We start from the raw sequence: 62,049 nt of genomic DNA, 5'->3' as shown, positions 1-62,049 counted from the left end.
GGGGTTATATCCTTCCTGTTTGGCCCTGTCCGGGGGTTTCTTCGGATGGGGCCACAGTGTCTCCGGACCGCTCCTGTCTCAGCCTCCAGTATTTATGCTGCAGTAGTTTATGTGTCGGGGGGCTGGGGTTAGTTGGTTATACCTGGAGTACTTCTCCTGTCTTATCCAGTGTCCTGTGTGAATTTAAGTATGCTCTCTCTAATTCTCTCGTTCTCTCTTTCTCTCTGAGAACCTGAGCCCTAGGACCATACGTCAGGACTACCGGGCATGATGACACCTTGCTGTCCCCAGTCCGCCTGGCCTTGCTGCTATTCCAGTTTCAACTGTTCTGCCTGCGGCTACGAAACCCCTACCTGTCCCAGACCTGCTGTTTTCAACTCTTAATGATCGGCTATGAAAAGCCAACTGAGAGACCTGAGCCCTAGGACCATACGTCGGGACTACCGGCCGTGGTGACTCCTTGCTGTCCCCAGTCCGCCTGGCCTTGCTGCTATTCCAGTTTCAACTGTTCTGCCTGCGGTTATGGAACCCCTACCTGTCCCAGACCTGCTGTTTTCAACTCTTAATGATCGGCTATGAAAAGCCAACTGAGATTTATTCCTGATTATTATTTGACCATGCTTGTCACTTATGAACATTTTTGAACATCTTGGCATGGTTCTGTTATAATCTCCACCTGGCACAGCCAGAAGAGGACTGGCCACCCCTCATAGCCTGGTTCCTCTCTAGGTTTCTTCCTAGGTTTTGCCTTTCTAGGGAGTTTTTCCTAGCCACCGTGCTTCTACACCTGCATTACTAGCTGTTTGGGGTTTTAGGCTGGGTTTCTGTACAGCACTTCGAGATATTAGCTGATGTAAGAAGGGCTATATAAAATAAAATTGAAAATTGAAATTGTTATTAACAAGATATACCTGGTACTAACGTGTTGTTATTAACAAGATATACCTGGTACTAACGTGGGTCATTTGTCCTGATCTTGTCTACATTTTCATCTGATTGTCCCACATTTCCAGAAATGTCTACACATGGTATCGTCTCTTATCTATCCACTGTCTCTTTATTGTGCCCACATTTCCTGGTCCCTTATGCAAATCATTTCACAGCTAGTCTTTCCAAATAATATTTATTTATTGTAAGGTGACAGTGCATTCGCAAAGTATTCAGACCCCTTGACTTTTTCCACATTTTGTTACGTTGCAGCCTTATACTAAAATTGATTAAATTGTTTGCCGCTGAAAAACATCCCCACAGCATGATGCTGCCACCACCATGCTTCACCGTAGTGATGGTGCCAGGTTTCCTCCAGACCTTGGCATCCAGAGAATCTTGTTTCTCATGGTCTGAGAGTCTTTAGGTGCCTTTTGGCAAACTCCAAGCGGGCTGTCATGTGCCTTTTACTGAGGAGTGGCTTCCGTCTGGCCACTCTATCATAAAGGCCTGATTGGTGGAGTGCTGCAGAGATGGTTGTCCTTCTGGAAGGTTCTCCCATCTCCACAGAGGAACTCTGGAGTTCTGTCAGTGACCTTCGGGTTCTTGGTCACCTCCCTGACCAAGGCCCTTCTCCCCTGATTGCTCAGTTTGGCCGGGCGGCCAGCTCTAGGAAGAGTCTTGGTGGTTCCAAACTTCTTCCATTTAAGAATGATTGAGGCCACTGTGTTCTTGGGGACCTTCAATGCTCCAGACATGTTTTGGTACCCTTCACCAGATCTGTACCTCGACCCAATCCTGTCTCGGAGCTCTACGGACAATTCCTTCGACCTCATGGCTTGGTTTTTGCTCTGACATGTACGATCAACTGTGGGACCTTATATAGACAGGATGATCAATGGAAACAGGATACACCTGAGCTCAATTTCGAGTCTCATAGCAAAAGTTCTGAATACTTATGTAAATAAGGTATGTTTTTAATTTTTAATAAATGTTCAAAAAAAATTAAAAACCTGTTTTCGCTTTGTCATTATGGGGTATTGTGTGTAGATTGATGAGGATTTATTTGTACTTAATCCATGTTAGAATAAGGCTGTAACGTAACAAAATGTGGAAAAAGGGAAGGGGTCTGAATGCACTAAGATACATATTGATGTAGTCAGTCAACGTTTCCCAACCCTGGTCCCCAAACAGTACACATTTTTATTGTAACCCTGGACAAGAGCACCTGATTTTGGTATTTTAGTATTTTATTAGGATCCCCATTAGCTGTTGCAAAAGCAGCAGCTAATCTTCCAAGGGGTCCACACAAAACATGAAACATGACATAATACAGAACATTAATAGACAAGAACAGCTCAAGGACAGAACTACATCCATTTAAAAAAGGCACACGTAGCCTACATATCAATACATTCACACAAACTATCTAGGTCAAATAGGGGAGAGGCGTTAGTCAACTAATCATCAAGCCCTCAATGAGTTGGTGTGTTTGTCAAGAACTACAACGAAACTGTGTACTGTTGGGGGACTGGAGGACCAGGCTTGGGAAACACTGGTCTACACAATGTCTGTCTGACTACCTCCGGAGCTGGGCAGGATGATCTGTCTGACTCCCTCCGGAGCTGGGCAGGATGATCTGTCTGACTCCCTCCGGAGCTGGGCAGGATGATCTGTCTGACTCCCTCCGGAGCTGGGCAGGATGATCTGTCTGACTACCTCCGGAGCTGGGCAGGATGATCTGTCTGACTACCTCCGGAGCTGGGCAGGATGATCTGTCTGACTCCCTCCGGAGCTGGGCAGGATGATCTGTCTGACTCCCTCCGGAGCTGGGCATGATGATCTGTCTGACTACCTCCGGAGCTGGGCAGGATGATCTGTCTGACTACCTCCGGAGCTGGGCAGGATGATCTGTCTGACTCCCTCCGGAGCTGGGCAGGATGATCTGTCTGACTACCTCCGGAGCTGGGCAGGATGATCTGTCTGACTACCTCCGGAGCTGGGCAGGATGATCTGTCTGACTCCCTCCGGAGCTGGGCAGGATGATCTGATCACGATGTGTCTTTTGACTGTCTACACCGGTCTAAAAATGTGGGCACAATCAGCATGTGGACCAGATCAGGACAAAGGATGCAATTTAGAACCAGGTGTAAAACGGGGCTAGGGTCTCTTCCTCATGACTTCCTGCTCTGACTGAGGTTCACCACTATGACCAGTAGAGGGCAGCAGAGAGGCAAGGAGCAGAGAGAGAACAGCAGTGGTCTCGAAAACATTTCTCGTTCCCCAACCCTGCTCCGTTTCAGACTTTAGCTCCAACACACCTGGTTCTGGCAGTGTTCCTGTTTGAGGTAAGTTAGTGCTGTGCTGGAACAAAAGCCTGCACCCTCTCTCTAGGACCAGGGTTAGTGACCGCTGAGGTACAGTGAGGGAAAAAAAGTATTTGATCCCCTGCTGATTTTGTACGTTTGCCCACTGACAAAGACATGATCAGTCTATAATTTTAATGGTAGGTTTATTTGAACAGTGAGAGACAGAATAACAACAACAAAATCCAGAAAAACGCATGTCAAAAACGTTATAAATTGATTTGCATTTTAATGAGGGAAATAAGTATTTGACCCCTCTGCAAAACATGACTTAGTACTTGGTGGCAAAACCCTTGTTGGCAATCACAGAGGTCAGACGTTTCTTGTAGTTGGCCACCAGGTTTGCACACATCTCAGGAGGGATTTTGTTCCACTCCTCTTTGAATGGTGCCGGAGAAGATGGCTGCCGTTTTACAGCCCTCTAACCAATTGTACTATTATGTGTGTTTTTCCGCGTTATTTGTAATTTATTTTGTACATAATGTTTCTGCCATCGTCTCTTATAACCAAAAAGAGCTTCTGGATATCAGGACAGCGATTACTCACCTCATATTGGACGAAGATTTTTTCTTCAACGAGGCGGCCGCGAAGGATATCCTACAGACACCCGACAAGGCCCAAATCCCCGTCATTCGCAGGAGAAAGAGACGGAGATATCGTGGACGTAGGTCGGGGTGCCTTGTAAGGATCCAACGGCGAGCGAGTAAACTGCCTCTCCCATCAATCCTATTAGCCAATCTTCAATCATTTGAGAATAAATTGGATGACCTACGATTACGGTTATCCTACCAACGGGACATAAAAACTGTAATATCTTATGTTTCACCGAGTCGTGGCTGAACGACGACATGGACAACATACAGCTGACGGGATGTACGCTACATCGGCAGGATAGAACGGCTGACTCCGGTAAGACAAGGGGTGGCGGTCTGTGTATATTTGTAAATAACAGCTGGTGCACAAACTCTAATATTAAGGAAGTCTCAAGGTTTTGCTCGCCTGAGGTAGAGTATCTTATGATAAGCTGTAGACCACACTATTTACCAAGAGAGTTTATCTATATTTTTCATTGCTGTCTATTTACCACCACAAGCAGGCAGCGCTCCTAGTGGGAAACTTAAATCCGTTCTACCTAATTTCTACCAGCATGTTACAGTGGGGAAAAAACGTATTTAGTCAGCCACCAATTGTGCAAGTTCTCCCACTTAAAAAGATGAGAGAGGCCTGTAATTTTCATCATAGGTACACGTCAACTATGACAGACAAAATGAGGAAAAAAATCCAGATAATCACATTGGAGGATTTTTAATGAATTTATTAGCAAATTATGGTGGAAAATAAGTATTTGGTCAATAACAAAAGTTTCTCAATACTTTGTTATATACTATTTGTTGGCAATGACACAGGTCAAACGTTTTCTGTAAGTCTTCACAAGGTTTTCACACACTGTTGCTGGTATTTTGGCCCATTCCTCCATGCAGATCTCCTCTAGAGCAGTGATGTTTTGGGGCTGTCGCTGGGCAACACGGACTTTCAACTCCCTCCAAAGATTTTCTATGGGGTTGAGATCTGGAGACTGGCTAGGCCACTCCAGGACCTTGAAATGCTTCTTACGAAGCCACTCCTTCGTTGCCCGGGCGGTGTGTTTGGGATCATTGTCATGTTGAAAGACCCAGCCACGTTTCATCTTCAATGCCCTTGCTGATGGAAGGAGGTTTTCACTCAAAATCTCACGATACATGGCCCCATTCATTCTTTCCTTTACACGGATCAGTCGTCCTGGTCCCTTTGCAGAAAAACAGCCCCAAAGCATGATGTTTCCACCCCCATGCTTCACAGTAGGTATGGTGTTCTTTGGATGCAACTCAGCATTCTTTGTCCTCCAAACACGACGAGTTGAGTTTTTACCAAAAAGTTCTATTTTGGTTTCATCTGACCATATGACATTCTCCCAATCCTCTTCTGGATCATCCAAATGCACTCTAGCAAACTTCAGACGGGCCTGGACATGTACTGGCTTAAGCAGGGGGACACGTCTGGCACTGCAGGATTTGAGTCCCTGGCGACGTAGTGTGTTACTGATGGTAGGCTTTGTTACTTTGGTCCCAGCTCTCTGCAGGTCATTCACTAGGTGGTTCTGGGATTGTTGCTCACCATTCTTGTGATCATTTTGACCCCACGGGGTGAGATCTTGTGTGGAGCCCCAGATATAGGGAGATTATCAGTGGTCTTGTATGTCTTCCATTTCCTAATAATTGCTCCCACAGTTGATTTCTTCAAACCAAGCTGCTTACCTATTGCAGATTCAGTCTTCCCAGCCTGGTGCAGGTCTACAATTTTGTTTCTGGTGTCCTTTGACAGCTCTTTGGTCTTGGCCATAGTGGAGTTTGGAGTGTGACTGTTTGAGGTTGTGGACAGGTGTATTTTATACTGATAACAAGTTCAAACAGGTGCCATTAATACAGGTAACGAGTGGAGGACAGAGGAGCCTCTTAAAGAAGTTGTTACAGGTCTGTGAGCTCCAGAAATCTTGCTTGTTTGTAGGTGACCAAATACTTATTTTCCACCATAATTTGCAAATAAATTCATAAAAAATCCTACAATGTGATTGTCTGGATTTTTTTTTCTCAATTTGTCTGTCATAGTTGACGTGTACCTATGATGAAAATTACAGGCCTCTCTCATCTTTTTAAGTGGGAGAACTTGCACAATTGGTGGCTGACTAAATACTTTTTTTCCCCACTGTAAATGTGCAACCAGAGGGAAAAAAACTCTAGACCGCCTTTACTCCACACACAGAGACGCATACAAAGCTCTCCCTCGCCCTCCATTTGGCAAATCTGGCCATAACTCTATCCTCCTGATTCCTGCTTATAAGCAAAAACTAAAGCAGGAAGTACCAGTGACTCGGTTAATAAAAAAAAGTGGTCAGATGACGCAGATGCTAAGCTACAGGACTGTTTTGCTAGCACAGACTGGAATATGTTCCGGGATTCTTCAGATAGCATTGAGGAGTACACCACATCAGACACTGGCTTCATCAATAAGTGCATCGACGATGTCGTCCCCACAGTGACCGTATGTACATACCCCAACCAGAAGCCATGGATTACAGGCAACATCCGCACTGAGCTAAAGGGTAGAGCTGCCGCTTTCAAGGAGCGGGACTCTAACCCGGACGCTTATACGAAATCCCGCTATGCCCTCCGACGAACCATCAAACAGGCAAAGAGTCAATACAGGACTAAGATTGAATCGTACTACACCGGCTCTGATGCTCGTCGGATGTGGCAGGGCTTGAAAACTATTACAGACTACAAAGGGAAGCACAGCCGCGACCTGCCCAGTGACACAAGACTTCCAGACGAGCTAAACCACTTCTATGCTCGCTTCGAGGCAAGCAACACTGAAGCATGCATGAGAGCACCAGCTGTTCCGGATGACTATGTGATCACGCTCTCCGTAGCCGATGTGAGTAAGACTTTTAAGCAGGTCAACATTCAGATGGATTACCAGGACGTATACTCCGAGCATGTGCTGACCAACTGGCAAGTGTCTTCACTGACATTTTCAACATGTCCCTGACTGAGTCTGTAATACCAACATGTTTCAATCAGACCACCATAGTCCCCGTGCCCAAGGACTCTAAGATAACCTGCCTAAATGACTACCGACCCGTAGCACTGACGTCTGTAGCCATGAAGTGCTTTGAAAGGCATGGCTCACATCAACACCATTATTCCAGAAACCCTAGACCCACTCCAATTTGCATACCGCCCCAACAGATCCACAGATGATGCAATCTCTATTGCACTCCACACTGCCCTTTCCCACCTGGACAAGAGGAACACATACGTGAGAATGCTATTCATTTACAGCTCAGCATTCAACACCATAGTGCCCTCAAAGCTCATCACTAAGCTAAGGATCCTGGGACTAAACACCTCCCTCTGCAACTGGATCCTGGAGGTAAGGGTAGGTAACAACACATCTGCCACGCTGATCCTCAACACGGGGGCCCCTCAGGGGTGCGTGCTCAGTCCCCTCCTGTACTCCCTGTTCACCCATGACTGCATGGCCAGGCACGACTCCAACACCATCATTAAGTTTGCCAACGACACAACAGTGGTAGGCCTGATCACCGACAACGATGAGACAGCCTATAGGGAGGAGGTCAGAGACCTGGCCGTGTGGTGCCAGGATAACAACCTCTCCCTCAACGTGACCAAGACAAAGGAGATGATTGTGGACTACAGGAAAAAAAAAAGAGGACTGAGCACGCCCCCATTCTCATCGACGGGGCTGTAGTGGAACAGGTTGAGAGCTTCAAGTTCCTTGGTGTCCACATCACCAACGAACTATCATGGTCCAAACACACCAAGACAGTCGTGAAGAGGGCACGACAAAGGCTATTCCCCCTCAGGAGACTGAAAAGATTTGGCATGGGTCCTCAGATCCTCAAAAAATTATACAGCTGCACCATCGAGAGCATCCTAACTGGTTGCATCACCGCCTGGTATGGCAACTGCTTGGCCTCCGACCGCAAGGCACTACAGAGGGTAGTGCGTACGGCCCAGTACATCACTGGGGCCAAGCTTCCTGCCAGCCAGGACCTCTATACCAGGCGGTGTCAGAGGAAGGCCCTCAAAATTGTCAAAGACTCCAGCCACCCTAGTCATAGACTGTTCTCTCTGCTACCGCACGGCAAGCGGTACCGGAGTGCCAAGTCTAGGTCCAAAAGACTTCTCAACAGCTTCTACCCCCAAGCCATAAGACTCCTGCACAGCTAATCATGGCTACCCAGACTATTTGCACTGCCCCCCCACCCCATCTTTTTACGCTGCTGCTACTCTGTTAATTATTTATGCATAGTCACTTTAACTCTACCCACATGTACATATTACTTCAACTACCTCAACTAGCCGGTGCCCCCGCACATTGATTTGAGATCTTCTCCAAGTCATTAAGGTTTCGAGGCTGACATTTGGCAACTCGAACCTTCAGCTCCCTCCACAGATTTTCTATGGGATTAAGGTCTGGAGACTGGCTAGGCCACTCCAGGACCTTAATGTGCTTCTTCTTGAGCCACTCCTTTGTTGCCTTGGCCGTGTGTTTTGGGTCATTGTCATGCTGGAATACCCATCCACGACCCATGGTCAATGCCCTGGCTGAGGGAAGGAGGTTCTCACCCAAGATTTGACGGTACATGGCCCCATCCATTGTCCCTTTGATGCGGTGAAGTTGTCCTGTCCCCTTAGCAGAAAAACACCCCCAAAGCATAATGTTTCCACCTCCATGTTTGACGGTGGGGATGGTGTTCTTGGGGTCATAGGCAGCATTCCTCCTCCTCCAAACACGGCGAGTTGAGTTGATGCCAAATAGCTAGATTTTGGTCTCATCTGACCACAACACTTTCACCCAGTTCTCCTCTGAATCATTCAGATGTTCATTGGCAAACTTCAGACGGGCCTGTATATGTGCTTTCTTGAGCAGGGGGACCTTGCGGGCGCTGCAGGATTTCAGTCCTTTACGGCGTAGTGTGTTCCCAATTGTTTTCTTGGTGACTATGGTCCCAGCTGCCTTGAGATCATTGACAAGATCCTCCCGTGTAGTTCTGGGCTGATTCCTCACCGTTCTCATGGTCATTGCAACTCCATGAGGTGAGATCTTGCATGGAGCCCCAGGCCGAGGGAGATTGACAGTTCTTTTGGGTTTCTTCCATTTGCGAATAATCGCACCAACTGTTGTCACCTTCTCACCAAGCTGCTTGGTGATGGTCTTGTAATCCATTCCAGCCTTGTGTAGGTCTACAATCTTGTCCCTGACATCCTTGGAGAGCTCTTTGGTCTTGGCCATGGTGGAGAGTTTGGAATCTGATTGATTGATTGCTTCTGTGGACAGGTGTCTTTTATACAGGTAACAAACTGAGATTAGGAGCACTCCCTTTAAAAGTGTGCTCCTAATCTCAGCTCGTTACCTGTATAAAAGACACCTGGGAGCCAGAAATCTTTCTGATTGAGAGGGGGTCAAATACTTATTTCCCTCATTAAAATGCAAATCAATTTATAACATTTTTGACATGCGTTATTCTGGATTTTGTTGTTGTTAGTCTGTCTCTCACTGTTCAAATAAACCTACCATTAAAATGATAGACTGGTCATTTCTTTGTCAGTGGGCAAACATACAAAATCAGCAGGGGATCAAATCCTTTTCCCTCACTGTACATGTTTAACTATGACTGTGGTAAGATCTCGGTTTTCCAACAGTACATTTTAAACACACTGAAAAAAAAATGCCACGAACCAGGCAGTGATTTCAGAATACCTTTAGTTTATTGGACAAGCAACGCAAGCCAGAAATGTATAACAATCGCATAACAAAAACTACTAAATCGGGGGAAAAAAATGTGCAAAACCATGGAACCGTTTGGACAGATTGGAAAGTGCATCAGTGAGCTGAGACAGAGGCTGCAAAACCATGGAACCGTTTGGACAGATTGGAAAGTGCATCAGTGAGCTGAGACAGAGGCTGCAAAACCATGGAACCGTTTGGACAGATTGGAAAGTGCATCAGTGAGCTGAGACAGAGGGTTAGGGACAATGGATACTGAGATGGTTGGATTTATGTGATTGACAGGTTAGCTGTGTGATTGACAGGTTAGCTGTGTGATTGACAGGTTAGCTGTGTGATTGACAGGTTAGCCGTGTGATTGACAGGTTAGCCGTGTGATTGACAGGTTAGCCGTGTGATTGACAGGTTAGCTGTGTGATTGACAGGTTAGCTGTGTGATTGACAGGTTAGCCGTGTGATTGACAGGTTAGCTGTGTGATTGACAGGTGTGTAGCTGTGTGATTGACAGGTTAGCTGTGTGTGTGAGCGTGGTGTCCGTGTAGAGGAGACTATCCAAAAGAGGTTTTAACTGAAATAAAAGTAACGTTTATTTCTCTAAAATAGCTAAATGCACCCTGTAGCTAGCTAGCAATAAAGATGTTGCTGAAAAGATCAGGAGTTATAGTCAACAAGAAACTATCTGGGAATTCCAAACACACAAAGTTGATGCTGGTTGCAAATCTCTGACCTTACAGCTACGGCAGCACATCATCAGAACATATTCAGTTAGTTTAAAAGGCCCTCTGTCTCCCTGACCGCTCCACTGTTTCCGGCCTTACCACTACAGATACATGTCTCAGAACTGTAAGGTCTGTAAATATGTTCAAATGACGCCACAACAGTACATACAGTGATCTCCAAAAGGATTGAGACAGTGACACATTTCTGTTTGTTTTGGCTCTGTACACTCCAACACTTGATACAATGACTGTGGTTAAAGTGCAGACTGTCAGCTTTAATTTGAGGGTGAACCGTTTAGAAATTACAGCACTTTTTGTACATAGTCCCCCCCCCCCCCATTTTAGGGGACCAAAAGTATTGGGACAAATTCACTTGTTTGTGTATTAAAGTAGTCAAAATTTAAGTATTTGGTCCCATATTCCTAGAACACAATGATTACATCAAGCTTGTGACTCTACAAACTTGTTGGATGCATTTGCTGTTTGTTTTGGTTGTGTTTCAGATTATATCTTGTGTCCAATAGAAATGAACGGTAAATAAAAGTGTCATTTTGGAGTCACTTTTATTGTAAATAAGAATAGAATGTTTCTAAACAACTTCTACATTATTAAATGTGGAATTATTCACGCTTCATTACGGATTATCCATAACCATGGTAGCATCCACGCTTCATTCCGGATCATCCGTAACCATGGTAGCATCCACGCTTCATTCCGGATCATCCGTAACCATGGTAGCATCCACACTTCATTCCGGATTATCCGTAACCATGGTAGCATCCACGCTTCATTCCGGATCATCCGTAACCATGGTAGCATCCACACTTCATTCCGGATTATCCGTAACCATGGTAGCATCCACATTCATGTAGAAGTCTTTAGAAACATTATATTACTATTTCCAATAAAAGTGACTCCAAAATGACCCAATCCATTATTTCTAGTCCTGCTGGGAGAAAGAGAAACAACGTGTTTGGTTTCTAGTCCTATTGGGAGAAAGAGAAACAACGTGTTTGGTTTCTAGTCCTACTGGGAGAAAGAGAAACAACGTGTTTGGTTTCTAGTCCTACTGGGAGAAAGAGAAACAACGTGTTTGGTTTCTAGTCCTACTGGGAGAAAGAGAAACAACGTGTTTGGTTTCTAGTCCTGCTGTAGCCGGTCACGACTTGTTAATGATTTGGAAAAACAGCTGATTTGTAGTAATTTATTTTCCTCATATAATTAGCGAACACAACATGTCAAATTAAATCAGTCAAACCATGTCTTAAAATAAACAGAATCACTGGGTGCTACTGTACACAGACACACACACACACACACACACACACACACACACACACACACACACACACACACACACACACACACACACACACACACACACACACACACACACACACACACACACACACACACACAGGGTAGACGGGGTGTGTTGTGTACAGACAAAGGCCTCCCTGTTAAAAGTGCTGTAGTGTGGAGTGGACAGCAGGTCCCCCTCTGAAGTCTCAGCCACTAGGTAACAGCAGGATGGGCTCAGACAGCCCTCCTCTCTCTCTCTCTCCTCCCTCTCTAGGTAACAGCAGGATGGGCTCAGACAGCCCTCCTCTCTCTCTCTCCTCCCTTTCTCTCTCTCTCATCTCCTTATTTCAGGCCCCGTCTCAGCCTGTTGCTCCGGTGGCTCCTGTTACTGAACATCAGACGAGGATCAAAATTATACCTGCAGAGAGAAGAGGAGAGGGTTAGAGCTGGGTGGTCTGAGGAGAGGAGAGGGTTAGAGCTGGGTGGTCTGAGGAGAGGAGAGGAGAGGGTTAGAGCTGGGTGGTCTGAGGAGAGGAGAGGGTTAGAGCTGGGTGGTCTGAGGAGAGGAGAGGGTTAGAGCTGGGTGGTCTGTAGAGAGGAGAGGAGAGGAGAGGGTTAGAGCTGGGTGGTCTGAGGAGAGGGTTAGAGCTGGGTGGTCTGAGGAGAGGAGAGGGTTAGAGCTGGGTGGTCTGAGGAGAGGGTTAGAGCTGGGTGGTCTGAGGAGAGGGGAAGGTTAGAGCTGGGTGGTCTGAGGAGAGGAGAGGAGAGGGTTAGAGCTGGGTGGTCTGAGGAGAGGAGAGGGTTAGAGCTGGGTGGTCTGAGGAGAGGAGAGGGTTAGAGCTGGGTGGTCTGAGGAGAGGAGAGGGTTAGAGCTGGGTGGTCTGAGGAGAGGGTTAGAGCTGGGTAGTCTGAGGAGAGGAGAGGAGAGGGGTGGGTTAGAGCTGGGTGGTCTGAGGAGAGGAGAGGAGAGGGTTAGAGCTGGGTGGTCTGAGGAGAGGAGAGGAGAGGAGAGGGTTAGAGCTGGGTGGTCTGAGGAGAGGGTTAGAGCTGGGTAGTCTGAGGAGAGGAGAGGAGAGGGGTGGGTTAGAGCTGGGTGGTCTGAGGAGAGGAGAGGGTTAGAGCTGGGTGGTCTGAGGAGAGGAGAGGGTTAGAGCTGGGTGGTCTGAGGAGAGGAGAGGGTTAGAGCTGGGTGGTCTGAGGAGAGGAGAGGGTTAGAGCTGGGTGGTCTGAGGAGAGGGGTGGGTGGTCTGAGGAGAGGAGAGGGTTAGAGCTGGTTGGTCTGAGGAGAGGAGAGGAGAGGAGAGGGTTAGAGCTGGGTGGTCTGAGGAGAGGAGAGGGTTAGAGCTGGGTGGTCTGAGGAGAGGAGAGGAGAGGGTTAGAGCTGGGTGGTCTGAGGAGAGGAGAGGGTTAGAGCTGGGTGGTCTGAGGAGAGGAGAGGGTTAGAGCTGGGTGGTCTGAGGAGAGGGTTAGAGCTGGGTGGTCTGAGGAGAGGAGAGGGTTAGAGCTGGGTGGTCTGAGGAGAGGAGAGGAGAGGGTTAGAGCTGGGTGGTCTGAGGAGAGGGTTAGAGCTGGGTAGTCTGAGGAGAGGAGAGGAGAGGAGAGGAGAGGGGTGGGTTAGAGCTGGGTGGTCTGAGGAGAGGAGAGGGTTAGAGCTGGGTGGTCTGAGGAGAGGAGAGGAGAGGAGAGGGTTAGAGCTGGGTGGTCTGAGGAGAGGAGAGGAGAGGGTTAGAGCTGGGTGGTCTGAGGAGAGGAGAGGGTTAGAGCTGGGTGGTCTGAGGAGAGGAGAGGAGAGGGTTAGAGCTGGGTGGTCTGAGGAGAGGAGAGGGTTAGAGCTGGGTGGTCTGAGGAGAGGGTTAGAGCTGGGTGGTCTGAGGAGAGGGTTAGAGCTGGGTGGTCTGAGGAGAGGGTTAGAGCTGGGTGGTCTGAGGAGAGGGTTAGAGCTGGGTGGTCTGAGGAGAGGGTTAGAGCTGCGTGGTCTGAGGAGAGGGTTAGAGCTGGGTGGTCTGAGGAGAGGGTTAGAGCTGGGTGGTCTGAGGAGAGGGTTAGAGCTGGGTGGTCTGAGGAGAGGGTTAGAGCTGGGTGGTCTGAGGAGAGGGTTAGAGCTGGGTGGTCTGTAGAGAGGAGAGGAGAGGGTTAGAGCTGGGTGGTCTGAGGAGAGGAGAGGGTTAGAGCTGGGTGGTCTGAGGAGAGGAGAGGAGAGGAGAGGGGTGGGTGGTCTGAGGAGAGGAGAGGGTTAGAGCTGGGTGGTCTGAGGAGAGGAGAGGAGAGGGTTAGAGCTGGGTGGTCTGAGGAGAGGAGAGGGGTGGGTGGTCTGAGGAGAGGAGAGGGTTAGAGCTGGGTGGTCTGAGGAGAGGAGAGGAGAGGAGAGGGTTAGAGCTGGGTGGTCTGAGGAGAGGAGAGGGGTGGGTGGTCTGAGGAGAGGAGAGGGTTAGAGCTGGGTGGTCTGAGGAGAGGAGAGGAGAGGGTTAGAGCTGGGTGGTCTGAGGAGAGGAGAGGAGAGGGTTAGAGCTGGGTGGTCTGAGGAGAGGAGAGGGTTAGAGTTGGGTGGTCTGAGGAGAGGGTTAGAGCTGGGTGGTCTGAGGAGAGGAGAGGGTTAGAGCTGGGTGGTCTGAGGAGAGGAGAGGGTTAGAGCTGGGTGGTCTCAGGAGAGGGTTAGAGCTGGGTAGTCTGAGGAGAGGAGAGGAGAGGGGTGGGTTAGAGCTGGGTGGTCTGAGGAGAGGAGAGGAGAGGGTTAGAGCTGGGTGGTCTGAGGAGAGGAGAGGAGAGGGTTAGAGCTGGGTGGTCTGAGGAGAGGAGAGGGTTAGAGCTGGGTGGTCTGAGGAGAGGAGAGGAGAGGGTTAGAGCTGGGTGGTCTGAGGAGAGGAGAGGGTTAGAGCTGGGTGGTCTGAGGAGAGGAGAGGACAGGGTTAGAGCTGGGTGGTCTGAGGAGAGGAGAGGGTTAGAGCTGGGTGGTCTGAGGAGAGGAGAGGGTTAGAGCTGGGTGGTCTGAGGAGAGGGTTAGAGCTGGGTAGTCTGAGGAGAGGAGAGGGGTGGGTTAGAGCTGGGTGGTCTGAGGAGAGGAGAGGAGAGGAGAGGGTTAGAGCTGGGTGGTCTGAGGAGAGGAGAGGAGAGGGTTAGAGCTGGGTGGTCTGAGGAGAGGAGAGGAGAGGGTTAGAGCTGGGTGGTCTGAGGAGAGGAGAGGGTTAGAGCTGGGTGGTCTGAGGAGAGGGCTAGAGCTGGGTGGTCTGAGGAGAGGAGAGGAGAGGGTTAGAGCTGGGTGGTCTGTAGAGAGGAGAGGTTTAGAGCTGGGTGGTCTGAGGAGAGGGTTAGAGCTGGGTGGTCTGAGGAGAGGGGTGGGTTAGAGCTGGGTGGTCTGAGGAGAGGAGAGGGTTAGAGCTGGGTGGTCTGAGGAGAGGAGAGGGTTAGAGCTGGGTGGTCTGAGGAGAGGAGAGGGGTGGGTTAGCGCTGGGTGGTCTGAGGAGAGGGTTAGAGCTGGGTGGTCTGAGGAGAGGAGAGGAGAGGGTTAGAGCTGGGTGGTCTGTAGAGAGGAGAGGTTTAGAGCTGGGTGGTCTGAGGAGAGGGTTAGAGCTGGGTGGTCTGAAGAGAGGAGAGGGTTAGAGCTGGGTGGTCTGAGGAGAGGAGAGGGTTAGAGCTGGGTGGTCTGAGGAGAGGGGTGGGTTAGAGCTGGGTGGTCTGTAGAGAGAAGAGGAGAGGGTTAGAGCTGGGTGGTCTGAGGAGAGGAGAGGGTTAGAGCTGGGTGGTCTGAGGAGAGGAGAGGGTTAGAGCTGGGTGGTCTGAGGAGAGGGTTAGAGCTGGGTGGTCTGAGGAGAGGAGAGGGGTGGGTGGTCTGAGGAGAGGAGAGGGGTGGGTTAGAGCTGGGTGGTCTGAGGAGAGGAGAGGGTTAGAGCTGGGTGGTCTGAGGGTTAGAGCTGGGTGGTCTGAGGAGAGGAGAGGGTTAGAGCTGGGTGGTCTGTAGAGAGGAGAGGGTTAGAGCTGGGTGGTCTGTAGAAAGGAGAGGGGTGGGTTAGAGCTGCGTGGTCTGAGGAGAGGAGAGGGTTAGAGCTGGGTGGTCTGTAGAGAGGAGAGGGTTAGAGCTGGGTGGTCTGAGGAGAGCAGAGGGTTAGAGCTGGGTGGTCTGAGGAGCGGAGAGGGTTAGAGCTGGGTGGTCTGAGGAGAGGGGTGTGTTAGAGCTGGGTGGTCTGAGGAGAGCAGAGGGTTAGAGCTGGGTGGTCTGAGGAGAGGAGAGGGTTAGAGCTGGGTGGTCTGAGGAGAGGAGAGGGTTAGAGCTGGGTGGTCTGAGGAGAGGAGAGGGTTAGAGCTGGGTGGTCTGAGGAGAGGAGAGGGTTAGAGCTGGGTGGTCTGAGGAGAGGAGAGGGTTAGAGCTGGGTGGTCTGAGGAGAGCAGAGGGTTAGAGCTGGGTGGTCTGTAGAGAGAAGAGGAGAGGGTTAGAGCTGGGTGGTCTGAGGAGAGGAGAGGATTAGAGCTGGGTGGTCTGAGGAGAGGGGAGGGTTAGAGCTGGGTGGTCTGAGGAGAGGAGAGGAGAGGGTTAGAGCTGGGTGGTCTGAGGAGAGGAGAGGGTTAGAGCTGGGTGGTCTGAGGAGAGGAGAGGGTTAGAGCTGGGTGGTCTGAGGAGAGGGTTAGAGCTGGGTGGTCTGAGGAGAGGGGTGGGTTAGAGCTGGGTGGTCTGAGGAGAGGGTTAGAGCTGGGTGGTCTGAGGAGAGGAGAGGGTTAGAGCTGGGTGGTCTGAGGAGAGGGGAGGGTTAGAGCTGGGTGGTCTGAGGAGAGGAGAGGAGAGGGTTAGAGCTGGGTGGTCTGAGGAGAGGAGAGGAGAGGGTTAGAGCTGGGTGGTCTGAGGAGAGGAGAGGGTTAGAGCTGGGTGGTCTGAGGAGAGGGTTAGAGCTGGGTGGTCTGAGGAGAGGAGAGGGTTAGAGCTGGGTGGTCTGAGGAGAGGGGAGGGTTAGAGCTGGGTGGTCTGAGGAGAGGAGAGGAGAGGGTTAGAGCTGGGTGGTCTGAGGAGAGGAGAGGAGAGGGTTAGAGCTGGGTGGTCTGAGGAGAGGAGAGGGTTAGAGCTGGGTGGTCTGAGGAGAGGAGAGGGTTAGAGCTGGGTGGTCTGAGGAGAGGGGAGGGTTAGAGCTGGGTGGTCTGAGGAGAGGAGAGGAGAGGGTTAGAGCTGGGTGGTCTGAGGAGAGGAGAGGGTTAGAGCTGGGTGGTCTGAGGAGAGGAGAGGGTTAGAGCTGGGTGGTCTGAGGAGAGGAGAGGGTTAGAGCTGGGTGGTCTGAGGAGAGGGGTGGGTTAGAGCTGGGTGGTCGGTCTGTGTACTGTGCGTGGTGGTGGTGTGGTGGTGGTGGTGGTGGTGGTGTCGTTGGTCTGTGTACTGTGCGTGGTGGTGGTGGTGGTGGTGGTTGGTCTGTGTACTGTGCGTGGTGGTGGTGGTGGTGGTTGGTCTGTGTACTGTGCGTGGTGGTGGTGGTGGTGTCGTTGGTCTGTGTACTGTGCGTGGTGGTGGTGGTGGTGGTGGTTGGTCTGTGTACTGTGCGTGGTGGTGGTGGTGGTGGTGGTGGTGGTGTCGTTGGTCTGTGTACTGTGCGTGGTGGTGGTGGTGGTGGTGGTGGTTGGTCTGTGTACTGTGCGTGGTGGTGGTGGTTGGTCTGTGTACTGTGCGTGGTGGTGGTGGTGGTGGTGGTGGTGTGGTTGGTCTGTGTACTGTGCGTGGTGGTGGTGGTGGTGGTGGTTGGTCTGTGTACTGTGCGTGGTGGTGGTGGTGGTGGTGGTGGTGTGGTTGGTCTGTGTACTGTGCGTGGTGGTGGTGGTGGTGGTGGTGGTGGTGTGGTTGGTCTGTGTACTGTGCGTGGTGGTGGTGGTGGTGGTGGTGGTGGTGGTGGTGGTTGGTCTGTGTACTGTGCGTGGTGGTGGTGGTGGTGGTGTCGTTGGTCTGTGTACTGTGCGTGGTGGTGGTGGTGGTGGTGTGGTTGGTCTGTGTACTGTGCGTGGTGGTGGTGGTGGTGGTGGTGGTGGTGGTGGTGGTGTGGTTGGTCTGTGTACTGTGCGTGGTGGTGGTGGTGGTGGTGGTGGTGGTGGTGTGGTTGGTCTGTGTACTGTGCGTGGTGGTGGTGGTGGTGGTGGTTGGTCTGTGTACTGTGCGTGGTGGTGGTGGTGGTGTGGTTGGTCTGTGTACTGTGCGTGGTGGTGGTGGTGGTGGTGGTGGTGGTTGGTCTGTGTACTGTGCGTGGTGGTGGTGGTGGTGGTGGTGGTGGTGGTGTGGTTGGTCTGTGTACTGTGCGTGGTGGTGGTGGTGGTGGTGGTGGTGGTTGGTCTGTGTACTGTGCGTGGTGGTGGTGGTGGTGGTGGTGGTGGTGTGGTTGGTCTGTGTACTGTGCTTGGTGGTGGTGGTGGTGGTGGTGGTGGTTGGTCTGTGTACTGTGCGTGGTGGTGGTGGTGGTGGTGGTGGTTGGTCTGTGTACTGTGCGTGGTGGTGGTGGTGGTGGTGGTGGTGGTTGGTCTGTGTACTGTGCGTGGTGGTGGTGGTGGTGGTTGGTCTGTGTACTGTGCGTGGTGGTGGTGGTGGTGGTGGTGGTGGTGGTGGTGGTTGGTCTGTGTACTGTGCGTGGTGGTGGTGGTGGTGTGGTGGTGGTGGTGTCGTTGGTCTGTGTACTGTGCGTGGTGGTGGTGGTGGTGGTGGTGGTGGTGGTTGGTCTGTGTACTGTGCGTGGTGGTGGTGGTGGTGGTGGTTGGTCTGTGTACTGTGCGTGGTGGTGGTGGTGGTGGTGGTTGGTCTGTGTACTGTGCGTGGTGGTGGTGGTGGTGGTTGGTCTGTGTACTGTGCGTGGTGGTGGTGGTGGTGGTGGTGTCGTTGGTCTGTGTACTGTGCGTGGTGGTGGTGGTGGTGGTGGTGGTGGTTGGTCTGTGTACTGTGCGTGGTGGTGGTGGTGGTGGTGGTGTGGTTGGTCTGTGTACTGTGCGTGGTGGTGGTGGTGGTGTGGTTGGTCTGTGTACTGTGCGTGGTGGTGGTGGTGGTGGTGGTTGGTCTGTGTACTGTGCGTGGTGGTGGTGGTGGTGGTTGGTCTGTGTACTGTGCGTGGTGGTGGTGGTGGTGGTGGTTGGTCTGTGTACTGTGCGTGGTGGTGGTGGTGGTGGTGGTTGGTCTGTGTACTGTGCGTGGTGGTGGTGGTGGTGGTGGTGGTTGGTCTGTGTACTGTGCGTGGTGGTGGTGGTGTGGTGGTTGGTCTGTGTACTGTGCGTGGTGGTGTGGTGGTGGTGGTTGGTCTGTGTACTGTGCGTGGTGGTGGTGGTGTGGTGGTTGGTCTGTGTACTGTGCGTGGTGGTGGTGGTGGTGGTGGTGTGGTGGTTGGTCTGTGTACTGTGCGTGGTGGTGGTGGTGGTGGTTGGTCTGTGTACTGTGCGTGGTGGTGGTGTGGTGGTTGGTCTGTGTACTGTGCGTGGTGGTGGTGGTGGTGGTGGTGTGGCTGGTCTGTGTACTGTGCGTGGTGGTGGTGGTGTGGTGGTTGGTCTGTGTACTGTGCGTGGTGGTGGTGGTGGTGGTGGTGGTTGGTCTGTGTACTGTGCGTGGTGGTGGTGGTGTGGTGGTGGTGTGGTTGGTCTGTGTACTGTGCGTGGTGGTGGTGTGGTGGTGGTGGTGGTGGTGTGGTTGGTTGGTCTGTGTACTGTGCGTGGTGGTGGTGGTGGTGGTGGTGGTGGTGGTGGTTGGTCTGTGTACTGTGCGTGGTGGTGGTGGTGGTGGTGGTGGTGGTGGTTGGTCTGTGTACTGTGCGTGGTGGTGGTGGTGTGTCTGTGCGTACCGTGTGTCGTAGACTCCAGGGGTCCTACAGGACGGTCCAGAACAGGACTGCAGCATCATCAGTCTGTGGTTCATCTTCTCCAGGACCTCCTGGTCAATGGTCTTCGCCAGGTTACTGAGCTGGTAGGGGTCTGCTGTCATGTTATATACCTCTACAAACACCTGGGACACAGACAGACAGACAGACAGACAGACAGACAGACAGAGAGTTAGTTAGTAGGGTGGACTGGCGGCCATGTTGAGTGTCCCCATAGCAGTAAAGCAGGAACTTCATTCTATTTCTATGGGTGGACTGGCGGCCATGTTGAGTGTCCCCATAGCAGTAAAGCAGGAACTTCATTCTATTTCTATGGGTGGACTGGCGGCCATGTTGAGTGTCCCCATAGCAGTACAGCAGGAACTTCATTCTATTTCTATGGGTAAACTGGCGGCCATGTTGAGTGTCCCCATAGCAGTACAGCAGGAACTTCATTCTATTTCTATGGCTGGACTGGCGGCCATGTTGAGTGTCCCCATAGCAGTAAAGCAGGAACTTCATTCTATTTCTATGGGTGGACTGGCGGCCATGTTGAGTGTCCCCATAGCAGTAAAGCAGGAACTTCATTCTATTTCTATGGCTGGACTGGCGGCCATGTTGAGTGTCCCCATAGCAGTAAAGCAGGAACTTCATTCTATTTCTACGGCCATGTTGAGTGTCCCCATAGCAGTAAAGCAGGAACTTCATTCTATTTCTATGGGTGGACTGGCGGCCATGTTGAGTGTCCCCATAGCAGTAAAGCAGGAACTTCATTCTATTTCTATGGGTGGACTGGCGGCCATGTTGAGTGTCCCCATAGCAGTACAGCAGGAACTTCATTCTATTTCTATGGGTGGACTGGCGGCCATGTTGAGTGTCCCCATAGCAGTACAGCAGGAACTTCATTCTATTTCTATGGGTGGACTGGCGGCCATGTTGAGTGTCCCCATAGCAGTAAAGCAGGAACTTCATTCTATTTCTATGGGTGAGACATATACACATCCCTAACACAAACATATTGTGACTAAAGGTGATAGTTCTCTCCCTCTGTTACCTCGTTGTCATCAAACTCGCAGTACTGGAGGTTGGTAAAGGGGCTGACGGTCCGAACGCAGGCGTACGTGTTGTTAAAGGAATCCTCACACACACAGTCAGGGAAACACTCGGAGACCCCCGGGCCCAGCAGGGGGCAAGCTGGATCAGCCACATCAGACCCCTCCCCTTCATACTCCACCAGGAAGTCTGTCCTCCACGTTGAGCTGTTCACTGATCCCCCCTGACACACACAGAACACACACACAGTATTCAGATGAATACCAGTTACACACTGTTCACAGAACACACACACAGTATTCAGATGAATACCAGTTACACACTGTTCACAGAACACACACACAGTATTCAGATGAATACCAGTTACACACTGTTCACAGAACACACACACAGGATTCAGATGAATACCAGTTACACACTGTTCACAGAACACACACACAGGATTCAGATGGATACCAGTTACACACTGTTCACAGAACACACACACAGGATTCAGATGGATACCAGTTACACACTGTTCACAGAACACACACACAGTATTCAGATGAATACCAGTTACACACTGTTCACAGAACACACACACAGTATTCAGATGAATACCAGTTACACACTGTTCACAGAACACACACACAGTATTCAGATGAATACCAGTTACACACTGTTCACAGAACACACACACAGTATTCAGATGAATACCAGTTACACACTGTTCACAGAACACACACACAGGATTCAGAAGAATACCAGTTACACACTGTTCACAGAACACACACACAGGATTCAGATGGATACCAGTTACACACTGTTCACAGAACACACACACAGTATTCAGATGAATACCAGTTACACACTGTTCACAGAACACACACACAGTATTCAGATGAATACCAGTTACACACTGTTCACAGAACACACACACAGTATTCAGATGAATACCAGTTACACACTGTTCACAGAACACACACACAGTATTCAGATGAATACCAGTTACACACTGTTCACAGAACACACACACAGTATTCAGATGAATACCAGTTACACACTGTTCACAGAACACACACACAGTATTCAGATGAATACCAGTTACACACTGTTCACAGAACACACAACTACCACCATGTCTAGACTCTGTTGTAATAGACTGTGTTGTACTAGACTGTGTTGTACTAGACTGTGTTGTACTAGACTGCGTTGTACTAGACTGCGTTGTACTAGACTGTGTTGTACTAGACTGTGTTGTAATAGACTGTGTTGTACTAGACTGTTGTACTAGACTGTGTTGTACTAGAGACTGTGTTGTACTAGACTGTGTTGTACTAGACTGTGTTGTAATAGACTGTGTTGTACTAGACTGTGTTGTACTAGACTGTGTTGTACTAGACTGTGTTGTACTAGACTGTGTTGTACTAGACTGTGTTGTACTAGACTGTTGTACTAGACTGTGTTGTAATAGACTGTTGTACTAGACTGTGTTGTAATAGACTGTGTTGTACTAGACTGTGTTGTACTAGACTGTGTTGTACTAGACTGTGTTGTACTAGACTGTGTTGTAATAGACTGTGTTGTACTAGACTGTGTTGAACTAGACTGTTGTAATAGACTGTGTTGTAATAGACTGTGTTGTACTAGACTGTGTTGTACTAGACTGTGTTGTAATAGACTGTGTTGTAATAGACTGTGTTGTAATAGACTGTGTTGTAATAGACTGTGTTGTACTAGACTGTGTTGTACTAGACTGTTGTAATAGACTGTTGTACTAGACTGTGTTGTACTAGACTGTGTTGTACTAGACTGTGTTGTAATAGACTGTGTTGTACTAGACTGTGTTGTACTAGACTGTTGTAATAGACTGTGTTGTACTAGACTGTGTTGTACTAGACTGTGTTGAACTAGACTGTTGTACTAGACTGTGTTGTACTAGACTGTGTTGTACTAGACTGTGTTGTACTAGACTGTGTTGTACTAGACTGTGTTGTAATAGACTGTGTTGTACTAGACTGTGTTGTACTAGACTGTTGTACTAGACTGTGTTGTACTAGACTGTGTTGTAATAGACTGTGTTGTAATAGACTGTGTTGTAATAGACTGTGTTGTACTAGACTGTTGTACTAGACTGTGTTGTACTAGACTGTGTTGTAATAGACTGTTGTACTAGACTGTTGTACTAGACTGTGTTGTAATAGACTGTGTTGTACTAGACTGTGTTGTACTAGAGTGTGTTGTAATAGACTGTGTTGTAATAGACTGTTGTACTAGACTGTGTTGTAATAGACTGTGTTGTACTAGACTGTGTTGTACTAGACTGTGTTGTAATAGACTGTTGTACTAGACTGTGTTGTAATAGACTGTGTTGTAATAGACTGTGTTGTAATAGACTGTGTTGTACTAGACTGTGTTGTAATAGACTGTGTTGTAATAGACTGTTGTACTAGACTGTGTTGTACTAGACTGTGTTGTACTAGACTGTGTTGTACTAGACTGTGTTGTAATAGACTGTTGTACTAGACTGTGTTGTAATAGACTGTGTTGTAATAGACTGTGTTGTACTAGACTGTGTTGTACTAGACTGTTGTACTAGACTGTGTTGTAATAGACTGTGTTGTACTAGACTGTGTTGTAATAGACTGTGTTGTACTAGACTGTGTTGTACTAGACTGTGTTGTACTAGACTGTGTTGTACTAGACTGTGTTGTACTAGACTGTTGTAATAGACTGTGTTGTAATAGACTGTGTTGTAATAGACTGTTGTACTAGACTGTGTTGTACTAGACTGTTGTACTAGACTGTGTTGTAATAGACTGTGTTGTACTAGACTGTGTTGTAATAGACTGTTGTACTAGACTGTGTTGTACTAGACTGTTGTACTAGACTGTGTTGTAATAGACTGTGTTGTAATAGACTGTGTTGTACTAGACTGTGTTGTACTAGACTGTGTTGTACTAGACTGTGTTGTACTAGACTGTGTTGAACTAGACTGTGTTGTACTAGAATGTGTTGTACTAGACTGTGTTGAACTAGACTGTGTTGTACTAGACTGTGTTGTAATAGACTGTGTTGTAATAGACTGTGTTGAACTAGACTGTGTTGTACTAGACTGTGTTGTACTAGACTGTGGTGTACTAGACTGTGTTGTACTAGACTGTGTTGTACTAGACTGTGTTGTACTAGACTGTGGTGTAATAGACTGTGGTGTACTAGACTGTGTTGTACTAGACTGTGTTGTACTAGACTGTGGTGTACTAGACTGTGTTGTACTAGACTGTGTTGTACTAGACTGTGTTGTACTAGACTGTTGTGTACTAGACTGTGTTGTACTAGACTGTGTTGTACTAGACTGTGTTGTACTAGACTGTGTTGTACTAGGCTGTGGTGTACTAGACTGTGTTGTACTAGACTGTGTTGTACTAGACTGTGTTGTACTAGACTGTGTTGTACTAGACTGTGTTGTACTAGACTGTGTTGTAATAGACTGTGTTGTACTAGACTGTGTTGTACTAGACTGTGTTGTAATAGACTGTGTTGTACTAGACTGTGTTGTACTAGACTGTGTTGTACTAGACTGTGTTGTACTAGGCTGTGTTGTACTAGACTGTGGTTTTGTGTACTTGGTGTGATAGTCTAGTTGTGGTTGCTGTATGGATTCTCACCAGGACAGGCAGGAAGGACATGCCATCCATGGTAGTCTTGTTGACGTTATAACCAGCCATGTCCAGGATGGTAGGACCCAGGTCAACGTTCTGGACCGCTAGCCCGGTGGTCTGGTTAGGCTTGATGTTGGGCCCTCGGATCAGTAGAGGAACTCTTATATCCGACTCATACAGCTGCCTCTTATCCAGGGGGAGAGAGAACTGACCTGGGGGGGAGAGAGCTGCCTCTTATCCAGGGGGAGAGAGAACTGACCTGGAGGGGAGAGAGCTGCCTCTTATCCAGGGGGAGAGAGAACTGACCTGGGGGGGAGAGAGCTGCCTCTTATCCAGGGGGAGAGAGAACTGACCTGGGGGGGGAGAGAGCTGCCTCTTATCCAGGGGGAGAGAGAACTGACCTGGGGGGGGAGAGAGCTGCCTCTTATCCAGGGGGAGAGAGAACTGACCTGGGGGGGAGAGAGCTGCCTCTTATCCAGGGGGAGAGAGAACTGACCTGGGGGGGGAGAGAACTGACCTGGGGGGGAGAGAGCTGCCTCTTATCCAGGGGGAGAGAGAACTGACCTGGAGGGGAGAGAGCTGCCTCTTATCCAGGGGGAGAGAGAACTGACCTGGGGGGGGAGAGAGCTGCCTCTTATCCAGGGGGAGAGAGAACTGACCTGGGGGGGAGAGAGCTGCCTCTTATCCAGGGGGAGAGAGAACTGACCTGGGGGGGGAGAGAGCTGCCTCTTATCCAGGGGGAGAGAGAACTGACCTGGGGGGGAGAGAGCTGCCTCTTATCCAGGGGGAGAGAGAACTGACCTGGGGGGGGAGAGAACTGACCTGGGGGGGAGAGAGCTGCCTCTTATCCAGGGGGAGAGAGAACTGACCTGGGGGGGGGAGAGAGCTGCCTCTTATCCAGGGGGAGAGAGAACTGACCTGGGGGGGGAGAGAGCTGCCTCTTATCCAGGGGGAGAGAGAACTGACCTGGGGGGGGAGAGCTGCCTCTTATCCAGGGGGAGAGAGAACTGACCTGGGGGGGGGGGAGAGCTGCCTCTTATCCAGGGGGAGAGAGAACTGACCTGGGGGGGGGAGAGAGCTGCCTCTTATCCAGGGGGAGAGAGAACTGACCTGGGGGGGAGAGAGCTGCCTCCTATCCAGGGGGAGAGAGAACTGACCTGGGGGGAGAGAGCTGCCTCTTATCCAGGGGGAGAGAGAACTGACCTGGGGGGGGGAGAGAGCTGCCTCTTATCCAGGGGGAGAGAGAACTGACCTGGGGGGGAGAGAGCTGCCTCTTATCCAGGGGGAGAGAGAACTGACCTGGGGGGGAAAGAGAGCTGCCTCTTATCCAGGGGGAGAGAGAACTGACCTGGGGGGGGAGAGAGCTGCCTCTTATCCAGGGGGAGAGAGAACTGACCTGGGGGGGAGAGAGCTGCCTCTTATCCAGGGGGAGAGAGAACTGACCTGGGGGGGAGAGAGCTGCCTCTTATCCAGGGGGAGAGAGAACTGACCTGGGGGGGGAGAGAGCTGCCTCTTATCCAGGGGGAGAGAGAACTGACCTGGGGGGGGAGAGAGCTGCCTCTTATCCAGGGGGAGAGAGAACTGACCTGGGGGGGAGAGAGCTGCCTCTTATCCAGGGGGAGAGAGAACTGACCTGGGGGGAGAGAGAACTGACCTGGGGGGGGAGAGAGCTGCCTCTTATCCAGGGGGAGAGAAAACTGACCTGGGGGGGGGAGAGAGCTGCCTCTTATCCAGGGGGAGAGAGAACTGACCTGGGGGGGAGAGAGAACTGACCTGGGGGGGAGGAGTCAGCGGTGTGTGTGAGGCATGAGTACCTGTACGTGTGTGTGTGTGTGTGTGTGTGTGTGTGTGTCTGTGTGTGTCTGTGTGTGTGTGTGTCTGTGTGTGTGTGTCTGTGTGTGTGTGTGTGTGTGTCTGTGTGTGTGTGTGTGTGTGTGTCTGTGTGTGTCTGTGTGTGTGTCTGTGTGTGTGTACCTGTGTGGTATCCGTTGTCTGAGGTGAAGATGATGTAAGTGTTCTCCAATTCACCTCTGACCTCTAACCTCTTAACCACCTTCTCCACCAGGTCATCCACTGACAGCAGAGTACGCCACCTAGTGGGGGGGGGGGGGGGGGGACACACATTATAACTCATAAAGGTGACTCGTTTCAGGAAACTAGGCGTATGTCGCACATCACTATTTCACAGGAGAGGCATTTAAACAATTATTAAAATGTTTTATCAATTTGCGTTTTTTGGGCAGAAATGCCTTCTGGAACATGTGAACTTTCATGTGCCTTAATAACAAACTTGTATGGGATCTGTAAATACAAATACAATTCTTAAATTACGAGCCCGGTTGGTTTAACCACGGAAACAGAGAGGAACCTTCCCGCTAGCCATGATTGGCTGAGATAATGGATGGGCTGGTCATGCTGAGAGATGAGTTCGGATTGGCAGAACTGCAAAAAACACCTGTCTCCGGATTACATCTTCAAACTAAGGGCAACCATGGCATCCGTGACAGAGAGGGAGAAGCGTTCATCCATGTATACGGGTAAGAGAGTGTATCTAGCTACATTTTCAGATATTATATGTTTCTAATTTTGTCAGAAAATCGTTTTCAATGCAAGTTAAAGCGTACTGTTAGCTAGCTAGCTAACGTTAGCTGGCAGACTCGCTAGCTAACGTTACGTGTATAATCTGTGTAGTAATATTATCGTATCTCAGAGCCATTTGTATTGCTAGTTATAGCCTAATGTTAGCTAGCTAGCTAACATTGAACCTAGTTGGTTAGCTTTAGCTACCTGTAGATTCATGCAGGGTAGTAACGAGTTGTGATTATGGTTAATTGTTTAGCTAGCTAGCTACATGTGTAAACAAAAGACTCCACTATGCAAGTAACCATTTCAATGTACCGTTTACACCTTCTGTATACTGTGCATGTGACAAATAAACGTAAGATTTGATATAGTGTGTGTTTAATAATAATAATAATAATAATAATAATAATATGCCATTTAGCAGACGCTTTTATCCAAAGCGACTTACAGTCATGTGTGCATACATTTTTACGTATGGGTGGTCCCGGGGGCAGTTTACCAGAGATGGTAATGTAAAGAACAACATGACCTGCACCAAAGTCAAATTAGGAAATAACGTTAAGCCAACGAGACGGTGTCCAAGTTCTACACTTCTCTGGTAGAATGCCCTGCTTTTATGGCTGAGAACTGTGGTCCTCTGTAGCTCAGCTGGTAGAGCATGGCGCTTGTAACGCCAAGGTAGTGGGGTTCGATCCCCGGGACCACCCATACGTAAAAATGTATGCGCACATGACTGTAAGTCGCTTTGGATAAAAGCGTCTGCTAAATGGCATATTATTATTATTATTTAGTCCCACTCCCAACTGTAAGCTATTTTCTGTAATTAGCTCACCATTAACTTGTAAATAATGACCTTATTGTGAGTTTATTTTCCTGTAATAATTAATACAAATTAGCCAAAGTAAAGACGTTGTCAGCTATATGATATGGTCATTATTTGAACTGGCTAGCCAGCTAACTTAACGTTAGCTAGCTGGCTAACAAGCTAGAAACGAACCAAAACATTGTTTAGAAAGTTGCTTTTAGTTGCCTGGTTTGCTAGATTGACATGGGGTGGGAAAGGGAACCAGCTCCAGAAGAGTAAAAGAGGAGGTGGTGGTCCGGGAGGAAGAGGAAGAGGAAGAACAGGAGGAGGAGACAGGAGGAGAGAGAAGACAGCAGGAGGAGGAGGAGGAGGAGAGAGAAGACAGGAGGAGGAGGAGGAGGAGGAGAGAAGACAGGAGGAGGAGGAGGAGGAGGAGGAGGAGGAGAGAAGACAGGAGGAGGAGGAGGAGGAGAGAGAAGACGGGAGGAGGAGGAGGAGGAGAGAAGACAGGAGGAGGAGGAGGAGGAGAGAAGACAGGAGGAGGAGGAGAGAGAAGACAGGAGGAGAGAGAAGACAGGAGGAAGAGGAGGAGGAGAGAAGACAGGAGGAGGAGGAGGAGGAGAGAGAAGACAGGAGGAGGAGGAGGAGGAGAGAGAAGACAGGAGGAGGAGGAGGAGAGAAGACAGGAGGAGGAGGAGGAGAGAAGACAGGAGGAGAGAGAAGACAGGAGGAGGAGGAGGAGGAGAGAAGACAGGAGGAGGAGGAGGAGAGAGAAGACAGGAGGAGGAGGAGGAGAGAAGACAGGAGGAGGAGGAGAGAGAAGACAGGAGGAGGTGGAGGAGAGAAGACAGGAGGAGGAGAGAAGACAGGAGGAGAGAGAAGAGGAGGAGAGAGGTGCTACTAACCGTTTCCTGAAGGCATCATCCAGTAACTCAATAGAGGAGTTGGTCATAGGAGTCTTAGCCTGTCTGATCAACCAGTGCTTGTCCTGGAGGAGAGGGGAGCGGAGAAAGGGGGAGAGGGAGAGGGAGGGAGGGGGAGAGGGAGGGGGGAGCGGAGAGGGAGGGAGGAGGAGAGGGAGGGGGAGGGAGGGGGAGAGTGAGGGGGGTTGAGAGATGGGCAAGAGATTATGGTTATTATGGTAAAGAGAGAGCAGTTCTTAACTGGTAGGTCTCTATTGTTTGGTGAGAGTTCAGAAATGGCCATCAGACAGTTGGAAAGGGAAAGGAAGGGGGATATCTAGTCAGTTGTACAACTGAATGCATTCAACTGAAATGTGTCTTCCACATTTAACCCCACCCCTCTGAATCAGAGAGGTGCGGGGGGCTGCCTTAATCCACGTCCACGTCATCAGAGCCCGGGAAGCAGTTGTTGTTAGGGTTAACTGCCTTGCTCAAGAGAAGAACATCTCGGGGCTTCAAACCAGCGACCTTTCGGTTAGGTCCTGGAGTGTGCTGGTGTTGGGGTTAGGTGCTGTAGTGTGGTGGGGTTAGGTGCTGTAGTGTGGTGGTGTTGGGGTTAGGTGCTGTAGTGTGGTGGTGGTGGGGTTAGGTGCTGTAGTGTGGTGGTGTTGGGGTTAGGTGCTGTAGTGTGGTGGTGTTGGGGTTAGGTGCTGTAGTGTGGTGGTGTTGGGGTTAGGTGCTGTAGTGTGGTGGTGGTGGTGTTGGGGTTAGGTGCTGTAGTGTGGTGGGATGGTGTTGGGGTTAGGTGCTGTAGTGTGGTGGTGTTGGGGTTAGGTGCTGTGGTGTGGTGGTGGTGGGGTTAGGTGCTGTAGTGTGGTGGTGTTAGGGTTAGGTGCTGTAGTGTGGTGGTGTTGGGGTTAGGTGCTGTAGTGTGGTGGTGTTAGGTGCTGTAGTGTGGTGGTGTTGGGGTTAGGTGCTGTAGTGTGGTGGTGTTGGGGTTAGGTGCTGTAGTGTGGTGGTGGTGGGGTTAGGTGCTGTAGTGTGGTGGTGTTGGGGTTAGGTGCTGTAGTGTGGTGGTGTTGGGGTTAGGTGCTGTAGTGTGGTGGTGTTGGGGTTAGGTGCTGTAGTGTGGTGGTGTTGGGGTTAGGTGCTGTAGTGTGGTGGTGTTGGGGTTAGGTGCTGTAGTGTGGTGGTGTTGGGGTTAGGTGCTGTAGTGTGGTGGTGTTGGGGTTAGGTGCTGTAGTGTAGTGGTATAGTGGTGTTGGGGTTAGGTGCTGTAGTGTGGTGGTGTTGGGGTTAGGTGCTGTAGTGTGGTGGTGTTGGGGTTAGGTGCTGTGGTGTGGTGGTGTTGGGGTTAGGTGCTGTAGTGTGGTGGTGTTGGGGTTAGGTGCTGTAGTGTGGTGGTGTTGGGGTTAGGTGCTGTAGTGTGGTGGTATGGTGGTGTTGGGGTTAGGTGCTGTAGTGTGGTGGTGTTGGGGTTAGGTGCTGTAGTGTGGTGGTGTTGGGGTTAGGTGCTGTAGTGTTGGGGTTAGGTGCTGTAGTGTGGTGGTGTTGGGGTTAGGTGCTGTAGTGTGGTGGTGTTGGGGTTAGGTGCTGTAGTGTGGTGGTATGGTGGTGTTAGGTGCTGTAGTGTTGGGGTTAGGTGCTGTAGTGTGGTGGTGTTGAGGTTAGGTGCTGTAGTGTGGTGGTGTTGGGGTTAGGTGCTGTAGTGTGGTGGTGTTGGGGTTAGGTGCTGTAGTGTGGTGGTGTTGGGGTTAGGTGCTGTAGTGTTGGGGTTAGGTGCTGTAGTGTGGTGGTGTTGGGGTTAGGTGCTGTAGTGTGGTGGTATGGTGGTGTTAGGTGCTGTAGTGTTGGGGTTAGGTGCTGTAGTGTGGTGGTGTTGAGGTTAGGTAATGTAGTGTGGTGGTGTTGGGGTTAGGTGCTGTAGTGTGGTGGTGTTGGGGTTAGGTGCTGTAGTGTGGTGGTGTTGGGGTTAGGTGCTGTAGTGTGGTGGTGTTGGGGTTAGGTGCTGTAGTGTTGGGGTTAGGTGCTGTAGTGTGGTGGTGTTGGGGTTAGGTGCTGTAGTGTGGTGGTGGTGGGGTTAGTTGCTGTAGTGTGGTGGTGTTGGGGTTAGGTGCTGTAGTGTGGTGGTGTTGGGGTTAGGTGCTGTAGTGTGGTGGTGTTGGGGTTAGGTGCTGTAGTGTGGTGGTATAGTGGTGTTGGGGTTAGGTGCTGTAGTGTTGGGGTTAGGTGCTGTAGTGTGGTGGTGGTGGTGTTAGGTGCTGTAGTGTGGTGGTGTTGGGGTTAGGTGCTGTAGTGTGGTGGTGTTGGGGTTAGGTGCTGTAGTGTGGTGGTGTTGGGGTTAGGTGCTGTAGTGTGGTGGTGTTGGGGTTAGGTGCTGTAGTGTGGTGGTGGTGGGGTTAGGTGCTGTAGTGTTGGGGTTAGGTGCTGTTGTGTGGTGGTGTTGGGGTTAGGTGCTGTAGTGTGGTGGTATGGTGGTGTTAGGTGCTGTAATGTTGGGGTTAGGTGCTGTAGTGTGGTGGTGTTGAGGTTAGGTGCTGTAGTGTGGTGGTATAGTGGTGTTGGGGTTAGGTGCTGTAGTGTGGTGGTATAGTGGTGGTGGGGTTAGGTGCTGTAGTGTGGTGGTGTTGGGGTTAGGTGCTGTAGTGTGGTGGTGTTGGGGTTAGGTGCTGCAGTGTGGTGGTGTTGGGGTTAGGTGCTGTAGTGTGGTGGTATGATGGTGTTAGGTGCTAAGGTGTGGTGGTATAGTGGTGTTGGGGTTAGGTGCTGTAGTGTTGGGGTTAGGTGCTGTAGTGTGGTGGTGTTGGGGTTAGGTGCTGTAGTGTGGTGGTGTTGGGGTTAGGTGCTGTAGTGTGGTGGTGTTGGGGTTAGGTGCTGTAGTGTGGTGGTGTTGGGGTTAGGTGCTGTAGTGTGGTGGTATAGTGGTATGGTGGGGTTAGGTGCTGTAGTGTTGGGGTTAGGTGCTGTAGTGTGGTGGTGTTGGGGTTAGGTGCTGTAGTGTGGTGGTGTTGGGGTTAGGTGCTGTAGTGTTGGGGTTAGGTGCTGTAGTGTGGTGGTGTTGGGGTTAGGTGCTGTAGTGTGGTGGTGTTGGGGTTAGGTGCTGTAGTGTGGTGGTATGGTATGGTGGTTAGGTGCTGTAGTGTTGGGGTTAGGTGCTGTAGTGTGGTGGTGTTGGTGTTAGGTGCTGTAGTGTTGGGGTTAGGTGCTGTAGTGTGGTGGTGTTGGGGTTAGGTGCTGTAGTGTGGTGGTGTTGGGGTTAGGTGCTGTAGTGTGGTGGTGGTGGGGTTAGGTGCTGTAGTGTGGTGGTGGTGGGGTTAGGTGCTGTAGTGTTGGGGTTAGGTGCTGCAGTGTGGTGGTGTTGGGGTTAGGTGCTGTAGTGTGGTGGTGTTGGGGTTAGGTGCTGTAGTGTAGTGGTATAGTGGTGTTGGGGTTAGGTGCTGTAGTGTGGTGGTGTTGGGGTTAGGTGCTGTAGTGTGGTGGTGTTGGGGTTAGGTGCTGTAGTGTTGGGGTTAGGTGCTGCAGTGTGGTGGTATAGTGGTGTTGGGGTTAGGTGCTGTAGTGTGGTGGTGTTGGGGTTAGGTGCTGTAGTGTGGTGGTGTTGGGGTTAGGTGCTGTAGTGTGGTGGTGTTGGGGTTAGGTGCTGTAGTGTGGTGGTGGTGGGGTTAGGTGCTGTAGTGTGGTGGTGTTAGGGTTAGGTGCTGTAGTGTGGTGGTATGGTGGTGTTAGGGTTAGGTGCTGTAGTGTTGGGGTTAGGTGCTGTAGTGTGGTGGTATGGTGGTGTTGGGGTTAGGTGCTGTAGTGTTGAGGTTAGGTGCTGTAGTGTGGTGGTATGGTGGTGTTAGGGTTAGGTGCTGTAGTGTGGTGGGGTTAGGTGCTTTAGTGTGGTGGTATGGTGGTGTTGGGGTTAGGTGCTGTAGTGTTGAGGTTAGGTGCTGTAGTGTGGTGGTATGGTGGTGTTGGGGTTAGGTGCTGTAGTGTGGTGGGGTTAGGTGCTGTAGTGTGGTGGTATGGTGGTGTTAGGGTTAGGTGCTGTAGTGTGGTGGGGTTAGGTGCTGTAGTGTGGTGGTATGGTGGTGTTGGGGTTAGGTGCTGTAGTGTGGTGGGGTTAGGTGCTGTAGTGTGGTGGTGTTGGTGTTAGGTGCTGTAGTGTGGTGGTGTTGGTGTTAGGTGCTGTAGTGTGGTGGTGGTGGTGTTGGGGTTAGGTGCTGTAATATGGTGGTGTTGGGGTTAGGTGCTGTAGTGTGGTGGGGTTAGGTGCTGTAGTGTGGTGGTGGTGGGGTTAGGTGCTGTAGTGTGGTGGTGTTGGTGTTAGGTGCTGTAGTGTGGTGGTGGTGGTGTTGGGGTTAGGTGCTGTAGTGTGGTGGTGTTGGGGTTAGGTGCTGTAGTGTGGTGGTGTTAGGTGCTGTAGTGTGGTGGTGTTGGGGTTAGGTGCTGTAGTGTGGTGTTGTTGGGGTTAGGTGCTGTAGTGTAGTGGTGTCGGGGTTAGGTGCTGTAGTGTGGTGGTGTTGGGGTTAGGTGCTGTAGTGTGGTGGTGTTGGGGTTAGGTGCTGTAGTGTGGTGGTATGGTGGTGTTAGGTGCTGTAGTGTGGTGGTATGGTGGTGTTAGGTGCTGTAGTGTTGGGGTTAGGTGCTGTAGTGTGGTGGTATGGTGGTGTTAGGTGCTGTAGTGTTGGGGTTAGGTGCTGTAGTGTGGTGGTATGGTGGTGTTAGGTGCTGTAGTGTTGAGGTTAGGTGCTGTAGTGTGGTGGTATGGTGGTGTTAGGGTTAGGTGCTGTAGTGTGGTGGGGTTAGGTGCTGTAGTGTGGTGGTATGGTGGTGTTGGGGTTAGGTGCTGTAGTGTGGTGGTATGGTGGTGTTGGGGTTAGGTGCTGTAGTGTTGGGGTTAGGTGCTGTAGTGTTGGGGTTAGGTGCTGTAGTGTGGTGGTACGGTGTTGGGGTTGCCATGTTTGGAGCCTACCTTCCCATGGACGTTGAAGTTGGGGTCTCGGGGGGCCTTGAGATCCTTGAAGCGGTCCTGGTACTGCGGGGCGGAGGTCCAAGGGGAGTGGGGGGCTGGGGTCGACACCATCATGAAAAACGGGCGGTAGTTAGATTTATACTGGAGGAAGTCTAGAGACATGTTGGTCTAGAGAGGACAGAGGTAGAGGTAGTTACACAGGAGTTGATCCCAGATGGATGCTGTAGTGATCTGACCATGAGTTAGTGGACAGGGACAGTCGTTTCCAGTAATGCAGGGTATTCTGTGTCCTTCAGCAGGATTACTAACAGCTGTTCTCACCAGTACGTCTGTCAGGTAGTCTTCGCTGTAGTTCCCTCCATGTTTCTTAGGCTTCCCATTCACAGACAGAGTATAGTTGTAGTACTTAGAGTTCCTCTCCTGAATAGAACAGAGACAGAGTATAGTTGTAGTACTTAGAGTTCCTCTCCTGAATAGAACAGAGACAGAGTATAGTTGTAGTACTTAGAGTTCCTCTCCTGAATAGAACAGAGACAGAGTATAGTTGTAGTACTTAGAGTTCCTCTCCTGAATAGAACAGAGACAGAGTATATTTGTAGACTACTGAGGTGAAGTGTTGTTGTTCGCACCAGAGACTAGACTGATATAGTGGATAATCTAATCTCCCCAGAGTCTAGACTGATATAGTGGATAATCTAATCTCCCCAGAGTCTAGACTGATATAGTGGATAATCTAATCTCCCCAGAGTCTAGACTGATATAGTGGATAATCTAATCTCACCAGAGTCGAGATTGATATAGTGGATAATCTAATCTCCCCAGAGTCTAGACTGATATAGTGGATAATCTAATCTCCCCAGAGTCTAGACTGATATAGTGGATAATCTAATCTCCCCAGAGTCTACACTGATATAGTGGATAATCTAATCTCCCCAGAGTCTAGACTGATATAGTGGATAATCTAATCTCCCCAGAGTCTAGACTGATATAGTGGATAATCTAATCTCACCAGAGTCGAGATTGATATAGTGGATAATCTAATCTCCCCAGAGTCTAGACTGATATAGTGGATAATCTAATCTCCCCAGAGTCTAGACTGATATAGTGGATAATCTAATCTCCCCAGAGTCTACACTGATATAGTGGATAATCTAATCTCACCAGAGTCTAGACTGATATAGTGGATAATCTAATCTCCCCAGAGTCTAGACTGATATAGTGGATAATCTAATCTCCCCAGAGTCTAGACTGATATAGTGGATAATCTAATCTCACCAGAGTCGAGATTGATATAGTGGATAATCTAATCTCCCCAGAGTCTAGACTGATATAGTGGATAATCTAATCTCCCCAGAGTCTAGACTGATATAGTGGATAATCTAATCTCCCCAGAGTCTACACTGATATAGTGGATAATCTAATCTCACCAGAGTCTAGACTGATATAGTGGATAATCTAATCTCCCCAGAGTCTAGACTGATATAGTGGATAATCTAATCTCCCCAGAGTCTAGACTGATATAGTGGATAATCTAATCTCCCCAGAGTCTAGACTGATATAGTGGATAATCTAATCTCCCCAGAGTCTAGACTGATATAGTGGATAATCTAATCTCCCCAGAGTCTAGACTGATATAGTGGATAATCTAATCTCCCCAGAGTCTAGACTGATATAGTGGATAATCTAATCTCCCCAGAGTCGAGACTGATATAGTGGATAATCTAATCTCCCCAGAGTCTAGACTGATATAGTGGATAATCTAATCTCCCCAGAGTCTAGACTGATATAGTGGATAATCTAATCTCACCAGAGTCTAGACTGATATAGTGGATAATCTAATCTCACCAGAGTCTAGACTGATATAGTGGATAATCTAATCTCCCCAGAGTCTAGACTGATATAGTGGATAATCTAATCTCCCCAGAGTCTAGACTGATATAGTGGATAATCTAATCTCCCCAGAGTCTAGACTGATATAGTGGATAATCTAATCTCCCCAGAGTCTAGACTGATATAGTTGATAATCTAATCTCCCCAGAGTCTAGACTGATATAGTGGATAATCTAATCTCACCAGAGTCTAGACTGATATAGTGGATAATCTAATCTCCCCAGAGTCTAGACTGATATAGTGGATAATCTAATCTCCCCAGAGTCTAGACTGATATAGTGGATAATCTAATCTCACCAGAGCGATCCAGTAGTCCCATCCCAGAGGAACATGCTCCACTCCTCCTGCATCTGGGTTCCCATACTGAAACAGAGACAGAGACAGTTTCTATACTAAACCACATGTACAGTGGAGAGAACAAGTATTTGATACACTGCCGATTTTGCAGGTTTTCCTACTTACAAAGCATGTAGAGGTCTGTCATTTTTATCATAGGTACACTTCAACTGTGAGAGACGGAATCAAAAAAAAAAATCAAGAAAATCACATTGTATGATTTTTAAGTAATTCATTTGCATTTTATTGCATGACATAAGTATTTGATCACCTACCAACCAGTAAGAATTCCGTCTCTCACAGACCTGTTCGTTTTTCTTTAAGAAGCCCTCCTGTTCTCCACTCATTACCTGTATTAACTGCACCTGTTTGAACTCGTTACCTGTATAAAAGACACCTGTCCACACACTCAAACAGCCTCCAACCTCTCCACAATGGCCAAGACCAGAGAGCTGTGTAAGGACATTAGGGATAAAATTGTAGACCTGCACAAGGCTGGGATGGGCTACAGGACAATAGGCAAGCAGCTTGGTGAGAAGGCAACAACTGTTGGCGCAATTATTAGAAAATGGAAGAAGTTCAAAGTGACGGTCAATCACCCTCGGTCTGGGGCTCCATGCAAGATCTCACCTCGTGGGGCATCAATGATCATGAGGAAGGTGAGGGATCAGCCCAGAACTATACGGCAGGACCTGGTCAATGACCTGAAGAGAGCTGGGACCACAGTCTCAAAGAAAACCATTAGTAACACACTACGCCGTCATGGATTAATATCCTGCAGCGCACGCAAGGTCCCCCTGCTCAAGCCAGCGCATGTCCAGGCCGTCTGAAGTTTGCCAATGACCATCTGGATGATCCAGAGGAGGAATGGGAGAAGGTCATGTGGTCTGATGAGACAAAAATGTAGCTTTTTGGTCTAAACTCGCCGTGTTTGGAGTAAGAAGAAGGATGAGTACAACCCCAAGAACACCATCCCAACCATGAAGCATGGAGGTGGAAACATCATTCTTTGGGGATGCTTTTCTGCAAAGGGGACAGGACGACTGCACCGTATTGAGGGGAGGATGGATGGGGCCATGTATCGCAAGATCTTGGCCAACAACCTCCTTCCCTCAGAGCATTGAAGATGGGTCGTGGCTGGGTCTTCCAGCATGACAGCGACCCGAAACACACAGCCTAGGCAACTAAGGAGTGGCTCCGTAAGAAGCATCTCAAGGTCCTGGAGTGGCCTAGCCAGTCTCCAGACCTGAACCCAATAGAAAATCTTTGGAGGGAGCTGAAAGTCCGTATTGCCCAGCGACAGCCCCGAAACCTGAAGGATCTGGAGAAGGTCTGTATGGAGGAGTGGGCCAAAATCCCTGCTGCAGTGTGTGCAAACCTGGTCAAGACCTACAGGAAACGTATGATCTCTGTAATTGCAAACAAAGGTTTCTGTACCAAATATTAAGTTCTGCTTTTCTGATGTATCAAATACTTATGTCATGCAATAAAATGCAAATGAATTACTTAAAAATCATACAATGTGATTTTCTGGATTTTTGTTTTAGATTCCGTCTCTCACAGTTGAAGTGTACCTATGATAAATATTACAGACCTCTACATGCTTTGTAAGTAGGAAAACCTGCAAAATCGGCAGTGTATCAAATAGTTGTTCTCCCCACTGTATAGTCAGTTTCCATACTGAAACACAGAGACAGAGTCAGAGAGACAGAAAGAGAGTCAGTTCACAGAGATTCAGAGCCAGACAGGGTGAGTTCCTATACATTGATCCATAGTGTGTGAGTCGGGGGGGGGGGGATGGGGGGGTCTATACATTGATCCATAGTGTGTGAGTTGCGGGGGGGGGGGGGGGGGGGGGGGGGTCTATACATTGATCCATAGCGTGTGAGTTGCGGGGGGGGGGGGGGGTCTATACATTGATCCATAGTGTGTGAGTCGGGGGGGGGGGGGGGGGGGGGGGTCTATACATTGATCCATAGTGTGTGAGTCGGGGGGGGGGGGTGGGTCTATACATTGATCCATAGTGTGTGAGTCGGGCGGGGGGGGAACCTGCTGCTACTCTGAGATAAAGCCATTCGTACATGTCCTCCGAGAGTTAGGGAGGTGTGGGAACAGATCATCACCCTTACAGTGTAATCTACATACATGATAGGACATGATGATGTGAAGATGCTGTGTGTGGTGTGGTTGTGGTATGGTTGTGGAATGGTTGTGGCATGGTTGTGGTATGGTTGTGGCATGGTTGTGGCATGCTGTCATATTGTTGCAGACTCTCACCTTGTCCAAAGTAATTGCCCCTTTGGGATAAAATACACTTTTTTAAATTGAATTGGTTGAGGTACTTCCCAGCGAAGAAGGTCTGGTAGCCAGCGTAGGGTTAGTGGTAGAGTTAGGTGAGGTGTAGTTACCTGGTTGAGGTATTCCCCAGTGAAGAAGGTCTGGTAGCCAGCGTAGGGTTAGTGGTAGAGTTAGGTGAGGTGTAGTTACCTGGTTGAGGTACTCCCCAGTGAAGAAGGTCTGGTAGCCAGCGTAGGGTTAGTGGTAGAGTTAGGTGAGGTGTAGTTACCTGGTTGAGGTACTCCCCAGTGAAGAAGGTCTGGTAGCCAGCGTAGGGTTAGTGGTAGAGTTAGGTGAGGTGTAGTTACCTGGTTGAGATACTCCCCAGTGAAGGAGGTCTGGTAGCCAGCGTAGGGTTAGTGGTAGAGTTAGGTGAGGTGTAGTTACCTGGTTGAGGTACTCCCCAGTGAAGAAGGTCTGGTAGCCAGCGTAGGGTTAGTGGTAGAGTTAGGTGAGGTGTAGTTACCTGGTTGAGGTACTTCCCAGTGAAGGAGGGGTCTGGTAGCCAGCGTAGGGTTAGTGGTAGAGTTAGGTGAGGTGTAGTTACCTGGTTGAGGTACTCCCCAGTGAAGGAGGTCTGGTAGCCAGCGTAGGGTTAGTGGTAGAGTTAGGTGAGGTGTAGTTACCTGGTTGAGGTACTCCCCAGTGAAGGAGGTCTGGTAGCCAGCGTAGGGTTAGTGGTAGAGTTAGGTGAGGTGTAGTTACCTGGTTGAGGTACTCCCCAGTGAAGGAGGGGTCTGGTAGCCAGCGTAGGGTTAGTGGTAGAGTTAGGTGAGGTGTAGTTACCTGGTTGAGGTACTCCCCAGTGAAGAAGGTCTGGTAGCCAGCGTAGGGTTAGTGGTAGAGTTAGGTGAGGTGTAGTTACCTGGTTGAGGTACTCCCCAGTGAAGAAGGTCTGGTAGCCAGCGTAGGGTTAGTGGTAGAGTTAGGTGAGGTGTAGTTACCTGGTTGAGGTACTCCCCAGTGAAGGAGGGGTCTGGTAGCCAGCGTAGGGTTAGTGGTAGAGTTAGGTGAGGTGTAGTTACCTGGTTGAGGTACTCCCCAGTGAAGGTCTGGTAGCCAGCGTAGGGTTAGTGGTAGAGTTAGGTGAGGTGTAGTTACCTGGTTGAGGTACTTCCCAGTGAAGGAGGGGTCTGGTAGCCAGCGTAGGGTTAGTGGTAGAGTTAGGTGAGGTGTAGTTACCTGGTTGAGGTACTCCCCAGTGAAGAAGGTCTGGTAGCCAGCGTAGGGTTAGTGGTAGAGTTAGGTGAGGTGTAGTTACCTGGTTGAGGTACTCCCCAGTGAAGGAGGTCTGGTAGCCAGCGTAGGGTTAGTGGTAGAGTTAGGTGAGGTGTAGTTACCTGGTTGAGGTACTTCCCAGTGAAGGAGGGGTCTGGTAGCCAGCGTAGGGTTAGTGGTAGAGTTAGGTGAGGTGTAGTTACCTGGTTGAGGTATTCCCCAGTGAAGGAGGGGTCTGGTAGCCAGCGTAGGGTTAGTGGTAGAGTTAGGTGAGGTGTAGTTACCTGGTTGAGATACTCCCCAGTGAAGGAGGGGTCTGGTAGCCAGCGTAGGGTTAGTGGTAGAGTTAGGTGAGGTGTAGTTACCTGGTTGAGATACTCCCCAGTGAAGAAGGTCTGGTAGCCAGCGTAGGGTTAGTGGTAGAGTTAGGTGAGGTGTAGTTACCTGGTTGAGATACTCCCCAGTGAAGAAGGTCTGGTAGCCAGCGTAGGGTTAGTGGTAGAGTTAGGTGAGGTGTAGTTACCTGGTTGAGGTACTCCCCAGTGAAGAAGGTCTGGTAGCCAGCGTAGGGTTAGTGGTAGAGTTAGGTGAGGTGTAGTTACCTGGTTGAGGTACTTCCCAGTGAAGGAGGGGTCTGGTAGCCAGCGTAGGGTTAGTGGTATAGTTAGGTGAGGTGTAGTTACCTGGTTGAGGTATTCCCCAGTGAAGGAGGGGTCTGGTAGCCAGCGTAGGGTTAGTGGTAGAGTTAGGTGAGGTGTAGTTACCTGGTTGAGGTACTCCCCAGTGAAGGAGGGGTCTGGTAGCCAGCGTAGGGTTAGTGGTAGAGTTAGGTGAGGTGTAGTTACCTGGTTGAGGTACTCCCCAGTGAAGGAGGGGTCTGGTAGCCAGCGTAGGGTTAGTGGTAGAGTTAGGTGAGGTGTAGTTACCTGGTTGAGGTATTTCCCAGTGAAGGAGGGGTCTGGTAGCCAGCGTAGGGTTAGTGGTAGAGTTAGGTGAGGTGTAGTTACCTGGTTGAGGTACTCCCCAGTGAAGAAGGTCTGGTAGCCAGCGTAGGGTTAGTGGTAGAGTTAGGTGAGGTGTAGTTACCTGGTTGAGATACTCCCCAGTGAAGAAGGTCTGGTAGCCAGCGTAGGGTTAGTGGTAGAGTTAGGTGAGGTGTAGTTACCTGGTTGAGGTACTCCCCAGTGAAGGAGGGGTCTGGTAGCCAGCGTAGGGTTAGTGGTAGAGTTAGGTGAGGTGTAGTTACCTGGTTGAGGTATTTCCCAGTGAAGGAGGGGTCTGGTAGCCAGCGTAGGGTTAGTGGTAGAGTTAGGTGAGGTGTAGTTACCTGGTTGAGGTACTCCCCAGTGAAGGAGGTCTGGTAGCCAGCGTAGGGTTAGTGGTAGAGTTAGGTGAGGTGTAGTTACCTGGTTGAGGTATTTCCCAGCGAAGAAGGTCTGGTAGCCAGCGTAAGCCTGCAGTAGAGCAGGAAAGGTCTGGGGCTCTTGGGTCTTCTGCCAGGCCGGGCTGCTGCAGTTCCCTTCCAGAGTGTTGTTGATCACATGGTGGTTATGAGGATACTTCCCTGTTAGGATGCTGGCTCTGCTGGGACAGCACAGTGGACTGGCTACAAACTGGAGAGAACACAACAAGATACCCCCATCAGGTAAGATAACCCAAACTCTAACTAAGTGTTAGGATGATGGCTCGGCTGGGACAGAGCTCGAGCTGACAGGAACAGGAAAACCAGGCCTACTGGCTGTAGAATGCCTGAGCAGAGATATTATGATAGAATTCCACTCAGCATGTCTCCTGGTGTCAAAGTCTAACTTCTGTTTTGTTTTCAGATTTAAAAACTGTAAAACAGGTCAAATATCTGCTTCGTCAGGTGCTAGATAATGGTTGATCACGCGTTGGAAATATTATTAACCAGGATACTCACAGCGTTGGAGACCAACCCTAACCTCTAACTCTGACCCCAAGGCCCTCCAGAGGGTGGTGAAGACTGTCCAGGACATCACTGGGACCGTGCTCCCACCCATCCAGGACATCACTGGGACCGTGCTCCCAGCCATCCAGGACATCCCTGGGACCGTGCTCCCACCCATCCAGGACATCACTGGGACCGTGCTCCCACCCATCCAGGACATCACGGGGACCGTGCTCCCACCCATCCAGGACATCACTGGGACCGTGCTCCCACCCATCCAGGACATCACTGGGACCGCGCTCCCACCCATCCAGGACATCACTGGGACCGTGCTCCCACCCATCCAGGACATCACTGGGACCGTGCTCCCACCCATCCAGGACATCACTGGGACCGTGCTCCCACCCATCCAGGACATCTACTCAAAATGGTGCCTGAGGAAGGCCCGCAGCATCATCAAGGACCCAACACACCCTCCAGCCATGAGCTGTTCTCTCCCTTACCGTCTGGCGGACGGTATCGGAGCATGAGGTCTGATACCAACAGGCTCAGAGACAGTTTCTATCTACAAGCCATCAGACTGTATTGGAGCATGAGGTCTGATACCAACAGGCTCAGAGACAGTTTCTATCTACAAGCCATCAGACTGTATTGGAGCATGAGGTCTGATACCAACAGGCTCAAAGACAGTTTCTATCTACAAGCCATCAGACTGCTGAACACTTGAACTGGACTGACCACCTGCTGATTCTCCGCACCTCAGCACCTCCCAGCTGCTGCTACCAGACTCTTATTATACTGCTCAGTCTATACCCTGTCCCCACCCCCCCCTTCCCCAATACACATGGAAATATTGGACTACAAATAGTTCCTTCCTGTATTATGCTATGCTAAATTGTTACTTCTATTCTACTACCATTTCCTTTATGTTCCTGTTCTTATTGTTGTTCCCTGTGTGACCCCGTTCCACCCCACTGTGACCCCGCTCCACCCCACTGTGACCCCGCTCCACCCCACTGTCCTGTTATTGTTGTTCCCTGTGTGACCCCGCTCCACCCCACTGTCCTGTTATTGTTGTTCCCTGTCTGACCCCGCTCCACCCCACTGTCCTGTTATTGTTGTTCCCTGTCTGACCCCGCTCCACCCCACTGTCCTGTTATTGTTGTTCCCTGTCTGACCCCGCTCCACCCCACTGTCCTGTTATTGTTGTTCCCTGTCTGACCCCGTTCCACCCCACTGTCCTGTTATTGTTGTTCCCTGTGTGACCCCGCTCCACCCCACTGTCCTGTTATTGTTGTTCCCTGTGTGACCCCGCCCACCCCACTGTCCTGTTATTGTTGTTCCCTGTCTGACCCCGCTCCACCCCACTGTCCTGTTATTGTTGTTCCCTGTGTGACCCCGCTCCACCCCACTGTCCTGTTATTGTTGTTGTTCCCTGTCTGACCCCGTTCCACCCCACTGTCCTGTTATTGTTGTTCCCTGTGTGACCCCGCTCCACCCCACTGTCCTGTTATTGTTGTTCCCTGTGTGACCCCGCTCCACCACACTGTCCTGTTATTGTTGTTCCCTGTCTGACCCCGCTCCACCCCACTGTCCTGTTATTGTTGTTCCCTGTCTGACCCCGCTCCACCCCACTGTGACCCCGCTCCACCCCACTGTCCTGTTATTGTTGTTCCCTGTGTGACCCCGCTCCACCCCACTGTCCTGTTATTGTTGTTCCCTGTGTGACCCCGCTCCACCCCACTGTCCTGTTATTGTTGTTCCCTGTGTGACCCCGCTCCACCCCACTGTCCTGTTATTGTTGTTCCCTGTGTGACCCCGCTCCACCCCACTGTCCTGTTATTGTTGTTCCCTGTGTGACCCCGCTCCACCCCACTGTCCTGTTATTGTTGTTCCCTGTGTGACCCCGCTCCACCCCACTGTGACCCCGCTCCACCCCACTGTCCTGTTATTGTTGTTCCCTGTGTGACCCCGCTCCACCCCACTGTCCTGTTATTGTTGTTCCCTGTGTGACCCCGCTCCACCCCACTGTCCTGTTATTGTTGTTCCCTGTCTGACCCCGCTCCACCCCACTGTCCTGTTGTGTTTGTTCCCTGTCTGACCCCGCTCCACCCCACTGTGACCCCGCTCCACCCCACTGTCCTGTTATTGTTGTTCCCTGTGTGACCCCGCTCCACCCCACTGTCCTGTTATTGTTGTTCCCTGTCTGACCCCGCTCCACCCCACTGTCCTGTTATTGTTGTTCCCTGTCTGACCCCGCTCCACCCCACTGTCCTGTTATTGTTGTTCCCTGTGTGACCCCGCTCCACCCCACTGTCCTGTTATTGTTGTTCCCTGTGTGACCCCGCTCCACCCCACTGTCCTGTTATTGTTGTTCCCTGTGTGACCCCGCCCACCCCACTGTCCTGTTATTGTTGTTCCCTGTCTGACCCCGCTCCACCCCACTGTCCTGTTATTGTTGTTCCCTGTGTGACCCCGCTCCACCCCACTGTCCTGTTATTGTTGTTGTTCCCTGTCTGACCCCGTTCCACCCCACTGTCCTGTTATTGTTGTTCCCTGTGTGACCCCGCTCCACCCCACTGTCCTGTTATTGTTGTTCCCTGTGTGACCCCGCTCCACCACACTGTCCTGTTATTGTTGTTCCCTGTCTGACCCCGCTCCACCCCACTGTCCTGTTATTGTTGTTCCCTGTCTGACCCCGCTCCACCCCACTGTGACCCCGCTCCACCCCACTGTGACCCCGCTCCACCCCACTGTCCTGTTATTGTTGTTCCCTGTGTGACCCCGCTCCACCCCACTGTCCTGTTATTGTTGTTCCCTGTGTGACCCCGCTCCACCCCACTGTCCTGTTATTGTTGTTCCCTGTCTGACCCCGCTCCACCCCACTGTCCTGTTATTGTTGTTCCCTGTGTGACCCCGCTCCACCCCACTGTCCTGTTATTGTTGTTCCCTGTGTGACCCCGCTCCACCCCACTGTCCTGTTATTGTTGTTCCCTGTGTGACCCCGCTCCACCCCACTGTGACCCCGCTCCACCCCACTGTCCTGTTATTGTTGTTCCCTGTGTGACCCCGCTCCACCCCACTGTCCTGTTATTGTTGTTCCCTGTGTGACCCCGCTCCACCCCACTGTCCTGTTATTGTTGTTCCCTGTCTGACCCCGCTCCACCCCACTGTCCTGTTGTTGTTGTTCCCTGTCTGACCCCGCTCCACCCCACTGTGACCCCGCTCCACCCCACTGTCCTGTTATTGTTGTTCCCTGTGTGACCCCGCTCCACCCCACTGTCCTGTTATTGTTGTTCCCTGTCTGACCCCGCTCCACCCCACTGTCCTGTTATTGTTGTTCCCTGTCTGACCCCGCTCCACCCCACTGTCCTGTTATTGTTGTTCCCTGTCTGACCCCGCTCCACCCCACTGTCCTGTTATTGTTGTTCCCTGTGTGACCCCGCTCCACCCCACTGTCCTGTTATTGTTGTTCCCTGTGTGACCCCGCTCCACCCCACTGTCCTGTTATTGTTGTTCCCTGTCTGACCCCGCTCCACCCCACTGTCCTGTTATTGTTGTTCCCTGTGTGACCCCGCTCCACCCCACTGTCCTGTTATTGTTGTTCCCTGTGTGACCCCGCTCCACCCCACTGTCCTGTTATTGTTGTTCCCTGTCTGACCCCGTTCCACCCCACTGTCCTGTTATTGTTGTTCCCTGTCTGACCCCGCTCCACCCCACTGTCCTGTTATTGTTGTTCCCTGTGTGACCCCGCTCCACCCCACTGTCCTGTTATTGTTGTTCCCTGTGTGACCCCGCTCCACCCCACTGTGACCCCGCTCCACCCCACTGTCCTGTTATTGTTGTTCCCTGTGTGACCCCGCTCCACCCCACTGTCCTGTTATTGTTGTTCCCTGTGTGACCCCGTTCCACCCCACTGTCCTGTTATTGTTGTTCCCTGTGTGACCCCGCTCCACCCCACTGTGACCCCGCTCCACCCCACTGTCCTGTTATTGTTGTTCCCTGTCTGACCCCACTCCACCCCACTGTGACCCCGCTCCACCCCACTGTGACCCCGCTCCACCCCACTGTACTGTTATTGTTGTTCCCTGTGTGACCCCGTTCCACCCCACTGTGACCCCGTTCCACCCCACTGTGACCCCGCTCCACCCCACTGTACTGTATAACTCTACAATCTAAATAACGTCTCTCCCTACGGTCTCCCCATTTCAATACGTAGCCTATAAATGTCTTGCTCCATGACCACTGGCCTTATGTACCGTCCTCCTATAGCTAATGAATCATTCCTGTCTGAACCACTCCCCCTCGCTTACTGTTGCTTGGCGATGTGAATATTCACTTGGACTCATCAAACCCAAAACTTGCCTCTGATTTTCATTGCTGTTCTGGGCTATTTCAATATCACCCAACATGTCAATGTTCCCATTCACATCAAGGGACATATACTAGACTCATCTGCTCTGTTGACCTCAACCTAACTCATATTACCTCATATGTATATACTGTATTCTATAATATTCCATTGTATCTTAGTCCATGCCGCTCTGTCATTGCTTGTCCATATATGTATATATTCTTAAATTCCATTCCTTACTAGATTTGTGTGTATTGGGTATATGTTGTGAAATTGTTAGATATTACTTGTTAGATATTACTGCACTGTCGGAGCTAGAAGCACAAGCATTTCGCTACACCCGCTCTAGCATCTGCTAAACACGTATGTGACAAATAAAATTTGATTTGGTTTGATGACCGAGTCGCATTACCACGGTAACCCCCCACCCTTAAAGGGGCAGGTGACATTTTTTGTCTCATCTGTGATATTTTGGTTAAAAGAAATTAAACAATATACCACATGACTTCTTACTAGCAATACATTTATTGTTTTAGAAACATTACAAAGCATGTTTTTTAGTGTTTTGTTGGTGTCATTTTTGTGAAAAGCAATATTTGGGCTGGTAGTAAACCTGAGTGACACAGTGGCTGGTGGACCCAAACATTTATTTTAGGCCCTGCCCCTCCAACTACAAAACAGCTGCAGTCAACCCATCTTTAAAAAGCCTGGCCTGGACTCCACCATCCAGCTGCAGTCAACCCATCTTTAAAAAGCCTGGCCTGGACACCACCATCCGCCCCATTTCCAACCTCCCCTTCCTTATAAAAGCCTGGCCTGGACACCACCATCCGCCCCATTTCCAACCTCCCCTTCCTTATAAAAGCCTGGACTGGACACCACCATCCGCCCCATTTCCAACCTCCCCTTCCTTATAAAAGCCTGGCCTGGACACCACCATCCGCCCCATTTCCAACCTCCCCTTCCTTATAAAAGCCTGGACTGGACACCACCATCCGCCCCATTTCCAACCTCCCCTTCCTTATAAAAGCCTGGACTGGACACCACCATCCGCCCCATTTCCAACCTCCCCTTCCTTATAAAAGCCTGGCCTGGACACCACCATCCACCCCATTTCCAACCTCCCCTTCCTTATAAAAGCCTGGACTGGACACCACCATCCAGCTGCAGTCAACCCATCTTTAAAAAGCCTGGCCTGGACACCACCATCCGCCCCATTTCCAACCTCCCCTTCCTTATAAAAGCCTGGACTGGACTCCACCATCCGCCCCATTTCCAACCTCCCCTTCCTTATAAAAGCCTGGACTGGACACCACCATCCGCCCCATTTCCAACCTCCCCTTCCTTATAAAAGCCTGGACTGGACACCACCATCCGCCCCATTTCCAACCTCCCCTTCCTTATAAAAGCCTGGACTGGACACCACCATCCGCCCCATTTCCAACCTCCCCTTCCTTATAAAAGCCTGGCCTGGACACCACCATCCACCCCATTTCCAACCTCCCCTTCCTTATAAAAGCCTGGACTGGGCACCACCATCCAGCTGCAGTCAACCCATCTTTAAAAGGCCTGGACACCACCATCCGCCCCATTTCCAACCTCCCCTTCCTTATAAAAGCCTGGACTGGACTCCACCATCCGCCCCATTTCCAACCTCCCCTTCCTTATAAAAGCCTGGACTGGACACCACCATCCGCCCCATTTCCAACCTCCCCTTCCTTATAAAAGCCTGGACTGGACACCACCATCCGCCCCATTTCCAACCTCCCCTTCCTTATAAAAGCCTGGACTGGACACCACCATCCGCCCCATTTCCAACCTCCCCTTCCTTATAAAAGCCTGGACTGGACACCACCATCCGCCCCATTTCCAACCTCCCCTTCCTTATAAAAGCCTGGCCTGGACACCACCATCCGCCCCATTTCCAACTTCCCCTTCCTTATAAAAGCCTGGACTGGACACCACCATCCGCCCCATTTCCAACCTCCCCTTCCTTATAAAAGCCTGGCCTGGACACCACCATCCGCCCCATTTCCAACATCCCCTTCCTTATAAAAGCCTGGACTGGACACCACCATCCGCCCCATTTCCAACCTCCCCTTCCTTATAAAAGCCTGGCCTGGACACCACCATCCGCCCCATTTCCAACCTCCCCTTCCTTATAAAAGCCTGGCCTGGACACCACCATCCACCCCATTTCCAACCTCCCCTTCCTTATAAAAGCCTGGACTGGACACCACCATCCAGCTGCAGTCAACCCATCTTTAAAAAGCCTGGCCTGGACACCACCATCCGCCCCATTTCCAACCTCCCCTTCCTTATAAAAGCCTGGACTGGACTCCACCATCCGCCCCATTTCCAACCTCCCCTTCCTTATAAAAGCCTGGACTGGACACCACCATCCACCCCATTTCCAACCTCCCCTTCCTTATAAAAGCCTGGACTGGACACCACCATCCGCCCCATTTCCAACCTCCCCTTCCTTATAAAAGCCTGGACTGGACACCACCATCCGCCCCATTTCCAACCTCCCCTTCCTTATAAAAGCCTGGACTGGACACCACCATCCACCCCATTTCCAACCTCCCCTTCCTTATAAAAGCCTGGCCTGGACACCACCATCCACCCCATTTCCAACCTCCCCTTCCTTATAAAAGCCTGGACTGGACACCACCATCCGCCCCATTTCCAACCTCCCCTTCCTTATAAAAGCCTGGACTGGACACCACCATCCGCCCCATTTCCAACCTCCCCTTCCTTATAAAAGCCTGGACTGGACACCACCATCCGCCCCATTTCCAACCTCCCCTTCCTTATAAAAGCCTGGACTGGACACCACCATCCGCCCCATTTCCAACCTCCCCTTCCTTATAAAAGCCTGGACTGGACACCACCATCCGCCCCATTTCCAACCTCCCCTTCCTTATAAAAGCCTGGACTGGACACCACCATCCGCCCCATTTCCAACCTCCCCTTCCTTATAAAAGCCTGGCCTGGACACCACCATCCGCCCCATTTCCAACTTCCCCTTCCTTATAAAAGCCTGGACTGGACACCACCATCCGCCCCATTTCCAACCTCCCCTTCCTTATAAAAGCCTGGCCTGGACACCACCATCCGCCCCATTTCCAACATCCCCTTCCTTATAAAAGCCTGGACTGGACACCACCATCCGCCCCATTTCCAACCTCCCCTTCCTTATAAAAGCCTGGCCTGGACACCACCATCCGCCCCATTTCCAACCTCCCCTTCCTTATAAAAGCCTGGCCTGGACACCACCATCCACCCCATTTCCAACCTCCCCTTCCTTATAAAAGCCTGGACTGGACACCACCATCCAGCTGCAGTCAACCCATCTTTAAAAAGCCTGGCCTGGACACCACCATCCGCCCCATTTCCAACCTCCCCTTCCTTATAAAAGCCTGGACTGGACTCCACCATCCGCCCCATTTCCAACCTCCCCTTCCTTATAAAAGCCTGGACTGGACACCACCATCCGCCCCATTTCCAACCTCCCCTTCCTTATAAAAGCCTGGACTGGACACCACCATCCGCCCCATTTCCAACCTCCCCTTCCTTATAAAAGCCTGGACTGGACACCACCATCCGCCCCATTTCCAACCTCCCCTTCCTTATAAAAGCCTGGACTGGACACCACCATCCACCCCATTTCCAACCTCCCCTTCCTTATAAAAGCCTGGCCTGGACACCACCATCCACCCCATTTCCAACCTCCCCTTCCTTATAAAAGCCTGGACTGGACACCACCATCCGCCCCGTTTCCAACCTCCCCTTCCTTATAAAAGCCTGGACTGGACACCACCATCCGCCCCATTTCCAACCTCCCCTTCCTTATAAAAGCCTGGACTGGACACCACCATCCGCCCCGTTTCCAACCTCCCCTTCCTTATAAAAGCCTGGACTGGACACCACCATCCGCCCCATTTCCAACCTCCCCTTCTTTATAAAAGCCTGGACTGGACACCACCATCCGCCCCATTTCCAACCTCCCCTTCCTTATAAAAGCCTGGCCTGGACACCACCATCCGCCCCATTTCCAACCTCCCCTTCCCTATAAAAGCCTGGCCTGGACTCCACCATCCGCCCCATTTCCAACCTCCCCTTCCTTATAAAAGCCTGGCCTGGACACCACCATCCGCCCCATTTCCAACCTCCCCTTCCTTATAAAAGCCTGGACTGGACACCACCATCCTCCCCATTTCCAACCTCCCCTTCTTTATAAAAGCCTGGACTGGACATCACCATCCGCCCCATTTCCAACCTCCCCTTCCTTATAAAAGCCTGGCCTGGACACCACCATCCGCCCCATTTCCAACCTCCCCTTCCCTATAAAAGCCTGGACTGGACACCACCATCCGCCCCGTTTCCAACCTCCCCTTCCTTATAAAAGCCTGGACTGGACACCACCATCCGCCCCATTTCCAACCTCCCCTTCTTTATAAAAGCCTGGACTGGACACCACCATCCGCCCCATTTCCAACCTCCCCTTCCTTATAAAAGCCTGGCCTGGACACCACCATCCGCCCCATTTCCAACCTCCCCTTCCCTATAAAAGCCTGGCCTGGACTCCACCATCCGCCCCATTTCCAACCTCCCCTTCCTTATAAAAGCCTGGCCTGGACACCACCATCCGCCCCATTTCCAACCTCCCCTTCCTTATAAAAGCCTGGACTGGACACCACCATCCGCCCCATTTCCAACCTCCCCTTCCTTATAAAAGCCTGGACTGGACACCACCATCCGCCCCATTTCCAACCTCCCCTTCCTTATAAAAGCCTGGACTGGACACCACCATCCGCCCCATTTCCAACCTCCCGTTCCTTATAAAAGCCTGGACTGGACACCACCATCCGCCCCATTTCCAACCTCCCCTTCCTTATAAAAGCCTGGACTGGACACCACCATCCACCCCATTTCCAACCTCCCCTTCCTTATAAAAGCCTGGCCTGGACACCACCATCCACCCCATTTCCAACCTCCCCTTCCTTATAAAAGCCTGGACTGGACACCACCATCCGCCCCGTTTCCAACCTCCCCTTCCTTATAAAAGCCTGGACTGGACACCACCATCCGCCCCATTTCCAACCTCCCCTTCCTTATAAAAGCCTGGACTGGACACCACCATCCGCCCCATTTCCAACCTCCCCTTCCTTATAAAAGCCTGGACTGGACACCACCATCCGCCCCATTTCCAACCTCCCCTTCTTTATAAAAGCCTGGACTGGACACCACCATCCGCCCCATTTCCAACCTCCCCTTCCTTATAAAAGCCTGGCCTGGACACCACCATCCGCCCCATTTCCAACCTCCCCTTCCCTATAAAAGCCTGGCCTGGACTCCACCATCCGCCCCATTTCCAACCTCCCCTTCCTTATAAAAGCCTGGCCTGGACACCACCATCCGCCCCATTTCCAACCTCCCCTTCCTTATAAAAGCCTGGACTGGACACCACCATCCTCCCCATTTCCAACCTCCCCTTCTTTATAAAAGCCTGGACTGGACATCACCATCCGCCCCATTTCCAACCTCCCCTTCCTTATAAAAGCCTGGCCTGGACACCACCATCCGCCCCATTTCCAACCTCCCCTTCCCTATAAAAGCCTGGACTGGACACCACCATCCGCCCCGTTTCCAACCTCCCCTTCCTTATAAAAGCCTGGACTGGACACCACCATCCGCCCCATTTCCAACCTCCCCTTCTTTATAAAAGCCTGGACTGGACACCACCATCCGCCCCATTTCCAACCTCCCCTTCCTTATAAAAGCCTGGCCTGGACACCACCATCCGCCCCATTTCCAACCTCCCCTTCCCTATAAAAGCCTGGCCTGGACTCCACCATCCGCCCCATTTCCAACCTCCCCTTCCTTATAAAAGCCTGGCCTGGACACCACCATCCGCCCCATTTCCAACCTCCCCTTCCTTATAAAAGCCTGGACTGGACACCACCATCCTCCCCATTTCCAACCTCCCCTTCTTTATAAAAGCCTGGACTGGACATCACCATCCGCCCCATTTCCAACCTCCCCTTCCTTATAAAAGCCTGGCCTGGACACCACCATCCGCCCCATTTCCAACCTCCCCTTCCCTATAAAAGCCTGGCCTGGACTCCACCATCCGCCCCATTTCCAACCTCCCCTTCCTTATAAAAGCCTGGCCTGGACACCACCATCCGCCCCATTTCCAACCTCCCCTTCCTTATAAAAGCCTGGCCTGGACACCACCATCTGCCCCATTTCCAACCTCCCCTTCCTTATAAAAGCCTGGACTGGACACCACCATCCGCCCCATTTCCAACCTCCCCTTCTTTATAAAAGCCTGGACTGGACACCACCATCCGCCCCATTTCCAACCTCCCCTTCCCTATAAAAGCCTGGCCTGGACACCACCATCCGCCCCATTTCCAACCTCCCCTTCCCTATAAAAGCCTGGCCTGGACTCCACCATCCGCCCCATTTCCAACCTCCCCTTCCTTATAAAAGCCTGGCCTGGACACCACCATCCGCCCCATTTCCAACCTCCCCTTCCTTATAAAAGCCTGGCCTGGACACCACCATCTGCCCCATTTCCAACCTCCCCTTCCTTATAAAAGCCTGGCCTGGACACCACCATCCGCCCCATTTCCAACCTCCCCTTCCTTATAAAAGCCTGGCCTGGACACCACCATCCGCCCCATTTCCAACCTCCCCTTCCCTATTAAGACTCTGGAGCTTAGGGTTGCCTCCCAATTCCAAACCCACCCGCTAATCAACAACCGGTTGGAGCCCCTCCTGTCTGGTTTCCGCCCCATCCACAGCACTGAAACCACCCTCCTCAAAGTGATCAATGACCTCCTGACCTCTGCTGATGCTGGTACCCTCAACATCCTGATTCTCCTGGACCTGAGTGCTGCTTTTGACACAGTGAGCCATCAGATCCTCCTCACCAGGGTTGAGGGCATGGGTGTTGAGGGCACCGCACTCTCCTGGCTACAATCATACCTCACAAACCGGACCCACTATATCTCACTCAATGGCCACACCTCAGACTCCTCTGCAGGTCTACAGGGTGTCCCCCAGGGCTCAGACTCAGCTGCAGTTCTACAGGGTGTCCCCCAGGGCTCAGACTCAGACTCAGCTACAGTTCTACAGGGTGTCCCCCAGGGCTCAGACTCAGCTGCAGGTCTACAGGGTGTCCCCCAGGACTCAGACTCAGCTGCAGTTCTACAGGGTGTCCCCCAGGGCTCAGACTCAGCTGCAGGTCTACAGGGTGTCCCCCAGGACTCAGACTCAGCTACAGGTCTACAGGGTGTCCCCCAGGACTCAGACTCAGCTGCAGGTCTACAGGGTGTCCCCCAGGACTCAGACTCAGCTGCAGTTCTACAGGGTGTCCCCCAGGGCTCAGACTCAGCTACTGTTCTACAGGGTGTCCCCCAGGGCTCTGACTCAGCTACAGGTCTACAGGGTGTCCCCCAGGACTCAGACTCAGCTGCAGTTCTACAGGGTGTCCCCCAGGGCTCAGACTCAGCTGCAGGTCTACAGGGTGTCCCCCAGGACTCAGACTCAGCTACAGGTCTACAGGGTGTCCCCCAGGACTCAGACTCAGCTGCAGGTCTACAGGGTGTCCCCCAGGACTCAGACTCAGCTGCAGTTCTACAGGGTGTCCCCCAGGGCTCACAACAGCTGCAGTTCTACAGGGTGTCCCCCAGGGCTCAGACTCAGCTGCAGTTCTACAGGGTGTCCCCCAGGGCTCACAACAGCTGCAGTTCTACAGGGTGTCCCCCAGGACTCAGACTCAGCTACAGTTCTACAGGGTGTCCCCCAGGGCTCAGACTCAGCTGCAGGTCTACAGGGTGTCCCCCAGGACTCAGACTCAGCTGCAGTTCTACAGGGTGTCCCCCAGGGCTCAGACTCAGCTGCAGGTCTACAGGGTGTCCCCCAGGACTCAGACTCAGCTACAGGTCTACAGGGTGTCCCCCAGGACTCAGACTCAGCTGCAGGTCTACAGGGTGTCCCCCAGGACTCAGACTCAGCTGCAGTTCTACAGGGTGTCCCCCAGGGCTCAGACTCAGCTACTGTTCTACAGGGTGTCCCCCAGGGCTCTGACTCAGCTACAGGTCTACAGGGTGTCCCCCAGGACTCAGACTCAGCTGCAGTTCTACAGGGTGTCCCCCAGGGCTCAGACTCAGACTCAGCTGCAGTTCTACAGGGTGTCCCCCAGGGCTCACAACAGCTGCAGTTCTACAGGGTGTCCCCCAGGGCTCAGACTCAGCTGCAGTTCTACAGGGTGTCCCCCAGGGCTCACAACAGCTGCAGTTCTACAGGGTGTCCCCCAGGACTCAGACTCAGCTACAGTTCTACAGGGTGTCCCCCAGGGCTCAGACTCAGCTGCAGTTCTACAGGGTGTCCCCCAGGGCTCTGACTCAGCTGCAGTTCTACAGGGTGTCCCCCAGGGCTCTGACTCAGCTACAGTTCTACAGGGTGTCCCCCACGGCTCAGACTCAGCTGCAGTTCTACAGGGTGTCCCCCAGGGCTCACAACAGCTGCAGTTCTACAGGGTGTCCCCCAGGGCTCAGACTCAGACTCAGCTGCAGTTCTACAGGGTGTCCCCCAGGACTCAGACTCAGCTGCAGTTCTACAGGGTGTCCCCCAGGGCTCAGACTCAGCTACAGTTCTACAGGGTGTCCCCCAGGGCTCAGACTCAGCTGCAGTTCTACAGGGTGTCCCCCAGGGCTCTGACTCAGCTGCAGTTCTACAGGGTGTCCCCCAGGACTCAGACTCAGCTGCAGTTCTATAGGGTTTCCCCCAGGGCTCAGACTCAGCTACAGTTCTACAGGGTGTCCCCCAGGACTCAGACTCAGCTGCAGTTCTACAGGGTGTCCCCCAGGGCTCAGACTCAGCTGCAGTTCTACAGGGTGTCCCCCAGGGCTCAGACTCAGCTGCAGTTCTACAGGGTGTCCCCCAGGACTCAGACTCAGCTGCAGTTCTACAGGGTGTCCCCCAGGGCTCAGACTCAGACTCAGCTGCAGTTCTACAGGGTGTCCCCCAGGGCTCAGACTCAGACTCAGCTGCAGTTCTACAGGGTGTCCCCCAGGGCTCAGACTCAGCTGCAGTTCTACAGGGTGTCCCCCAGGGCTCAGACTCAGCTGCAGTTCTACAGGGTGTCCCCCAGGGCTCAGACTCAGCTGCAGTTCTACAGGGTGTCCCCCAGGGCTCAGACTCAGCTGCAGTTCTACAGGGTGTCCCCCAGGACTCAGACTCAGCTGCAGTTCTACAGGGTGTCCCCCAGGACTCAGACTCAGCTGCAGTTCTACAGGGTGTCCCCCAGGGCTCAGACTCAGCTGCAGTTCTACAGGGTGTCCCCCAGGACTCAGACTCAGCTGCAGTTCTACAGGGTGTCCCCCAGGGCTCAGACTCAGACTCAGCTACAGTTCTACAGGGTGTCCCCCAGGGCTCAGACTCAGCTGCAGTTCTACAGGGTGTCCCCCAGGGCTCAGACTCAGCTGCAGTTCTACAGGGTGTCCCCCAGGGCTCAGACTCAGCTGCAGTTCTACAGGGTGTCCCCCAGGACTCAGACTCAGCTGCAGTTCTACAGGGTGTCCCCCAGGGCTCAGACTCAGCTGCAGTTCTACAGGGTGTCCCCCAGGACTCAGACTCAGCTGCAGTTCTACAGGGTGTCCCCCAGGGCTCAGACTCAGCTGCAGTTCTACAGGGTGTCCCCCAGGGCTCAGACTCAGACTCAGCTGCAGTTCTACAGGGTGTCCCCCAGGGCTCAGACTCAGCTGCAGTTCTACAGGGTGTCCCCCAGGGCTCAGACTCAGACTCAGCTGCAGTTCTACAGGGTGTCCCCCAGGGCTCTGACTCAGCTACAGGTCTACAGGGTGTCCCCCAGGACTCAGACTCAGCTGCAGTTCTACAGGGTGTCCCCCAGGGCTCAGACTCAGACTCAGCTGCAGTTCTACAGGGTGTCCCCCAGGGCTCACAACAGCTGCAGTTCTACAGGGTGTCCCCCAGGGCTCAGACTCAGCTGCAGTTCTACAGGGTGTCCCCCAGGGCTCACAACAGCTGCAGTTCTACAGGGTGTCCCCCAGGACTCAGACTCAGCTACAGTTCTACAGGGTTTCCCCCAGGGCTCAGACTCAGCTGCAGTTCTACAGGGTGTCCCCCAGGGCTCTGACTCAGCTGCAGTTCTACAGGGTGTCCCCCAGGGCTCTGACTCAGCTACAGTTCTACAGGGTGTCCCCCACGGCTCAGACTCAGCTGCAGTTCTACAGGGTGTCCCCCAGGGCTCACAACAGCTGCAGTTCTACAGGGTGTCCCCCAGGACTCAGACTCAGCTGCAGTTCTACAGGGTGTCCCCCAGGGCTCAGACTCAGCTACAGTTCTACAGGGTGTCCCCCAGGGCTCAGACTCAGCTGCAGTTCTACAGGGTGTCCCCCAGGGCTCAGACTCAGCTGCAGTTCTACAGGGTGTCCCCCAGGACTCAGACTCAGCTGCAGTTCTACAGGGTGTCCCCCAGGGCTCAGACTCAGCTACAGTTCTACAGGGTGTCCCCCAGGACTCAGACTCAGCTGCAGTTCTACAGGGTGTCCCCCAGGGCTCAGACTCAGCTGCAGTTCTACAGGGTGTCCCCCAGGGCTCAGACTCAGCTGCAGTTCTACAGGGTGTCCCCCAGGGCTCAGACTCAGCTGCAGTTCTACAGGGTGTCCCCCAGGACTCAGACTCAGCTGCAGTTCTACAGGGTGTCCCCCAGGGCTCAGACTCAGACTCAGCTGCAGTTCTACAGGGTGTCCCCCAGGGCTCAGACCCAGCTGCAGTTCTACAGGGTGTCCCCCAGGGCTCAGACTCAGACTCAGCTACAGTTCTACAGGGTGTCCCCCAGGGCTCAGACTCAGCTGCAGTTCTACAGGGTGTCCCCCAGGACTCAGACTCAGCTGCAGTTCTACAGGGTGTCCCCCAGGGCTCAGACTCAGACTCAGCTGCAGTTCTACAGGGTGTCCCCCAGGGCTCAGACTCAGCTGCAGTTCTACAGGGTGTCCCCCAGGGCTCAGACTCAGCTGCAGTTCTACAGGGTGTCCACCAGGGCTCAGACTCAGACTCAGCTGCAGTTCTACAGGGTGTCCCCCAGGGCTCTGACTCAGCTACAGGTCTACGGGGTGTCCCCCAGGGCTCTGACTCAGCTGCAGTTCTACAGGGTGTCCCCCAGGGCTCAGACTCAGCTGCAGTTCTACAGGGTGTCCCCCAGGGCTCAGACTCAGCTGCAGTTCTACAGGGTGTCCCCCAGGACTCAGACTCAGCTGCAGTTCTACAGGGTGTCCCCCAGGGCTCAGACTCAGACTCAGCTGCAGTTCTACAGGGTGTCCCCCAGGGCTCAGACCCAGCTGCAGTTCTACAGGGTGTCCCCCAGGGCTCAGACTCAGACTCAGCTACAGTTCTACAGGGTGTCCCCCAGGGCTCAGACTCAGCTGCAGTTCTACAGGGTGTCCCCCAGGACTCAGACTCAGCTGCAGTTCTACAGGGTGTCCCCCAGGGCTCAGACTCAGACTCAGCTGCAGTTCTACAGGGTGTCCCCCAGGGCTCAGACTCAGCTGCAGTTCTACAGGGTGTCCCCCAGGGCTCAGACTCAGCTGCAGTTCTACAGGGTGTCCCCCAGGGCTCAGACTCAGACTCAGCTGCAGTTCTACAGGGTGTCCCCCAGGGCTCTGACTCAGCTACAGGTCTACGGGGTGTCCCCCAGGGCTCTGACTCAGCTACAGTTCTACAGGGTGTCCCCCAGGGCTCTGACTCAGCTACAGGTCTACAGGGTGTCCCCCAGGTCTACAGGGTGTCCCCCAGGACTCTGTGCTGGGTCCCTTACTCTTCATCATCTACATCCTCCATCTTGTTCAGATCCTCCGTCACTTCAACCTTCACTTCCACTGCTATGCCGATGACACCCAGATCTACCTCAGCACCAAACCCAGATCTACCTCAGCACCAAACCCAGATCTACCTCAGCACCAAACCCAGATCTACCTCAGCACCAAACCCAGATCTACCTCAGCACCAAACCCAGATCTACCTCAGCACCAAACCCAGATCTACCTCAGCACCAAACCCAGATCTACCTCAGCACCAAACCCAGATCTACCTCAGCACCAAACCCAGGCCTACCTCAGCACCAAACCCAGATCTACCTCAGCACCAAACCCAGATCTACCTCAGCACCAAACCCAGATCTACCTCAGCACCAAACCCAGATCTACCTCAGCACCAAACCCAGATCTACCTCAGCACCAAACCCAGATCTACCTCAGCACCAAACCCAGATCTACCTCAGCACCAAACCCAGATCTACCTCAGCACCAAACCCAGATCTACCTCAGCACCAAACCCAGATCTACCTCAGCACCAAACCCAGATCTACCTCAGCACCAAACCCAGATCTACCTCAGCACCAAATCCCTCCTCAACCCACCTCTGCCCCACACTGAATCCTGCCTCTCTACAATAAAACATGGATGAAACAAAACTTTCTCAAGCTCAACAGTGATAAAACAACAAAAGTCCTCCTCATAGGCACCAAGTCCACCCTCACCAAACCTGGCAACCTCACCAAACCTGGCAACCTCACCAAACCTGGCAACCTCACCACACCTGGCAACCTCACCACACCTGGCAACCTCACCACACCTGGCAACCTCACCATTGACGACACCACTGTCTCTCCCTCCATGCAATGCAACCTTGGTGTCATCCAGGACTCCACCCTCTCCTTTGACCACTGCATAAGACAGACAGTCAAGTCCTCATTCTTCCACCTCCACAACACTGTCAAAGTCAGACCCTCCCTCTCCAGTTCTGCTGCTGAAACCCTCAGACATGCATTCATCTCCTCCAGAAGGAACCTGCCAGTAAGCATTTTGTTGGACCATGTACACCATGCGTATCCCGTACATACGGCTAATACAACTTGAAACTTGACCAGGATCCTCACAGCGTTGGAGACCAACCCTAACCCCTTAACTCTGAACAGGATACTCACAGCGTTGGTGAAGGAGATCCCTGCATCACCAATCAGCTTCCTGGTCTTGTTCAGTGGGGTCTGAAGAAACACAATACAGGGGTTAGAATGATGTCCCATTCTGAAACCTCAGCTCACAGACAAACCTGTTCAGGGAACGTATTTCACACTGCTCTGTCATCCTCATAGACATCTGCCTGTTCTAAACTTTAGAATAATAATAAAGTGAGAAAATGTAGCTGAATTACATCAAACAGGATCATAAGATTCTCCTGGCCAGACTTCTAGTAGACCTACTCAACCCTCTGGACTAGTTCCGGTGAGGAGAGAGACTGGCTGCCAAATACCTGGACTGTGAGAGCAGGCCCCTGCTATAGAATAGGGTGAGAACAGAACTAACTGAAAACAATGGATGTTTGACTTGGGATTTAGGCTGGTTTAGAGAGGAGGAACTAATCCCGTGTTTATGAAGGGCCTGGTCATCTGCTGTAGCGCTGGAACCGTATGTATCAAGAGTCTCAGAGTAGGATTGCCTGATCAAGGATCAGGTCCCCCCCCTCTCCATGTAATCTTATTAATTATGGAGAGAAAAAAGCTAAACTGATCCTATACCAGCAGCACTCCTCCTCTGACACATACAGTCATGATGTGATTGTTCTGTAGGCTGATGAGATCAGGGACATGATTAGGCTCGGCAGGCCCTGAGGGGGTAGATAACCGAGCAGGTCATGATCAACACACCCTCAACATAGCTGGCCTATATGGGATGGCTAGGCTATCTGGCTAACGTTAGCTAAATGTAAACATAGCTGGCCTATATGGGATGGCTAGGCTATCTGGCTAACGTTAGCTAAATGTAAACATAGCTGGCCTATATGGGATGGCTAGGCTATCTGGCTAACGTTAGCTACATGTAAACATAGCTGGCCTATATGGGATGGCTAGGCTATCTGGCTAACGTTAGCTAAATGTAAACATAGCTGGCCTATATGGGATGGCTAGGCTATCTGGCTAACGTTAGCTAAATGTAAACATAGCTGGCCTATATGGGATGGCTAGGCTATCTGGCTAACGTTAGCTACATGTAAACATAGCTGGCCTATATGGGATGGCTAGGCTATCCGGCTAACGTTAGCTACATGTAAACATAGCTGGCCTATATGGGATGGCTAGGCTATCTGGCTAACGTTAGCTACATGTAAACACTGCGCGCATCAGCCCACAGCAGTCCAACTTAACGTTAGTTCTTCCAATATACCACCAATAGATTCAACTAATGTTGTAAACTCATTTACCATGCCCCCAATAGCGACGTCCAGGTCATCGGTGAGGATCAAAACAATGTTGGGTCTGTGATACCACTTGGCAACAACACAACATCGGTTATTCAATAGCAAAGTGACGCAGATTACGAGTAAATTAAATAACGTTGGCAGACTTAACCGGACCGAGGCCATTTTCACTGTGAAATTAAAAACAGTCCAGACTGCGTCTTCTCGCTGCGATTCCTAAATTGGTAAAAACGTGAACCGTAGTTAGGAAAATGTTCCTGTAAAGGGATTAGAATGACACCCCTGTAAAGCAGGCGAGAATAAGTCAGGACACGGATTTTTACACTCCTTCAGAATAAGAGTCAAATCAAATCAGGTTTTATTTATACAGCACATTTCAGACATGGAATGCAACGCAATAGAGTACCACAGTATGAGTCATATTACCCATAAACCCTAGTGGTCAAACAAGGAAATGGTTCTAATCATTTTTTTTCCCATAGGGGATTTTAGAAACCCTTAAAATAAGGGCTGTTTTGATAACCGTGTAAATCTCTCTAGGACAAGGTGCCTTGCGCGGAGGTTGCGGTTAATTGCGGAAGACACATTTTAGTTGAACGCATTCAGTTGTTCAACTGATTAGGTATCCCCTTTCCCCTCTAATTAGCTACATCCTCATATTGATGGTTAGAAAAGGCCTTTTACACATTTAAATCAACAATTCCAACAGCATGCTTGGCAAAAACTGCTGGGGTTTCAAACAACAATTAATTATGTAGCCTAATATAGCCCAGGCTTCAATCATATCCGTGTAAATTAGAGTTAAATTTTTTCCCGGTATTTTACAAATGTTCCATCCTGAGAATAAATAACTTTTCTCGCTGGGTAACCCGGTATTTCCCGCCAAAGCAGAAGTGTTATTCAAAAGCATTATAAAGCATATAAATATGTCTGGATTTGATTAGAGCTTTGATCAGTATGAAAATTAAAACCTGATGCTACCTGAGCCTGATGAGCCATATATTAAATACATTTTATTATTTAGCCCTACATTAATGACATTTAATGAGCCCAAACCCAAGCCACAAAAAGCCCAAATTATTGTGCTGTTATCCAATACATATATGGGCAACTGCACATTAGGCATGACAGAAAAACATAAAAGCCCATAGATGTAGCTAGCTATATAAAGCCCATAGATGTAGCTAGCTGTATAAAGCCCATAGATGTAGCTCGCTATATAAAGCCCATAGATGTAGCTCGCTATATAAAGCCCATAGATGTAGCTCGCTATATAAAGCCCATAGATGTAGCTAGCTATATAAAGCCCATAGATGTAGCTAGCTATATAAAGCCCATAGATGTAGCTAGCTATATAAAGCACGTAGATGTAGCTAGCTATATAAAGCCCATAGATGTAGCTAGCTATATAAAGCCCATAGATGTAGCTAGCTATATAAAGCCCATAGATGTAGCTAGCTATATAAAGCCTGTAGATGTAGCTAGCTATATAAAGCCCGTAGGTCTAGCTAGCTATATAAAGCCCGTAGATGTAGCTAGCTATATATAAAGCCCATAGATGTAGCTAGCTATATAAAGCCCGTAGATGTAGCTAGCTATATAAAGCCCGTAGGTCTAGCTAGCTATATAAAGCCCGTAGATGTAGCTAGCTATATAAAGCCCATAGATGTAGCTAGCTATATAAAGCCCGTAGATGTAGCTAGCTATATAAAGCCCGTAGGTCTAGCTAGCTATATAAAGCCCGTAGATGTAGCTAGCTATATATAAAGCCCATAGATGTAGCTAGCTATATAAAGCCCGTAGATGTAGCTAGCTATATAAAGCCCATAGATGTAGCTAGCTATATAAAGCCCGTAGATGTAGCTAGCTATATAAAGCCCATAGATGTAGCTAGCTATATAAAGCCCATAGATGTAGCTAGCTATATAAAGCCCATAGATGTAGCTCGCTATATAAAGCCCATAGATGTAGCTAGCTATATAAAGCCCATAGATGTAGCTCGCTATATAAAGCCCATAGATGTAGCTAGCTATATAAAGTCCATAGATGTAGCTAGCTATATAAAGCCCGTAGATGTAGCTAGCTATATAAAGCCCATAGATGTAGCCAGCTATATAAAGCACGTAGATGTAGCTAGCTATATAAAGCCCATAGATGTAGCTAGCTATATAAAGCCCATAAATGTAGCTAGCTATATAAAGCCCATAGATGTAGCTAGCTACAGTGGGGGAAAAAAGTATTTAGTCAGCCACCAATTGTGCAAGTTCTCCCACTTAAAAAGATGAGAGAGGCCTGTAATTTTCATCATAGGTACACG

At 51.0% G+C, this 62,049-nt stretch overlaps 1 protein-coding gene across 1 annotated transcript; it reads right to left on the bottom strand.

Moving 5' to 3' along the window:
- Window positions 1–11,553: 11,553 nt before the first annotated feature.
- On the bottom strand, window positions 11,554–60,068 carry LOC311122268 (N-acetylglucosamine-6-sulfatase-like). The gene is made up of 12 exons (XM_084196657.1): window positions 59,736–60,068; window positions 58,462–58,521; window positions 40,584–40,790; window positions 35,584–35,649; window positions 33,718–33,816; window positions 33,397–33,564; window positions 28,443–28,525; window positions 26,124–26,242; window positions 24,156–24,361; window positions 20,510–20,731; window positions 19,441–19,601; window positions 11,554–12,083 (listed from the first exon to the last, which is right to left on the bottom strand). Exons 1-12 carry the CDS (start codon window positions 59,895–59,897, stop codon window positions 12,008–12,010), a joined length of 1,629 nt encoding a protein of 542 aa, XP_084052783.1. The 5' UTR covers window positions 59,898–60,068; the 3' UTR covers window positions 11,554–12,007.
- Window positions 60,069–62,049: the final 1,981 nt, after the last annotated feature.

The sequence above is a fragment of the Coregonus lavaretus genome (assembly GCF_964263955.1).
Source record: "Coregonus lavaretus genome assembly, contig: HAP1_SCAFFOLD_259, whole genome shotgun sequence".
Taxonomy (NCBI): Eukaryota; Metazoa; Chordata; class Actinopteri; order Salmoniformes; family Salmonidae; genus Coregonus; species Coregonus lavaretus.
This window is presented reverse-complemented; position numbering and strand designations above follow the sequence as displayed.

Coding starts and splice junctions, on each gene's coding strand:
- LOC311122268 (XM_084196657.1), bottom strand. CDS start 59,897: ATGGCCTCGGTCCGGTTAAGTCTGCCAACGTTATTTAATTTACTCGTA. Junction 20,732..24,155: donor TGTCCTTCCTGCCTGTCCTG/GTGAGAATCCAT, acceptor TGTGTGTGTCAG/GGGGGATCAGTGAACAGCTC. Junction 19,602..20,509: donor GCGAGTTTGATGACAACGAG/GTAACAGAGGGA, acceptor TCTGTGTCCCAG/GTGTTTGTAGAGGTATATAA.